The following is a 72,089-nucleotide window of genomic DNA, read 5'->3' on the forward strand; positions in this document are numbered from 1 at the left end:
TTACTGAACACTTTTATTCCATGTACAGAAAGGACTCCAATGCTGTAATAAAGAAGAGATTTACAATTCTATCATTGTAAAACAACCATCCAAACTCTGTCAATAGTCTTTTTTTCCCTACCTTTTCTGATAATTGGTGAACTCAATGAAGCTGGAACCAAAGCCTTTTGCATTGTGATCTAGAAACTCAAATTTTAATTGAGTGTAGCACCTTATGCAGAAACTCAAAGACAGTAAGAAATGCATGAAAGACCTTTTCTTCTTCATCTCTTTTTTATGGTTCACCTAAAAGCTTTAGCTAAGCATTATTAAATCACTTGAAAAGAGTCAAAGGATAAGTGTCTTGACTTACAATTATATTGAAAATAAATATCATAATACCGTGTCTGAATTCAGGTTTTTGAGTCTCCGACACTACGTTCCCTGTAGGATAAAAATTTCGCACACTTAGTTATCATGCGAAATGATCTTCTCATAAGGAAGCGAACGCCATCGCACAAAGCATAACCCAAATGACGAACCAGATGACGTCACCTACTCACGAGTAAAGTGTAAAGATTCGTGCGAGGATAGAGATCACGTGCGAGAAGAACCTTTATGAGCATATGATAACAACGCACGTCAGATCCGAAAATAGGGGATTTATTTGCTGTCCTCCACTATGTAAACTCCTATATATAGGACCAACCAACATTGTATTGAGGGAGGGATCTTTTTAGTAGCCGAGATAGAACTTTAGGAAAAAGAAAGTTATTTATTCCTCAAGTTAGGGTTTTATCTTATAACTTTGTATTGATTTCTAAACTTAATAAAATATTCTAAGTATTCTTCATCATGATTTAATAGTTAGATTTACATATTATTAAAGGGGTGTAGTTGTGGGATTTCCTGCAACTATATTTTGGCGCTAGAATACAAGGTGGAGAATGGATTACACCGACTTGTGAAAATTTTTAAATGGTTTCAAAGAATTTCTAAATAATCTTGTCTTTAAGAAAAACTTGTGATTGTTTTCGCTGAGTTTCAATCTTTTGGTTTACTTCACAAATACAAAGTTTTCATCTAGGAAGGAAAATTTTGTTTTCATAAGTTTGTGAAGAAAGTATTGTTTCAAGAAAAGAGATGGTGAGGCAAACATCAGCAGGAGAAAACGAAACACCAATCAGGAGGAGTAGAAGGATTGCAGGTACAAGAAGAGGTGAAATCGCTGAAACATCAAGAATGGGAGAGATGAACAACCATCTTCGACAAGTCAGATCTCAGATCTAGCAGGTACCAGACGAAAATGATCGCAGAAACTATGATAAAGTAAGTGTTAATACTACAGAAACATATATCGTAGAAGAAAATGAAGGACAAACACAAGAGGAAGGAAAAATTGGAGGAACTGAGGAGAACATGACCATTGGAGAACTCATCCAAAGATTGGAAGATGAAAGAAAGAGAGGGGATAAAATGCGTGTGAACTTGACACGCCAAAACAATGAGCTAAGGGAGGAAAACCACAAATTACAAGAGCAAAGGTCATAAACCAAATCAATAAAAACATGTGCGAGATCAAGATCAAGATCAAGAAAAAGCAGGAGTACCTCCAGGAGAAGCAGATTTGATCGCAGAGGAAATGAACAGGGATAATTTTTAGATAACAATCTTTAGGTAGGCGAAAACATGCAGGAGGAGCGCAATCATGATCGCATAGAATATCGATATGTACAGGTGGGAGAGAACGAATTTAGGTGAGGACATCGCAGAGACGGAAGACACAAGAGAAATGAAGAATACAACCACATCTAGGACGACTCATAACAAGAGAATGATGCAGAAAAATCGAGGATGATACTTCATGGAAGGGATATGATACGATGACAAAATGAAAGGGATAAATCCGCACAGGAGCACGCAAGGGCCGAAAGATAAAGACGAAGAAGAAGGAGAGAAGATGCAGAACGACAAGAACTAGAGGAGGCTATGGGTCAAAACATGCATGAGAACAGATTGAGACAAGCACGCCTAAAAAGACCAATCCGACAACAGGAGAATCCATTCCATATTGAAGAATTTTTAAGAGAAATAACAGAACTAAGAGAGTTAATAGAAAGAGGGAAAGATGGAAGAAGAAGACAGCTAGAAGAGGCGATAGAAGAAGCAGCAAAAATACCCTTCGCACGACATATACAATTAGTAACAATACCAACAAAATTGACACTACCCACATTTCCTAACATCGTCGATGGATCTACATGTGCAGTCCAACATATAAAGGCGTACAGTTTAGCTTTGCTACAATGGGAGGATAACGATGCGGTCTTATGCAAGTATTTTCCGGCGAGCCTCACAAGAGAAGCTCTGAAATGGTTTGATGGATTTCCTGTAGGCTCAATAAGATCATTCCATCACTTGCAGAGTCTATTCTTCAGACAATATATCAGCAACAATATGCTAAGACCAGGAATCGAGAAGGTATTCAGCTTGCGAAGAAGAACAAATGAAAGCTTGAGAGTTACGACCACTAGATGGAGGACCATGTGTAGCGAAATGACAGGACGATTGGACGAAAGAAATCTAATCTTAGCATTTATCAATGCAGTATTTCCAACTGATTTGTTGTGTACATAGATATTCAGGATGAAAGACAGAATAACAATGGCAGAGCTGCGCGAGTACCAAGAAGAGTACATCGCTCTTGAATAAAAACAAAGAGATATGGAGTCTTATCCAGATGCAGTTGTGAATGCAAAAGAAAGAAACGCGAGTCTATTACCAAGAACATTAAAGGATGTTGTGAGCACCTCGCAGGGTATCAGAGAGAAAGTAATTGCAGAAGATAACCAAAAGCAGGTAGCAATGAGTAGCAGAGATCAAGAAATGTATGAGTGAGAATACAGAGAGATGAAATACAACAATCATGGAGGAAATAAAAAAATCGCAAGATTCGACAATCAGGAAGAAGGATACGGAAAAAACAAGAGATATTAAAATCAAGGGCCAGGTGGGAGCAATAGAGTCTATGAATAAATCATAATGCCGCCCCATAACACAACAGTGGGTAATATTTGGGAAGCTAATATATTAATGAAAGAATACCTGTTCCACCAAACCTAGGACAAGAACCACAGTCAGGGAGAAGGAGTAAACAATTATGTGCTTATCATCACTTCCACGGCCACACAACAAATAACTGTAAGAATATACAACGAATAATATTAAGAATGATCGGTCAAGGAAATCTTAACCACTTCCTATCTACACACCACCAACAACAACAACAACAGGGGAACAGTCGTCAGGAATGGACAAAGGAAAAAAAACCTTTATGATCGAAGTTGGAGCGAATGCCAAGAACCTATATTGTAATTCAATAATACACTCATTCAAAAGTATAGAGGACTTTCACGAAAATGTATTGAGCCGCGTGTATGCAAAGGATGCTGAAGGAAAAGGAAATAATTAACCTAGCAAAGATACCAAAACTCAAGGAGTGGAAAAAACAGACGATCACATTCAGCGCAGAGGAAGTACCTAGAGGAGGCGAACTTCATGAGAGTCCATTAGTGGTTAAATTGAAGATCATGCCAAAAATAAGAATGGATAAGGGAGAAGATTAGGAGGATGACGCATGGGCAATAAAAATGATATTAATCGATTCTGGAAGCTCAGTGGGCAAACTATTTTATGATGCATACAAAACCATGGGTGGAAAAGATGAAGACTTCATTCCCTCAACTTACAAGATCTATGGCTTCAACGGATCAGCTAACAAATCTAAAAGGGAGGTTACTATGCGAATTCCTCTTAATAACATCACCACGGACATAACCTTTTGCATTGTGGATATAGAATATCCCTACAACGCAGTGATAGTCAGGCCATGGTTACACAACATTCTAGGTGTGGATTCATCAGGGGTGATACAACAGAGGCGAAGACATGCAATGATATTGATGTGGATAAAAGTGAAGGGCGTGCGAACAAATGAAGAAATTGGAAGAACGAAATAGAGGAGAGCAAGCGAGGAGAAAGACTAATGGTCGACTTTATAACCAAAGAAGAAGAAATAGATAACTATTGTAAAGGTGTGTCATCGTCGAAAGATAGAAATATCTTAATCAGGGAGAAGAGTGAAGAAGCAACTAATACATGTCAGATTCATATGGAGGCTATCACACTAGCAAGCGAACATGGGCATAACAAGCGAACAAAGAGAGGAGAATTTCATACAAGGGACTTGGTCTTGAGAGAATTACCACTCTACCAAAAGCAAGAAACACCATATGTGGTGGAGAGAAATGTTGGAGATGGCATGTATGAGTTGATGGAAACGAACGGGGGAAATGTGGAAAAAATGCATAATCAACTTCATAACAAAAAGTACCTGAAGAAGTAATACAATTAAAGAACGCGGCAACAAAAAATTCGAAGAAATTGATTTCTATGCGAAATCATTAAAGAAGAAAAGGATAAAGTAGCAAATAGATTATTATCAAGTATTATTATGTATACAAATAAAGAAAAGAAGAAATCATTAATGTATGAGCGAAAAGCCATGGAAATAAAAGATTCTACTTCTTCATATCGAATTCTTTATAAATACAAATAGAAGAACGAGGCAACGATAAGACCTCAGAATAAGACCTCACTAGGAGCCAACAAAATTTAAAACCTCTAACTAGGGAGGCTAGGCATCCTTTTCTGGCGTGCACCCTAGTTCGCATAACTGAAAGAGGCAACAATAAGTCTTTATGCATGTCATAATTGGAGAAAACCTAGACATCATGGCTCAGGTGAAAGCTACACAAACCCTGGATCCTGAATCATGGATATTCGGGGCGAAATAAAAGCCTATCCGATAGAGACCTTAGTCGAAAGACTAAGGTAATAAGTTCTCTATCGTGGAGTGTATAAAATCAATCAGGGGGCCGCGGTACACGGTTGAGTCAAGAGTGTCGGGGGTGTCTGGAGCGTACCTCACCGCTATTGTCAAGTCCTGAATATGATACACTCGGTACTCAAGAAACCCCACTTAGGGTGCGGTCTCGCAAGAGGCCGCGAAAGCAACTGGTTGTTGCATCACTGGATGATAAGAGCCCACCCTAACCCGGCAGGGTTACGCTTCGTTGAAGGGGAAATCAGGGGGAATATAAGGACGACACCCTCCGTTAGGGAGCTGAATTGTGTCAAAAGACGTCAATATCATGGGACTATGACTCAAAAGGGAGTATAGACCTGTCGTATTGGCGCATAAATATATCCGCAGAGGTAGTAATACGAAATATGATAAGGCGATATCAATGGGTCATTGCGTGAAAGCCTAAAGACCTCATGCGATTTCGTTGCACGACCAAATTAAATACCCTGGAGCAAAAATAAGACCTATTAACAGGCGAGGATGATTAAGACCTCTACCTAGAGAGGCTGAATAATACCTCATGAGAAACACAAAAGACCGCACTAACATTATTTTACAGGTTATATGCGAGCTATCGCACATAAAAGAAAACCCATTAAGGTATTGTATAGAATGGAAGCTTCCAAATGACGAGAAACATAACGCATGAATATAAAAGGCATGTACCATATGAAAAATTCGCACCAATATATATATGAGCGAAACATTTTCGCGTGTAGCATACGCTCGGATGATAAACCGTATTTAAATTTATTCTAACTGCTAGAAAGAAAAGATACTTTTCTTTTGGTCAATGGTTAAATATAGGATAAAGGCGTACATGTAAAGGAAGAGAGTTCGCATTCATTTAGAATCAAGAAATATCCAACATATACAAAGGAGAAATATATGGTACAAAGAACAGATGGAAAGAACCCATGCAAAATAAAAGAATAAAGACTATTTCTCGCCTGCATCATCTTCGCCAACTTCAGAATCACGCTCCTCTTCATCAGTACCTTCATATTCAGCATCGCTATCAGAAATTTCAGAAGTTCTTCATTAGCAGAAGGTTCCTCAAAATCATATTCTGGCATAGGGATACTGTGATCCGTACAGACGTCTTTCACGTATTCGAATGGCATCTTTAGTCAAGTTGGAAAGGTGGCTTTAAGATTCTTCTCCGGTAGATTTCGCTTTCAAGCTTGCCATATCCTCAAGATAATTTTTCTCCTTCTCAAGATTCTCTTTTTCAGTATCGTCAGGGAAGAATAGAAGGATTAAAATCGCATATGAAAGAATCTAAAAGGACAAATTTTTTTTTGAAAACATCATCAAGGGTCACAGGCAACCTTCTTTTTGAGAAATAATGGTCTGGCAGCCCATTCAAACTCAACATCATTCCCTATCATAAGGCGAGAGCGAATCTCATTCTCGCGAGCGAGAAGAGTGTTCTTTTCACTTATAGCTTGATCTCTCTCTATCTGGATTTTGAGTTGAGATTCATGAAATTCCTTCAAAGCTTTTGCACCCCTAGCAACCACTTGATCCTTCTCATTAATTAATGTGTTCTTTCTCGCTTCCAAAACCCTAATTTTCTCTTTATCTTCACAGGCGCGACGTTGAAAGGTGCGATTGGAAGATAACATTGAACGATGGTCACAAATAAGGGCCTCATATTTTGACCTCAATTCTTCAAAGCTAAGATCATCTAACCCACGAATGGGGAAATTATACAGAGAAGCATTAAGGTGCTCTAGCAGAACCTCATTGTCAACAAGAAGGTTGACTGACTCATCGGTCAAATTATAAATCTCCGCAAGTATAAATAGTTGAAAAATATGAAGGTATAGTGAAAACAAGGAGATGCGATAGAGAGAAAATAGACGCTCCTATTAACTGTAGGTTTCTTTAGCGAAGTTTGGTGGCTTTTCGCGTCTTACACGAGAGTTTTATTTTACCTTATGGCATTCAGCTTTCAACGTGCGAACCTTTCTATGTAAATCGGTGGAAATCGCATGAGAAACTCGCGCATTCTGTAAAAACATAGAATAAGAGAAAACAAAATGGTTAAAGTATGAATAATAAGTATAGAGTTGAGCGAAATTCAAGTTTATATAATGAAAACTCACCAAAGATCCAAGTGCAAATTGGAAATATGGAGTTATAGCCGAGGCAGACCCTAACAGAGAATCATGACTTAAGGATGGAGCATCACATATAGTAGAAACCGTCTTGCAAGTGTGGGTCAAATCATCATCACCAATAGCAGAAAAGGATTCTCTGAAGACGCTAGATAACCGAGCCATGTAGGAAGTAGTTGAGGCAGAGTTGTCAGGGGAAAGTAACTCATCTTCCAGAGAACCAGTATTTAGAGGAGTTAGAAAAGATGTTGAAGAAGAAATATTCCTCTTCTTCTTAGGGTTCGCTCCCTTGTTGCGATTTTTAGCAGAAGATTTGGAAGCAACTGTCTTGCCCTTAGCCTTCGGTTGTGAAGGAGCATTCTCACCCATCAAAGGGGAATCCCGTCATCAGAATCACTGACATCTTCAGCGTCAACCTTTGGGCACTGATAAAGATAAGAAATAGAGGCAACAATATTATTAAAATTTGAGAGAAGGTATTTCTTACTTAATCAGTGATCGCTTCCAATGTTCTCTACTTTTTGAGACTTTTAAGGTCCTTCTTCAACTTGGTGATCTAAAAATAGGAAAGTTAGCAAAATGAAGAAAGTGGTGAATAAGGAAAAATGAACAAGCGAAATTGAGAATAACATACCACAACATTTCTTTCATGCCATCTGAGTTCCCAAGGATTGTAAGAAGGAGAGCCCTCGGGGAGAGGATTGGTTGACCCATCAGCATCAAGCCCAGTAATATAGGGACCCTCTAGGATAACATGATAAACATCCAAACGATTGTCATTTGACTTACGTGCGGTATGGTTAGTTTGATCATGGAAATTAACATCTCGCATGATCCTTTCATTCTCAAGAGTATACTCCGCATAAATGATTTCTTTATCCTTATGTTCAGGATTTCTCACTTCCATTGGATAGCCAGATTCCAACCCAGCCGCACGGCGAGCATATTCAAGTACTATTCTGATAGCATCACCACTCAATTGAAAGATAGCACGCGAAAACCTCTTATCATAAAGATCCTATAAAACAAAGGAATTGCAGGATTATAGAGAGGAATGGGCAGACCCAAAAAAAGTTGTCCGACAGAGACGATAATCTTTTGATCACTCCATTGATCTAGCGAAAACCATCTGGGGTTAAGCGTAAAAGTAGGTCCTGATTTGGGAGGAACGGATAACATAAAACCTGTATCCTTGAATTCTTTTTGCAAAGTTTCAAATTCTTTGGCAATTTTCCATCCTGGCTTATTCACCGTCTTGGAGGAGCAGGAATATAAGCGAAGAAGAGAATAAAAAGAAGAAGATGATCGAGATAATCAAGATGATTAAAGATAAAGATGGTGATTGGGATGATTAGGATGAAGGTTGGGGTGAGAATATATGGAGAATGGGTAGCACGATTGATAGAAAAAACGAAGACAAAAGGGATCAGTGATCAAGTGATTATGGCAAAAGAACAGCAGTAGTAAAAATATAAGGAGATGAAGAAACATAAAAGGAAGAGTAAAAAAGGAAGATAAAGAAAGTGTAGGGGAGTTTATAAAGGATTTTGTTTCCTTTCTACGAGATATCTATCTACGGACGCATTAATGAAAAGTTGAATACGAAGAAACGGTTGTCATATCAATAACGACGTGTCGAAATTTGAGCGATGGAAACAACACGTGGGAGTAATAATACCGAGATCTCGGAAGAATATCAGTTCAAAGAATACGAAAAGGTAAGAGAGTGCGACAAGTAATATGACTAAGCGCGGAAAATGGCATACTTGAGTTTCTCTCATCGCTCTTTCTTTCACAAAGACCTCTAAGAGAAGAGGCAAAATGTAGGGGCAAAATATCGCACACTTATTTGTCATGTGAAATGATCTTCTCATAAGGAAGCGAACGCCATCGCACAAAGCACATCCCAAATGACGAACCAGATGACGTCACCTACTCACGAGTAAAGTGTGAATAGTCGTGCGAGGATAGAGAGCACGTGCGAGAAGAACCTTAATGAGCATGCTATAACAACGCACATCAGATCCGAAAATAGGGGCTTTATTAGCTTTCCTCCACTATGTAAACTCCTATATATAGGACCAATCAACATTGTATTGGGGGAGAGATATTTTTAGTAGCTCAGATAGAACTTTAGGAAAGAGAAAATTATTTGTTCCACAAATTAGGGTTTTATCTTATCACTCTGTATTGATTTCTAAACTTAATAACATCTTCTAAGTGTTCTTCATCATGATTTAATAGTTAGATTTACATATTATTAAAGGGGTGTAATTGTGGGATTTCCTGCAACTACATTCCCGCACAAAACCTCTTCCCAAGACCCATTTGTGTTTTGTCGTCCCTGGTTTCAAAATTTTAATACAATGAACCACTTAACGCTTGAAAGAAAAAACAAACAAAGATTAAAAAAGAAATTTGAATACTTGTGTTTCACTTAGAGAGATTCCAATAAATTTGAATTCTGGTGATTTTTTTAGAGCCAAACCAAAGCTGTATTATATGCATGGATTTTATCATTTTCCTAAAATTTACGCAGTGGTCGAATATCATCATCTCTATGCTCTCCCAACATGTATATCCTCCAGCGTTGTGTAGCATTTGAGTAGGGAACTGAAAAAAGCCAATGTACTTGCAAATTAAGGTAGAGAGTAAGAGACTCAAAGATATGGTATAAAAAGAAAAACTTTTTCTTAGCACGCCAAATATACAGGCATGTATCATTTTCATCACAAGTTAGGTCAGGCATCGAATCATGATTATCTGCAGATAGTTGAGAGTACCTGATGATCAGTGGTCCATCACAAGTTGGTGATGCGCAAGTGACTAATCATCTATAAATAGAAAAACTATAAAGAAGGACGTTTTCTCATAAACCAATAAAATCTACCGAACAATCGACAGGTGCACCAGGTGAATTGCGTGTGCATCTTCATAGACACTAGCTAGAAAGGGGCAGAAGTTGAATCTATATAAATAATAGCATACGTAACTTCATTTTTATAGCAGATTACCTGCTAATGAATACACCAATTCTCAAAGAAAGAAAGCCATGGCTGCTTTGTTTGGTATTAAAACTACATCATCATTCTTCCTAGTACTGTGTTTAACTGTGATCATGTTCTTTACTTTGTCATGCTTTTCTGCTGATCCCGACCCGCTTCAAGATATTTGTGTGGCTGACTTGAACTCCACAATTAAAATTAATGGGTACCCTTGCAAGCCGGATTCTGAAGTTACTTCAGATGATTTCTTCTATAGTGGCTTGGTGGATGAAGCAAGCACAGATAATCCCGAAGGATTTGGAGTGAAACGTGGTGATGTTACCACCTTCCCTGGGTTAAACACCCAGGGACTAACGGTAAACCGAGCCTTCCTTGCACCTGGTGGAATTATTCCACTTCACGTACACCCTCGAGCAAGTGAATCTAATTTTGTCATAAAAGGATTAGTCCTTTTTGGCTTCATAACTACTGACGATGTTCTGTACGCAAAGGTTATGAAACCAAGAGAGTTGTCTATTATTCCTAGAGGACTTGTGCACTTCGCAGTGAACGTTGGAAAGGAGAAGGCTGATCTGTTAGCTGTTTTCAATAGCCAACTGCCCGGATTTGCAAATATTCCCACTAACCTCTTCAATTCTACCCCAACAATTCCTGATTATATTTTGGCTAAGAATTTCCGAGTTGATGAGAAGATCATGGCTATCATAAAGTCTAAGTTTGGTCCCAATAGTTCTTTGCCTACTGGAACTTTGAAAGATATGTAGGTCTATTTCTAACTTGTGTGTTGATTGTTCTAGTAAGTTTATTCGAAGAGTCGATATAATAAAGCCATGTATGCTAGGACTAATTCTATGGCAATCCTTCCTGTCAGCAACTTCCTTATCCGGTTTGTAGTAAGGGACTCATGCATCGTCCCCTTGCTTTATTAATGAAAAACATTTCCTAATTTATTTTGGTTTCCATAAATTTACCCGGCAAACTCTAGGTACACTGTAGCATACTTAGTCAGCAAATCATCCTCTTACCAACAATTGACTTAAGATCAGAATTTCGTACTTGTTACTTATTCACTCCCAGCTTCCCTCAGTCCTGCGCTGGTGATGGTTGTGGAAATGTACTCGAACATTCTCTGAACCATAGCATATGGTCTATTAGCAATTAATTAAGTGTAAGATTTGAATGGATGGTAAAAATCCCAATGAAAGACCTGTGGATATGCATCAAGCAAACATATCAATGATGCATTCTTACTGTAGATACGGAAATTATTCTCCCCACCTGTAAGGCTACCAAAGAAGGAGAATAAATTTAAATACTCATTGAACATATTATATAACAATAACTCAAGGAGTGCATTTAATGCAGAGACAAGGAGGTCAAATCATATGTTGGAAAATTGACACTAAAACAGGGTGAAGAAAAGATTGTTGTATTAGGGTTCAAGACTCTGATGAAAGATTCTTTTCGATAATTATTCGACCATTTTCCAATTGAATTGGCGAGTATAAACAAGTCAATGAATATCGCCGTCAGGATACTTGAAGCCCCACAACGGTGTTGGATTCAAAGCTTGTACGACCTTGATCCAACTAAGAACACACGGGTTTTATTTCTGATGATGCTTGTAAGAAAGAAAAACAGAGAGAGTTGAGATGTTTTTTTTTGAATGAAAAACAAGTCTCCTATTTAAAGAGGAAATCACACCCTTTGGAGATGACTCTTCATCTCTACAGGCATCTTTTCATAATGAACAGGCGCGTCTCTTCCTTCAATGCGTCCATTGGTGAAACGAGGTTTTTGTTCAGTTTTTCTAACTGACAATAGAAACCCAAAAACATAATGATTAGCTTAACGGAACAGCCTAAATGCCTACAAATCAAAGGATTTGTTGAATATATCCAACATCATCTGTCACAAAGATTAACGGAATTATTAGCGAAGAATACCTTGACGAAATAAGGATGCGAAGAACTTTCATTAACGAGCATCTAGCACGAATACAGGAGAAGTGACGAATCAGTAACAACACAGAGAAGTAATTTGAACGTTTTACGAGGACTTATTATCATGCAAAGTAAGGAGACAACTGTCTCAAAGAATCGCCAGGTTATCGTCGAGCGAGATTACTTTTGAAATCATTTGTTAAGAAGCGAAGATCACGTGAGAAGTGTGAATAGTAGCAAAGTAAATTAACTATGAGTTGTATTCCACTAACTCAAATTGATATATAAATAGGAAGAGAGGTCTGTAAGAAGGGTTGAGTAATTTTGTACTCCCTCGGTTCCATTTTAGACGATGTTTTAGGATTATATTTTTGTTCCACAATACTTGGAAGTTTTCATATTTTTCCACAAAACTACCAATTACACCTTTACATTTTATCTTGGAACTACAAGTTATTTTTAAAATACAGTAATAGCAATTAATGTTTGAAGACTTTTATCAAGGGTATAGATGGAAAACCTTCATATCTCTCTCCATTTCTTAATCTGCGTGAATACTCCAAAAACATCATCTAAAGTGGAACGGATGGAGTATTTAAAGAGAGATATTTAGAGCATCTCCAATAGAGGGTGAGAGTTTTATTTTCTAACGGTACATAGGATTTTAGACCCACATTTAGATTTAATCCATCTCCAACAGTAGGTCGTGTATAATAGGAAGGGTGACAAAATAAATATGAAGGTCTTAGAGAAAGTCTTATTTAGACCTTGGGAATGACACCCATGTCAACATGGAGTAAGGTCCAATCTGAGATGATCTTAGCATTTTTATCCTTCGCTGATTACTTTCCTCTTAAGTTCTTCCTTCTTAAGAATGTGAGGAACTTTGTGTCCTTCAACAAAGTACCGACATTCCTCCTAACTTTGGCTTCACTCTTCGAAATGGGTTTTCAGGTACCTATTGTTTAACGCTTATACCCTGAGAATTTTCACCTGATTTTCTTGTATAGATTTAAATGATCTAGAATCAAAACTAAAATCCCCTGTTATAGGTGAGGTTTGTGTTGGGTTTCAGAGCCATCTACGTGCTAATCTTAGGGAAACATATTAGCTAACAAGAAACACTTGATCTCTCGGATTGCCCCATTAACCTCACTACGATCTAGGAAAGAGAACCACATAGATGCAAGCCATAAACAAAGCAACGAGAAGTAAAGTACTCACGGATTAACGTGGTTCAACAATATACACGATATGTTTAATATCGTCTACATCCACCACTGAGAATTACACAACTGATTGACTAAATCAATCCATTGACTCACCACAACGTGACCAAACACAAGAACTCTCACAAGCACCCTATAAGATCCAAAGTAACGTCTTCACCCATACGAGATAATGTTTACCACATTATCTACCACAACGACACGATCTTCTCTGCACACCTTGATATAGATTATCATGGACGCCTTCAGCTCAACACCAATAATCTAATCCAGCACCACCAAGATGATCTTCTCCTTAACAAGATGTCTTACCAACATCTCCACATGAATACTCCATAACGATGTATCTTCCAACATCGATAAGTATCCCATAAACACCATAATGATGTACTCCTTCCACCATTAGGTCTCTCACATAACCACCTCAATAGGTGGGATGAATCCCTCACATCTCTACGAGATTTACATTGAGGATTTCATGACTAAAACACTTAGCCTAGACCTCCTTATATAGGAGTCACAAACTTGGTTCCCAAGTATTAGCCTCATTGGTTTAGGAAACCAACTCATACTAGGAAATCATGGTCCATTAGGCAACCCATATTATATATGGAAGTTGACCCAATTTAGGAAACCCACCGTTTCCTTACAATTCTCCACCTCGGATCATGCATTAATACATGAGACGATCAATTGTTATCCCTCTATCTTCTAAACATCTATTGCACCATCACTGGTTGCCTACATATCCTCAATAGGAATCAAATCGAAATGTAGTTCATCCAAATTGTTCCATAGAACATCCACCATAATAGAGCAAACCAAACTTGAACGTCACCAACTCAGACTTAACAATCCAACCTACCGGTGATTGTACAAATATCCACCACGGTGAAAAATCTGACCATCTCAACAACTATCATCATATGATCATCCGTTATGCAACATCTTGAGAAACACCTTACTCTTTTATGTTCACAACTCCACATTGATTGGAACCATTCTAGGTGTATTGCATGCCAACTCAATCAGACCATACACGATCGTTGTCCATATGCTACCAATCGAACTTAGTTACAGTCATTATGTGCCTTTGAGCCTTCGCTACCTCTTAAAACTTGCTCCACCATGAGCGCAGCTCCATCTCAGCCTGCCTTTCTCCACCTAAGTTAATGTTCCACTATTCTGAGCCACTAACTCCAAGTTGCGCACCACATCCATTAGGGCTGACATCCATAACTACTCGATAAGCAAATGAAACTACCACAGTAGCCTTCATGCGTCTGCCTAAGCATTACCTTAGCAGAACCATAGTCTTCTTCTTTGTCTCTAAACTCCAGCCGAGTCAATTACTTATTTAAACAACTGATCACATACTTGCTCCTTTCCACGAGCATGTCCACCAAAGCGAGTTAACGAGATACTTTGTGTTAGTTTGTAACAAACCAACCTTTATGTTAGCTTGCAAAAAACTAACCATCTTGTATGTACCAAAGTATATTGAGCATGACCCTAACTGCGCACTAAATACAACCAATCCATGGATCATTTCCACTGCGTGCCAATCTCGAACTCATCTTTATGAATCTTGTTTTATAAGCCTATCTCCGATTGGATCATGATTCTACGACCATATTTCCCCAATTAAGTTTTACTCCTTTAAGAAAACTCATAATATCTCCAACCATTGCATACATACCAAACACGTGTCCAGCTTCACAGAGACTTCAACAACTGACACGCCATCATTTTCTACATCACTTCAACAACCTCAACGAGCTTTTACAATAATGTCCCTTTTACAGGCATAATTGTCAAGATAGTTTTTTATCAATTTCTTAAGCAAGCATGTAGTTTCAACTTCATGACAGTCAAACCACAACACAATCGGAATTGGATAGAACTATGACCATCCTCGAAGAATTTATTGTTACCTTCGTAACAATGCATAAAGTCACACATTCTGTCTTGTGCATATCCCTTTTCCAATCTTATTCCAAAAACGTACACCAACATTCGAAATCTGATAATCCGTCCTCACACAAAGACCCAATCACACCCAGCCATAATCTGAAACCTTCTGTAACTTCCTCAAGCTCCAAGCAATTCAAGACGCTGTTGTGTTTATCTTCCCATGCTTTGTAGAGAAAATAACTTGACGGAAACTATATTCGTTGCTGAACCAAATTTCTCAGTAGAAATTTCTACCTTCATCTCTACGGGCTCTGTCACTATTGAAATCAATTTCAATAACTATAACAGATGAGAAAACCCCCAAATATTATCATTGCTATAATGTTGCTCTCTCCAACATAAAGTCTCACACTGATCATCAGGAAATCAAATAGCCAATGCATAATAAAAGGTTGATGGAAAAACACGCCGAAATTGTAGCCCACTCAAATTCATGCACCGTTTTTTTCTCCAAGTAGTATGCGCTAGATCCCGTAGCCACACCAACATACACATTGTAGTATTGTATCTTTATTCTTTAAACTCTTGAAGTGTCTAAGCGATACCTTTTTAATTCTTCACAACGGTTCTTTACAATGTAACAACGTATCAGCAAAACGAATAGACCAATATGTTTCTCCCAACTGTCTTGCTCCTCAACTAGCTCCGATCGAATTCAAATGGTGTAAAACCAAACAACTCTTCGACAGAACGTCATCAACAAGAATGAAAAGATCGCAAACTATCTAGCTTCTCCATCGGAAACAGTACGAGAGAAACTCCAAAACATTGTTTTACCCGGCACAATATCAAACTTCAACAAGATAAACAAACCCTACAAACTGTGTCGACTAACTGCTTTTTATACAATAATAAGAATCCATAGCTCCACCACAACCAATATCACATCTCATCCAATGATCAACATCCTGCAACTTATTTATAGCCACATGCTAAGAATGAAAATCAAACTCTTCACTTCTGGAACATATCAAACCCTGGACAACGATCAATACTTCCAAAACGAAACCTATTACGAGATTTCCCATGTGTATCCTTATTGTAACAAACAACTAAGGTAGAACGAGTATGAATTCATCTTCACATTCTTAAACTTCGGGTTAAATACAAGCAACAACGTAATCCAATTGATGACGATTGATAACCAAATTATTGTTTCCTTGGTTCGGAACAATAATAAGACTTTGGCATGCTTATATTCCGTCTTTACTTCCAAAAACGTACAAATCAATATTTGTATCCCAACTACAATATTCTCGCCTTCTTGTGTCTTTCCAACCAAACACCGATTAATTGAAAACCAATCTACGCAGGTCTTTCAAACAGTTCCAAGAATAATACGAAGTATAGAGAATAAATAAACTTACTTGAAGCCATGCATAGGGTTTATGCTGCAATAAGTATCAATGTCAAATCTCCAATGTAGAGCACCATAAACATCAAGACAACAATTCTTGACCATATCGAATGTAGATCACCTGATATAATCTCATTCCTTTCGAACTACACTTCACTTTGCTTTGTTCCCAAAACTGATGAAATCAAATCTCATATTAACTTGAAAACATCAAACTCTGCATCTTCGGAAGCTGTAACATCAAATCCTCACATACTTGATGAAACCAAATCCTTCGTCTTCAAAATTTTCTTCCAACTAGAAAATCCAAAACTTTCTCTTCAAATCTTCTACCCAACCTATGGCTCTGATACCAATTTTTGAGGAAATTGGTATCTAACCTAATGCTCTGATACCAATTGTTGGGGTTCAGAGCCATCTACGTGCTAATCTTGTGGAAGCATATTAGATAACAAGAAATACTTGATCTCCCGTATTGCTCCATGAACCTCACTACGATCTAGGATAAGAAGAAGAGACAGATAACCACATAGATGCAAGCCATAAACAAAGCAACAAGAAGTAAAGTACTCACAGATATAACGTGATTCAAAAATATACACAATATGTGTAATATTGTCTACATCCACTAAACGGCTACGACCTATTTATTCATTATAGAATCACCACTGAGAATTACACAACTGATTGACTAAATCAATCCATCGACTCACCACAACGTGACCGAACACAAGAACTCTCACAAGCACCCTATAAGATCCAAAGTAGCGTCTTCACCCATACGAGATAATGTTTACCACATTATCTACCACAACGAGACGATCTTCTCTGCACACCCTGATATAGATTATCATGGACGCCTTCAGCTCAACACCAATAATCTAATCCAGCACCACCAAGATGTCTTACCAACATCTCCACATGAATACTCCATAACGACATATCTTCCTACATCGATAAGTATCCCATAAATACCATAATGATGTACTCCTTCCACCATTAGGTCTCTCACATAACCAACTCAATAGGTGGGATGAATCCCTCACATCTCTACGAGATTTACATTGAGGATTTCATGACTAAAACACTTAACCTAAACCTCCTTATATAGGAGTCACAAACTTGGTTCCCAAATATTAGCTTCCCTGGTTTAGGAAACTAACTCATACTAGGAAACCATGGTCCATTAGGCAACCCATATTATATATGGAAGTTGACCCAATTTAGGAAACTCACCGTTTCCTTACAGTTTGGTGTTTTAGAAGCTGAAGCTTTTGGTATTTCTCAGTCTAGAAAGCCGACGTTTATTTGGGCAGCTTCTCCAGAAGAGAATTTACCTGAGTGGCCTAAGCCAATGCATGTGTTCAATAGACCACTGTTGAAAATCGCACTGCCGGGAGGTGTGAAGTATGTATCTGCACGGAGTTAAGCGTTTTATAGATATGAGGTAAAGTACATGAACTATGGACTAGTCCCTCGGCAAAACAAGAGAGGCACTCCCGACCGAAAAATAAAATAAAATGGAATGCTACAAGCCAGCATCCATAAGACCCAAAGGAAAAACATTCACCAAACACAAACAAGCACCAAAAGAATCCCGGGAACTACATACATCAAGTAGGTTCAAAAAGAACTTCCTTCCAACTGATGGAAAGTTGCTCCAAAGAAATACCGTAAAAGACCCCCCTATTATGTAACCAATATGCGATAGTTAGCTTTACTGAATCAATTATAGCCTTTTCGTTTCTACTGACATTATCAGACGCTCTTTTGTTCCTTTCATCCCATAAACACCACAAAACTGTTGCAGGGAGAACTTTAAGTACCAACTGTCTCCTAGGCGAAGTATCTCTCGTAGGCCACTATCTAATAAGAGTTATGAGGTCAGGAGGCGTCACCCACACAAACAACCACTCCTTGAGGAAGAAGCACCAAATAGAACAAGAAAGTTCACAATGAATTAGAAGATGGTTCCCTGTTTCTCCATTCTTGATACAAAGATAGCAGTGATTTACCCACTCAAAAGGCCAGCCTTTCTTGCACACCACATCTTGAGTACAGATCTTTGAATAGCTTGCCACCCACATAAAAAAACTAACTTTAGTTGGCCAAAATCTCGATCGATCACACTTTTACGGGGTGCGTGGAAGAACTGTTGAGCCAATGATAGCAAGATTTAACCGAGAAAGTTCCATTCGAAATCTGCCGTTGCCATACTCTGTAATCAAGATCATTAATACCAATAGATTGAAAGTTATCAAGCAATTGAAGCAAGGTGGTCAGTTCGTTGATAACATTGTCATGCACTCTTCTCGAAATGTTCAGGTTCCAATTGATCATCCCATTTTCAATAGTTCTTACTTCTGCCACTGCCGTCCCTTTATTCTCGCACACAGAAAATACAGCTGGGAATTGTCCTCTAAGTAGAGTGTCGGCAATCCACCTATCTCCCCAAAAACTAATGTTATTTCCATCACCCACCTGCATTCTAATTTTTGAAGAGAAACGAGAGACAATATTACAAATCCCCTTCCAAACACTACAACATAGGCTGCTTTACAGATTTTAGAGTTCCACCCAAAAGGTTCTTCTCCGTACTTCTCCGCTATAATAATTCTCCATAAAGCCTCTTTTTCACTGCCAAAACGCCACAACCACTTTATAATAAGCGAAGAGTTCAGAATTTTGAGTTTCTTCACACCGAGACCTCCTCTAGACTTCTCACATGTGACCACGTAATACTTAACAAGATGGGATTTATGATTTCCATCCTTGTCATTTCACAAAAAATTCCTAAACAATTTTTCCAATTTTGTTATCACTGAAACTGGAGCGACGAAAAGTGACGTAAGATAAACAGGGAGTGCTTGTAAAACCGCATGCATAAGGATTAACTTCCCCCCTACGGATAGGAATATAACAGACCAAGATGCAAGGCTGGATTCCACACTCTCAATCACAATATCCCATTTCGTCTTAGAAAGATAGACAATGACGAAATACAACCCACAATAGTGTTAAACACAACCTACAACTTAAAGTGTAAATATTTGTTAACTTATATTACGTGGGTTATTAAAAACCTCCGTTATCGTTATCATCATCATCATCTTCCTTATCTTTTGATTAACACTTTCAGAAAAACAAACCTGATTGAACATCTGCACTCCTTGATCATCTTACCATATTAACACAAAATATCGAATTCCAAGTCAAAATCATTAAAATTCTTTTTAAAATTGAAATTAGGGTTTATTTAAATACAAAGTATGAAGTAAACAAGGATCAAGAGAAACCATGAAAATTAAACATAAAAATTCATGAAATAATCCTCCAACGAGTTATAATGAAAATAGTCATGTGGTTGTTCAAGGAATATGGACCCAATCCAAATCACGTTGTTTACCTGGACGGTGTTTTAGTTAGACATATTCAGTTCACAATCATATTCCTAAAATTCGCAGAAGAATGTAATCATATTTCTCACTGTTGATAGTGGTCTAATCTGAACTTATGATTCCCACTATTAATGTTGTTAGATCAAATCAGTTTTTAAAACAGGAAAGATGGTGATGATTGTGGTGGGTTGTCGTTACCTACGTAACTTAGGTCGATAAATATCTAACTTTTTATTTGTGGATTGTATTTAACTCTTTTCTGGGTTGCATTTAGTCACTGCCCAAAGATATGTGTGTCCTAGAGAAAATTTTTGATGGGACGCTTTTTGAAGGGGACATGGAGGACAAATGGTATGTTGAGATGTGTCTTTAATGTTAATTGATTCCCATGAATATTGTCTCCAAAAATATAAAAGAAATGTATTTTTGGAGAGGAAATTAGATATCTTAATTGGTGTTTGTATTTTTGGAAATATAATTCATGGGAATCGATTAACATCAAAGACACATCTCAACATACCATTTGTCCCCCATGCCCACTTCGAAAAACGCCCCCATCAAAAATTTATCCGTGTCTCCTAGGGGTAAACCCAAATAAGATACAGGAAAAGACTCCACTTTACACTCAAAAGAGCTGGCTAACTCGTTTACTTGTGGAACCTCCCCAACCCGAATTATAGAAGTCTTCTTAAAGTTCACCTTCAAACAGGTAATAATCTCAAACCAAAGCAAAATATTTCGAAGATGGGCAACTTGGTTAGAGTAAGGTTGTAAGAATACAATGGTATCATCCGCAAATTGTAAGTGACTCATCACTGTACCTTCTTGAACCGCTTCAAAACCTTGGAACCATCCCACATGACAAGCTTTTTTGAACATAAGATTTAGTGATTCAGCAACAAGAATGAATAAAAATGGTGATAACGGGTCTCCTTGTCTCAGGCCTTTAGAGCTTCTCCAATGGAATGTGTGTGAAGAAAAAAGTCTTCATCCACATAGGATACATAACAATTTTTACAAAAAATCATCTCCAATCCATTGATGTGAGGATGATGTGGCAAAAGAAAAGTTAGACATCCTCTAGGTCAACCTCTAGTTTTAGAGGTTCACTTAGAGGATGTCTTCCCATCCTAGTCACATTTTTGTTAATAAAAATCATTAAAAACAAGAAAGGAAATAATTTTAATCAATTATATACCTACAAATGAGTAAAAGGATGATACAACATTTTATGGGTTGAAGACAAAAAAAAATTTCTCCTAATATGTAGGATTTTATACCTAAAGGATGTCTTAAAAGTGATGTCACATATGAAAGACCCACAATTACCATTGGAGAAGCTCTTAGTACTCTCAAACCTCCCATTAAAAGAGTCATTTATTAGGACCGAGAAATAAACATGTTTGGTTGGAATTATATTTAATGTAATACTTGATTATTTGTTAATATCTCCAATATATATATGGTTGTCTCATTCCAATTAGGCTTACCAAGGTTGAATTTTAACTCGTTAATTAATAATTTCATTTTGTTAATGGATTTTGCTGATCCTAATTACGGAGTTTCAATTGTATATTGATCGATTTGGTTTTCCTTGTATGTCCCTAGAGGCACAATAGTACCATTAGTCTCTTTTACAGTTACCATTTCAACTCACCAGGTTTCATAACCTTTGCGTATAAAACATCATTCCTGGTTATGAACCCCAAAAAGAGTTGGCCTTTCATGAGAAAATTAGCTTCGCGTGCTCGAGGATGTACGTGAAATGGAATTATTCCACCAGGTGCGAGGTCGATCCGGTTCACCATAAGTCTTAAGGTGTTTAACCGTTGAGATTATTAGTCCCATATTGTTTGGGTTATCTAAGATCCTACAGTTTATAATCCTTACGGCCTTTCTAAAACAATGGTGTAGTTTTGACGCTAAAATTAACAGCGTTTTGTTAATCTTTTTTGAGATCTGGTGTATTAATTAGCAGGTTCTGCTAGATCGAAATGTTATATGAAATTTATGTTGCTTATATAGGTTTAACATCTGCCACTTTACTGCTACCGTCTATAATGAACACCTGTGGCGTGTTCATTCATTTTACCTGCTAATTATAACTTTAGTTGAGAAGTTGGTTGGTTGATTTTAGACGCGGATGAGAAAACGTACAGCCCTGCAGTTTTGCTATTTGTAGATGATTAGCCATCCCAACTGGGTTTTCTATATATTTTTAGCCCCATGCATCACTTTGCGGAACTCCCCAAAAAATAATAATGGCTCGATTATATTTTTTGTATGCATGGTCTTCGGGAAAGTTTCAAGTTTGCTGGAAACACAATTAATAAGCATAGGCAAATTGGAAATGCAGTGCCGCCTCCATTAGCGTTTGCTTTGGGTAGAAAACTCAAAGAAGCTATGGATGGAAAGGGCTTATCTAAAGGAACAAAATGCTGAAATTTCTCTGAACAAATAAAAGATAGCCCAGTCTAGCAACTATTTTTTCGACATAATTATATCCATAATCATGTCAAACAAATGGACTAATGAGTGGAAGGAGTTGTGCCAAATATTCTTTAGGGGTGTTAACGGGTCCGGGTCCTCCCGGGTATCACTAGACCTGGACCCTACTTATAAAGGTCGGATCCGGGTCCTAACGGTTCCGGGTCCGGTTCCTATACTTGTGGACCCAGAACCGGACCTGTTTAAATACCCGGGTACCCATTGGGTCTTAAGAAAACTATTAAAAAAACCTCAAAAACTTAATATTTGTCTCTTTTTGGCTTGGATTTAAATAATTTTTATAAAATTTATTATTATTTCTTATTAATGTACTAAATAAAGATTAAATGTAAGAGAAAAATTTAAAACGAGTAAAATATCAAAGCTAAAACTAGCAAAAACATGAATAAAAGTATGAATAAACGGGTACCCGATACCCGCGGGTACCCAACGGGTATTACCCGTTTGGACCCGTTTAGATTCGGGTCCAATCGGATAATTACGCGTCGGGTCCTAAGTTGCTAATGGGTCCAACTTTAGGACCCGAAACCGGACCCAAGTCTACCGGATCCGGTTCCGGGTAATGGGTACCCATTGACATCCCTAATATTCTTCATATGTTGTATACAGTTGAAATTGTATTAATATATATTGAAATCTAATACTCGGATTATTTATTAATTTTTTTAGAATAATATATTTCTCGGTTTAACGAAGTTAAATCTGAAATCTGTAAATTAATTAGAGTAAATTTTTCTTAATTTTTTTTTTTTGATCGATAAAAAATTTGATGCTAGCGAATTTCGAACTCAGGTCACTGGTATCATCAACCAGGTCCTAAATCCTTATATATTCGTGACTTCTCCAATTGCAGGTAAAAGGTTGATGTACGGTTATAAGTATGAACATGCATGTACCTACTAGAGTTTCCTTGATAAATTTATGGAAACTCAAATTAATTAGAAATATAATTCATAAATGGGTCGGGATCCCCTGTCCCTGGTTTCTCTATACCCTCGTGTCCCACCAATCATAATACAGACACTTGTCTTAAAAATACTCACCAAATATTACTCCGTTATCTTTCAAAAACGAAATGTTATCTGTAATAAAGTATTTTTGATCATAAATTCATAATTAATTTTTCCATCTTTTGACTGATTTTGAATAGCAATGGAGAAGAAGGGATGAAAAGGTATTTTCTAGACATACAGTCTAAAATATTACTGAGAATAGGATAGTGGTTCCTCCATGACAGTAGGAGTTTCGATGTGGCAAATAAATGCAGGGGGAGAGTAGTTTGAATTTTTTCTGTTCTCTGAATTCAATTCTCTAAATTGTTGTCGCTCTTTGCTTCCGACATTAGATCCTTACTAATTGAACAGAAATTGGAGTCTAACTCCTTCACTTTTTCACACTTACAAAAAATAATTATGGAATCGTAACTGCATATTAGTCTATATATGTACGATCGATAATCTTGTATCACCATTAATTACAGACTTACAATTCTTTTATGATCAGGGATCTAGTAGTTACTAATCGATATGTCATTTGGTAGTCTGATTGAAGGCTAAACTCTGTGGATTAGTAAAGTTTTTGTTTCCCCTACACCTTGAGATCTCTACCATTTTCTGATAATTAAAGGAAAAAAATCTCAAAATCTTTAATATTGTCACAATAATCAAATCCCAAACGTAAGGATGAAGACGCACAAATTAAATACTGGAATATACCTAACGTCAGTGGTAACGGTGTTGATGAGGTAATAATTCTGTTGACATGTGTTCGATTATAATTGGAGGGACATGGGGGATACGGGAAAGGGGGACAGGAGATCCGGAGCCTTCATAAATAAAGAGAAGGGACGATGCATGCATGAGTCCTTTATTACAAACCAAATAGGAACTTACATATTCCTGCTCATTGACAGGAAGGATACATACTAGGCTTTATTATTAGCAAGATTACTTTAAATGCACACACTATAATAGGGAAACCTATATGTTTTCCCGAGTTGCAGTAGCCAAAGAAACATTGAAATCAAACTTAGATTTTATGAAAGCGATGACCTTCTCATTAACGCGGAAGTTCCTAGCCAAAATATAATTAGGAATTGTTGGGGTAGAGTTGAAGAGGTTAGAAGGAATTCTTGAGAATCCGGGATTTTGACTATTTAAAACAGCTATCACAAGAACATTTCCCGGTCCAACGTTGGCTGCAAAGTGCACGAGTCCTCTAGGAATAATATTCAACTCTCCAGGTTTCATAACCTTTCCGTACAAAACATCAGTAGTAGTTATGAACCCGAAAAAGAGTTTCCCTTTTATGAGTAAATTAGCCTGACTTCCTCGAGGGTGTACGTGAAGTGGAATAATTCCACCAGGTGCGAGGTCGATTCGGCTTACCGTAAGTCCTTGGGTGTTTAACCCAGGGAAGGTGAATACATCACCACGTTGCACTCCAAACCGTTCGGGGTTTGCTGTGCTTGCTGCAGTCATCAAGCCACTAAAGAAGAAATCATCTGATGTAACTTGAGATTCCGGCTTGCAAGGGAACCCATTGACGCGAATTGTGGAGTTCAAGTCAGCAACACAAATGTCTTGAAGCGGATCGGGATCAGAAGAAAAGCATGGCAAAGTAAAAAACCGGATCACAGTTAAACAAAGAACTAGGAAGAATGAGGATGTAGTTTTAATACAGCACACAGCAGCCATGGCTTTACTTGAGATTTGTTGTATTGATTAGCGAGTCAGGTAGATCGAAATGTTTTGAGTTTACTATGAAGTTTATGATTCTTATATAGGTTTAACCTCTGCCCCTTTAACCCTTAGTTTCGTTGAAGTTGGTTGATTTTAGATGCTGATGAGAAAAACGTACAGCCTTATATTTTGCTATTTATATATGATTAGCCATTCTTAACGGGGTTTTCTATACTTAGAAAATTTATACCCAAAATTATATTTTTAAGACCATGCGTCACTGTGCAGAACTCAAAAAAGAGAATAGAGAGAGACGTGTGCAAAACCAGTTAACCAAACTTCTGATGGACCTCTCATCAGGTACTCACAACTACCGTTTGATTTTCATGATTCCACGCATCACCTAACTTGTGATGAAACTAAGCTCAATTGCTGCCCAGATTTGGAAAATGATAAAATCTATGCATGCGACGGCTGAAGGAGAAGGTGCAGATAGACCCACCTCTGTCTGGGAAAAAAAATATATAAAAATAAAGGGTGCCAAAGATAGCACCTTCAAAAGATACAAAAAGATATAAACTAGAGTGTGGCGAGCATACGACATCAACAAATATAACTTGCGGGTGGAATATGCATGGTTCCATCACTCCATGCATGACTGTATATATTGCACTCGTGCTAAATAATAACAAAGAGGAAATAGCACCAAATGATTACTTACAGAATATATAATTTGCCTAACAGAATTATAATCTGAGGCAGGTCATCGCTGATTTTATCCGTTGAAATGCGCTATAAAAAATCGAAAAAAGATATCCATCTAGAACAGAACAGATCAAGAACATGTAATCCCATCGCTTAACTATTGTAACTCTTGTACTTCGTGTTTTTCGTGTTCTTCCACAGCACTCTGGGAACGAATTTTGCTGTTTGGAAAAGATCAAGAACAGAACAGAACTCAAGAAACTTTGGTGCATAATAATGTTTTCTATGAATAAGACGTGCCGAGAGGAAACAAAGGGTTAAACCGTTCAAGTTTACTCACCATATTTATAAATTGAGGCATCATAGTCGTAGCTGGTAGTAATAAAGGGTCCCCTTGCAGTTCGCCCGAAATTGGTTCCTCCATGACACTATATCAACAAATGTAACACAGACTTTCAGGTTATGATAGCTTCAAAATTTAGAATCCTGCAACAGAAAATCCGGATTCCTGAACCGGTTGCTGTTTGGCATATTCTTGCAGCTAAAAATACAATTTCGAACCTCGTAATTGGTATACTACTAATATACTAGTTACTACATATTACTACTAGTATACTAGTTACTACGTAGTATACTAGTATTTTATATATTAATATGTAGTAACTAGTATACTAGTATTAATATGTAGTATATTAGTAGTAATATGTACTAACTAGTATACTAGTAGTAATTAGTACTATTAGCAATATGTTATATATTGATACTACATATTAATATGTAATATGTTATATATTGATACTACATATTAATATTGATATTATATATTAATATGTAGTATCAATATGTTATGTTCAATATTGTTATGTTATGTATTGATACTACATATTGATATATAGTATGTTATATATTGATATGTAGTATCTTATGTATTGATATTACATATCAAAAAAAAATTATGTATTGATACTACATGTTATTACTAGTACTAGTTACTGGTATACTGATACACTAGTATATAGTATATTACTAGTATATTACTCCCTCCGTTCCGTTTTAGATGATGTTTTAGGGTTATTTTTTTGTTCCACAATAATCGAAAGTTTCATATTTTTCCACAAAACTAGCAATAACATCCTAACTTTTTTTCTTGGAACTATAAGTTTTTTTTTTAATGCACTAATAGCAATTAATGTTTGAAGACTTTTCTTAAGGGTATAGATGAAAAATCTTCATATCTTTCTACATTTCTTAATCTGTGTGAAAACTCCAAAAACATCATTTAAAGTGGAACGGAGGGAGTACTGTACTACTAGTATACTACTATACTAGTTACTACTAGTAAAGTAGTTACTTAATTTACTAGTAACAAACTAGTAAGATATTTTTGTTACTACTAGTGTAGTACATATTAATATGTAGTATCAATATATAACATTATTTGTACTATATAACAGTGGCCTCAATATTAATATGTAGTATCAATAACAGTGGCCTCAGTATTCTTATCCTTTACAATCGGTAATAGTTTAACATTATTTGACTGCCGAATATAACAGTGGCCTCAAAATAAAATTTCTGAAAACTTGAAAATCGGATGTTTATCGATTAAAGTTATCTCCCGGTTATTTATATTCGGATGTTTTACTATATATTTTAGATTCCGATTATATCATTTTTTGCACTCAGTAAACTGTGTACATTCATTTGCATAAATTGGGTGTTTTGGGTAACCGATAGGATTCCGAATATAGTATATTCGACAGTTTGACTTGTTTAATAACCTCCGATTATTGTATAATAATTTGTTGCTTTCATATGCAGGCCGTTGAAGAGTTTGTTGATGATTTCTATTTGAGGCCCGACACTTCCCTATACTATGCAAACGATTTGGTATACTCATTACTACTTTTCTTTTTTTTCAAAATTTATATGTTAGATGGTTTTGCTTATTAGATTTGTTTTGTTTTATGCACGTTTAGACATTTGGAAGTAAGAAGGAGGCAAAGGAATGGCTTATGAACAAGGCAAAAGATAACATGTGCGTGGTAGTTCAAAATAATCATGTTAGTGATACTCGATTTGAAATGATTTGTGAGCGAGGTGGGACGGGAAAGAGTCACGAGGGACAGAATAGTAAGTACGTACGAAAGACGAATAGGAAATACCGAAGCAATACCAAGAAGATAGGATGCCCATTTAAAATTGTCTTCTATAAGCCCGATGGTATTAAAGGTAAAGAGTATAAAATGTATAAAGTTGATAACGGTTGTCACAACCATGATGATCCGTTGGATTTAATTGGACATGTAATGGTTGCCAAGTTAAAACCACATCAAATGCAGACGGTGAGGTCTATGCGGATCCAAAAAGCGAGTGCGATCTTAAGTAAAATAAGGCGGACGACCCCGACAACTTGTCTTCTTTGTCTACAATTAAGTCGGCCCTAGCTACGATCAAAAGGACTGAATGGGATGGTAGAACGGTCATGCAACAATCGGAGTGGTTAGCGGAGTTACACGGCTACACCTTGAGAAGGGAAGAAAAGGATGGTATAGTGGTTCGTATTTTCTTGGCACATCCCGAAATGATCCAATTGGCTCAATGCTTTCATCAAATTTTGTTGATAGATGCTGCTTATTGGACAAACAAGTATAACATGCCGTTGTTGAACATTGTTTGCCATACTTCGGACAAAAACACGTTTACGATTGCATGGGGTTTAATGGATCATGAGAACAATGTGAGTTTCATTTGGATGTTGGAGACGTTGAGGTCCATTTATAACGGTGATAATTTTCCAAGGGTTATTGTAACGGATAACGATCAAGCCTTAATGCATGCAATAGCGGTAGTGTTTCCGGAAGCCCAAAACTTGCAATGTACGTGGCACATTCAATGCAATCTCAAAACCAATTGCCATCATCATTTCCAAGATAAAAGACCAACGAAGGGTACCAAGAGGTCAAAGGAAGAGGATGAGCGCATTAGTAAATTAACCATGAAAGAACGTAAGGAAGAGGATAGGTTATTTGAAGAAAAGTGGAAGGAGGATGGAATTATTTGGAAAATGTTCATGAAAGCATGGGACAAAATCGTTTGTTCGATGACCGAGGAAATTTACGAATGTAACTTGAAGAAATTTGAGGATGAATACGGCACGGACTACCCAAAACCGGTTGAGTATTGTAAAAAACAATGGTTAACGATTAAGGAGAGGTTTGTGTTTGCATGGACATATGAATATCGTAACTTCAAGAACGAGGCGACAAGCATTGCGGAGGGGTCTCATGGTCGACTAAAGAAAATACTAATTGGTAGTAAAATTGGAGTTGTGTCGATCCAAGAAGCAATCCATGAATTCACCAATCGTGATCTCGTAAAGATTAGGAACTGTATGCAATTTAGTGTACACCAATTCCCGATGGAACATATTAAGGAAAAATTTCTTCTAAGGGGAGTTGTTCATAAAGTTTCAAGATGGGCAATAAATCGCATGATGAAACAATTGAAGTTATATAAAACTTATGATGACGAGAACACGGTTTGTGTTTGCAAGGATATGATAGGTATTGGACTCCCGTGTCGTCATAAGTTGGGTAGGTATGTTGAAGTGATTGCCATCAATGATATTCATCCATTTTGGAAGCAATTGAATTTCAATCCGAACACCCCGGTAGTTGATGGTTCGTCTTTCTTGGAGTCGGAATTGTGTGCACGAATAGCCGAGCGTTACGCTACATCAAACGGCACCAAAAAGCAAATATTGATGCATAATTTGGAGGAAGCCCTTCACCCTTGTTTAAGGGAGGTTGGTGAACCTATTAAGCAAAAGAACACCGGTAGGCCGAACACCGAAGTGTCGAGGACCATCCAAAGAAAAGATTTGAAGGAGTATTTGTCTAATAAAAGAATATTGTCTAGGCACGAGCGTTCGGAAGCCGAATTTGAAGATGAGCCGGAACCTAAGAAAAGAGGTCGTCCAAGAAATGATCAAAGTGGACCAACCACCCGACAAGTAAGGCCAAAGATCTCTACAGAGCCTTCTCAAGTAAGTCAACCCAATGTTGTCGAAAAAGTTGTTGAGCAAATGAACGCCTCGCAACAAACCCAACCAATGGAAATTCTTACTATAAAAGAGGACAAAGGTACTCTTCGTTGCCCTAGAGATCTTAATGAAAGACCAAATCGATCCACATATACAATATACAAAGAGTATTTGGAACAACTCCCTCCACTTATCATTCCATTTGTTTTGTCGACCGACGAGGTTGATGGGGATGGAAATTGTGGGTTTCACGTTGCTACGGAACAAATGGGTTACTTTAGAGAGGCGGATATCGAAGATGTCACCCAATGCCAATATTTAAGAAATAAGATGGCGGTACAACTAGTGAAGGACAAGGGTTTTTATATGGAGATGATGAGGCGAGGAGATATATACGACAAAGAACAAGAGTTCAAAGACTTAGTTGCGCGTGTGAAGTGCCGAAAGGGATTGAAGACAATCGGATCCAAGTATTGGATGACAATGCCTAAATTTGGATATCTCCTAGCGGACGTTTTGAATTGCGTGGTACATTTCTTTGTTCCTCCTATGTATGGACTTAGCATGACGTTGCACCCACAAGAACGGCTTGCGACGAGTCGGCTAAAGATAGAAGAATCGTAATGGCATTTGTGAATGAAATGCATTTTATCGGTTTAAGAGTAAAGAAAGATTGTCCGTTACCTCCGTTGAGTAAGTGGCACGATTACTTTTCGATGAACCATTGCAAGGATTGGGTGAAATAATATGAGTCCAACATGGTTGATTGGGATCGCGTTATGGACAACAACTTTCCCGCTGAGTTACTCGAATTGATCCCCTCGGATGATGACGATGTTTGATTGTTTTTTTTTCGAACATGTAATTTGTACAAGTTTTTTGGAAACTTTTTTGTGAAGATATATGATTTAATCGGTCGCAAAAAATACAATGTTGTCTCCCGAATGTAGGAATCGGGCTCTTTGATACACGTTTTGATTCCGAATATTATAATCGGTTGGTAATGATACACGTTTTGATTCTGAATATTATAATCAGTAAAACTCTTAAATATCTATCTACCGATTTGGTGGGTATTTCGAGGCACGGCTATAATCTTTTTTGAAACTATGTAATCGGAACAACAATATTGTAACACTTCAATCCGATTAATCATATTCGGGAATTCCATATTTTTTCAAACCGCCGATTAATATTAAAAATTTGAATTTACAGCACTCAAACATCACATGTTATTCTTTTTTCCCAGTCCGAGATGCAACAATCAACGCGGCTTCGAAATGTAGAAACGACTCTCCTCTCCACTTGGAATAAGCATCTTGTGCCGAAAACCTGTCGTCTCTGTGCCTAGCAAGAATACTGTTGTACTCGGTGCACAATTTTATTACATGGTGCACCCTTGAAGAAACATGTGATGGTTCATAATTTTGGCGTGACTTCTTGTACTTACCAACAAAAGAACCCAATGAAGCGTTAATCCAAAATATACGATCGTCCTGGTGTTCTTTGGGTAGATCTTTCACAATGTAATAATTTTTTATCCATTCGGTCTCTTCCTCAACTTGTTTTAATCTTTATCTATGATGGAATTGTTCTTGACCTCGCTTCTTAGCCTTGATTTCCTCTTCCTCCTCCTTCGTTGCCACTAACGATGGTTTAATTTTTTTGGGTTGTTTGTTCCTTTTTTGTATTTCTTCTTCCATTGCCATTGAAAAGGTTTTTCATTCTGATTTTTTACTCAATAATAACTGGGAGGGGCTACCCTCCTTATATAGATTACGGCTCTAATTTTTGAAAATATGTCCGTTGAGGTTTCTGAAAATATGGCCGTTGAGGTTTCGTATCAATGGTGCACTACAATCGGTTGCTAACGATACACGTATTCCCTCCGAATAGGACATTCGGTAGCGAACTTAAATTTTTATCTACCGATTAGGTTGGTATTTCTAAACACGACTATATTATTCGGAGGATAATTTTTTTTGTAAAGTCCCGAATGTATGATGGCCCAAAAATCAGAATTTGGGAAAAACTGATACTTTTCAAATTTTGAACTTGCAATAATCGGAAGTAAACTTAGTTACCCAAACTTCCGAATATGGGTTGTCTAACCTTCTATATTAGCCCTTGGAACCACCTAGAGCCATGGCATGGTTTGTTTTGAACTTGTAATATTCGGAAGATAATTTTTTTTTGTAAAGTCCCGGATGTACGATGGCCCAAAAATCAGAATTTGGGAAAAACTGATACTTTTCAAATTTTGAACTTGCAATAATCGGAAGTAAACTTAGTTACCCAAACTTCCGAATATGGGTTGTCTAACCTTCTATAATGGCCCTTGGAACCACCTAGAGCCATGGCATGGTTTGTTTTGAACTTGTAATATTCGGAGGATAATTTTTTTTTGTAAAGTCCCGAATGTACGATGGCCCAAAAATCAGAATTTGGGAAAAACTGATACTTTTCAAATTTTGAACTTGAAATAATCGGAAGTAAACTTTAGTTACCCAAACTTCCGAATATGGGTTGTCTAACCTTCTATATTGGCCCATGGAACCACCTAGAGCCATGGCATGGTTTGTTTTGAACTTGTAATATTCGGAGGATAATTTTTTTTTCTAAAGTTCTGAATGTACGATGGCCCAAAAATCAGAATTTGGGAAAAACTGATACTTTTCAAATTTTGAACTTGAAATAATCGGAAGTAAACTTAGTTACCCAAACTTCCGAATATGGGTTGTCTAACCTTCTATAATGGCCCTTGGAACCACCTAGAGCCATGGCATGGTTTGTTTTGAACTTGTAATATTCGGAGGATAATTTTTTTTTGTAAAGTCCCGAATGTACGATGGCCCAAAAATCAGAATTTGGGAAAAACTGATACTTTTCAAATTTTGAACTTGCAATAATCGGAAGTAAACTTAGTTACCAAAACTTCCGAATATGGGTTGTCTAACCTACATGGTTTGTTTTGAACTTGTAATATTCGGAGGATAATTTTTTTTTGTAAAGTCCCGAATGTACGATGGCCCAAAAATCAGAATTTGGGAAAAACTGATACTTTTCAAATTTTTAACTTGAAATAATCGGAAGTAACTTAGTTACCCAAACTTCCGAATGTTTAACACAAATCATTGTAATTAATATACTCTTCTTTACTTTACGACCGTGACTACCTCCCAGTCCTGCACGACCACGGGTTTGAGCACCTTCAGTTGGAGCACCTTCAGCGCTCGATGAAGCTCGAGTTATTTTACCCGTCTTTGATATTAGCACCTTGGGCGGATGCCTCTTCGTGACTTTCTCCCCAAACTGGGCAGCATAATCTTCGTTATCCATATTATCAACTAGGTCTCTAGCCTCTTTGATCTTCTCAGCTGGCATGGGATCTCCGCTCTTCAGGCATGCAGTTAACATTTTGGAAACACGCTTGAACCTATTCACCTGTTTTTTATACGTAATGACATAACATCAAACGGTAATTACCTAAGATTTATAGGAATAATATAAAATGAACAAAAATATAAGAACACGCACCAGTCTATCATAACCAGCTGGTTTGTCTTTGATGATACAATTATAACTTGAACCCGCCGCAGTAGTGTTGGATATGATTTCACGGATAACAAAATGATGTGATACGTTGTTATACCAACTCATATAGTCTGGAGAATTTTCATCACCTGGTGGTTTGTCTACCAGTGTCGATAATGAAGTCATTCCTCTTATCCTAGTTATCAAGAACAGTAGGTGGGCCTGTGTGAACAATCGTGAGATTATCACCACTAGAAGAGCACAACTCCAACTCCAATTTGTAGTAATCCCCCATTTTCTCCACAGGTTGATGTTGTATATACCCGTGTTGTTGCATCACCCTAGAGGGGTTATACATCACATATCCTGTTGGGTGCCACAATGGTCCAAAATAAAGGGACAAGTCCGACCGAACATTTATATGCCCACTGGCTCGATCTTCCTTGTATGGATCAAAGCATACGTCCGAGGCCTTCAATTGGTCCAAAATCTCCCTCATGCGAATCAACTGCTGCTCTTTTGTCCTAGAACGGTTGTCTTCAAATATATACTTTGTTCCTCTAGGAGTACCTTTGCACCACCCCGGGTTCTCTCCGGCCAACTTCCGGATAGGGAAGTGGTCATAGATCCATGCCTATATACATAAGAAACCAAATTTTAGTAAATAGATTGTGTATATTCGGTAGTAATTTCCAAACATTACTTCCGATTATATGTAATCAGAAATAAAACTGAGTACCTATCCACCGAATACCCAACATTCGGAAATAGATATGGATTATTTCCTAACGAATATGCGTCATTTGGAGTTCAGTAACCTATAGTTTTTCTGGCCTGTATATTCGGTAGTAATATCAAAAGAATATTTCCGATTATATATAATCGGAAAACAAAATAAGTACCTAGCCACCGAATAACCAACATTCGGAAAAATAGATGGATCATTTCCTACCGAATATGCGTCATTTGGAGTTATGAATATGCATCATATGTATTGTCTACCGAATAACTATAGAGTGAGTTATAGAGTTAAAGAAAAAACCTGCAATAGAGCCACGTTCCCGGCAACTTGGCAGGTTCCTAGCCTCGAAGCCTTTCTCAACTCTTCCATCAAGAATGCTAGGTATGCCGTGCCCCAAGAATAGTCACCGACTTCATGGAGAGGATCCAAAAGTTGTATAAGGTTGGCGTCGATCCGGTTGCCAGAAGTATTGGGGAATATGACACATCCCAATACACAAAGGAGATATGCGGTGGCAGCGTGGTTCACTTGCTCATCAGTTAACGTTTCATCCTTTTCCTTCTCCAAGGTGCCTCGGAACATATTCATCAAAGTTGTAATGTTGATCTGTCTTGTTCTGTAACTTGCATGCCTCCTAAAATCTGTTGTTGTTGTCTCTTCATCTCAACCTAAGCACTTTTTAGTTAGAGCATAAAGTTGTGCCCAACTTAACTGCTTTGTGTAGTTAAACTTCATAGTTGTGCCTTGGTCGGGAAGGTTAAGAATCTGCACAACATCATCCGGAGTAATCGTCATCTCCCTAAACGGCATATGGAAAGTATCGGTCTCAGGATACATTCTCTTCACGAACGCCGATATGGCCACACGATCATGTTCCAACAATGAATTCTCGGCGGCATTAGCTAACCCCGAGTTGGCAACAATTGACTTGAACCTTTCACATTCACCGGATAAAGGCCACGCAAGCATTTTTGTTGGTGCGGCGGTAGGTTTGAGTAGACGGACCGCATCTTGATGATCCTATTAAAGTACATAAAAAAATCCTTAATACAAATATTACGATATAACACATAGACAATACATTAATAAAAAATAGTAATTTTATTACCTCGGTTTTGTATATTTCTCTGGCCCATGAGTCTTTGTATCCAAATAGCAATTTTCCTCCATCCGCCGGTAGCCCAGGGATTGTGCCTGCTGGAATACCCTTCTTCTTCAAGTGCTGAGGGACAAGATGTGATGCTTTCTTAGCAATATCCTTCTTTACACCATCTTTTCCTTTTTTGGCTTTTTGGGTACCACTTGGTTGTCCTTCTTCTTCTACTCTTGGCACTGGATCAACTGGTTCAATTTCATGGTGGGGTGTAACTTGTGGAGCAGTTGGTTCTGCACTTTGTTGAGCGTCTTGTTCAACACTTGGTTGCAACCCTTGTTCACTGCCTTGTTGTTCTACACTTTGTTCAGCACTTGGTTGCACTCCTTGTTGACTGCTTTGTTCTTGTAAGATTTGTTGAGCACTTGAATTATCTTTGACACTCCTTTCCCTCCTAGCACTAGCTGTCACTTTCTTCCTCCTTTCTCGACTTTGTCTAAACAACAAAGAAATGAACAATATTTACAAACTATACAATCGGAAGACAAAGTATGGAAATATAACCCGAATGTACACATATTTATAAAAGACACGTATTGTTCCCGAATACGAAACAATCGAAAGCTAACTAAACATATTTACAACCGAATATGCATCAATTGGAGTTCAGAAGCTCTAAATTTTTCATCCTACACAATCGGAAGAAAAAGTACAAAACTATAACCCGAATAAACAAATTCGGAAGTAAGAAGACACATATTTTTCCCGAATGAAAAACAATCGGAATATAACTAAACATGTTTACAACCGAATATTCATCAACTGGAGTTCAGAAACTCTAAAATTTTATCCTACACAATCGGAGGTATAAAACATTATATTGTCTTCCGAATAAATACTGGCTCCAAAATGGGATTTTTCCTATATCAGAAATTTTGAGATTTTTTCAATATATATATATATATATATTCGGTAGTGAGTGTAATTCCGAATACTGTGTGTCTACTTAAATATATTCGGGAGCCAAAAAATTCATTAAACTACCGATTATTACCAGTTTGTATCCAGGAAGATATGGCCAACAATATTCGGCCGATAACCATCAAATATTTCTCCCGAATATTGTCGATATTCTTGAGAAATGAAGAACACGACTACATTCGGAAGTAAATAAGCATGAATATCGCCCGAATCTGGATAAATAACCGAAAACCCTACAAATTTTTTTTCTCGATTCGTCGAATTAAAGCGAAATAAACCCCAAAAATAATAGATTCTTACCTAATTGGATCCATTTGAAATTGACGAAGTGTTTGACTATCGGAATCGCAACCACCGACTACATCGACGGGTACTTCTTCTTCACGTTCTTCTTCATTTGCAGCAACAATTTCTTTATTTCTTGCTAAAATCTCAATCTTTGGATCGATACCCCGAGCAACGTTTTAGTTCTAGGTCTGTGGGTTTCATTTCCCTTATCCATTGTTTTATAAACGAATCGACGATGTTTTGATTTTACGATTCGCGGCGATGTTTCGGTTGAACACAAGAACGAGGGAAAGTTTTTTTTCTTCCACAATCGGAAGATAATATGAAACTGGAAGAAGAAGAGTTGAAATGAGTAGAATTTTTTTTTTATTTGGTTTTTATACAGTTTTACCAGAAGGACATTTATTTAACTTCAATATCATACAGGGTACCTCTTAACTAGAATCTTTGGCTGGGTATAAATTGATGGCCCCTAAATCCTTTCGGGTGGCCCCTAAAAACGCGAGGATGTATAAGTGCAAAGTTTATAGGATTGAATATCTCCATTCCTCCTTCCCTCGTTGCTCTTCCTCCTGTTGTAAAACCCTGGTTTCTGCCAGAGTGAAGATTTACGTTTAATTACCCCCTCAACCCAAAAATTTCTCGAAACTATTCTGATTTTCTTCTGTCAGCTCAACCTCTCCTGTTGCAATGTCTCACTAGAGGTATAATTACTTCGGATTGTGTTTTTTTATCTTCTGAATAAGGGGTTTTGGAAAGGTTTGAAGAAATGTCATCTACTAGGGTTTCTCTTACAACCACTTCCCGATTTCCTTTTCGAATTAAGGTAAACCATAATTCTTATCCTTTTATCTTTGGAATTGCGTAACTAATTTTAGTTATTTGTGATGTCTGGATGAAAATCAAAGTTGAAATTGGAACATTGTATCATTCTTATTTTTTGGTTATCGTATTTCTGTATCAGTCATCATTAATGGGTGCAAGCAATTAGATGTTATGAAAACTTTTCTTTTTTCTTTTCTTATTCTTAATCTTCTAGCATTCTTGGCCAAAATGCTCACCCCTAGATGCCGATTGAAGCAACAGAAACACTTTTCTTACATTACTTTAAGTTGGCTAAGCTATCTGGACATTTCAATTATGCAGTCGCGGGAGTATGGTTTTTAAATGCATTTCAAGGGAGTTCCCAAAATCACCCGTTATTAGTTGAGAGTTTGAAAAAATCCTTTATAATCTTTGCAACTGACTTAGAAGTCAGATATTTTATAGTGAGTGCCTCAAAATCCAAAGAATGTGTTATCAACAGAACTTTAAGCAACTGGAACATAGAGTTCGCCATTTTGAATCTGTATGGCGGGTCCTGTACCTACATCGTAGAGTATTCACACTTCTTTGGATTAACATATAGTATGTACTTGTAGAAAAAAGATCTATGTAATGTGCATATGTGTACATTTGGTTTAGTTTTACTGTTTGTTTTTCTTAGATGTTTATATGAAGAGAAAGGAATATAGCTTGGACGGCATTCTAACAAGGATGATGATGCCAACTGAATTTACTCGAAATTCCTCTCCGAAATCCCTCAAACTCTCTCAAATAAACCCTTGAAATTCTAAACACTCTCAAAAAGCCTAGACTCTATCCCAAAATTCTCATATTCTCTCAGAATCCCTGAAGTTTCATATACGAATCTCCCATGACTAGTCCCCTATTAGTGTTTTATCAACTTCTTGGGATATCTTATTAGTGTTTGTTTTATCAACTTATTAGTGTTTTGTCAACTTCTTGGGATATCTTCTATCATTTGCCTTCCCATTCTCTCTTCTCGTAGTCACTATGCTGGGTGTAGAGTTGAACTTGGTGATACACTTGGATTGTTAAACATATATTATGGAATATAAAATATAACATTCCATTGAGTTATTCCTGTGCATCAGCATTAGATTAAAATTCTTGCTGATTGTATCATCAGGGTATGTGAAACATATGTTGCTGGATCCCAGGATAGTGGGTGCCCTTCTGTAGAATTATTGTTATTACTATTATGGCTATCTAATCAATCTTTTGTCTCGTGCTTGTAATGTAGGAACGCTATCAGTCACATCTTGGTCGCCAATGCCTCAATTTTAGTGATAGATCACGTGGTTTGTGTATATTTCAAACTACACAATCGATTGTCTCATGCTCGATGAACATGTCAGCAGCTGAGTCTGATGATCCCAGGAAAATGAATTTGGACCGTGCAATGGATAGTGCAAGAACTGTGTGGGAGAGTTTTCCTGAACCAGTCAAGACTTTCCCCTGGGCCAAAGTAGCAGTGAACTTCCTTCAACTCCTTGCTGATCTTGTTTTTGTAGTTGTCAAATACTTGTCTGTACCAGTGCTAGCAATTACCTCATTAAGTGAGATGTCATATTCTGCACACGAAAGAAAAATGGCCCTTATACCCGTTCCCATGCTCGCTGGAATTTTAGTGGCTGGAGTTTTCAACGGCACATTCTTAGAGTTGTCTCCCACTGTAAAGGTACTAATACTCACCTTTTTTCTGAACTTGTACATGAAATCTGATGGACTTTTTTTTTTTAGTTGATAGCATGTGGAATATGTTCTGCTAATGGCAATTAGGTGCTTCTATCATTTAGTAATTTTAGCCAAGGAGGTATTCACGACAAGCCACTCATTTAAAGAATCAATAACTATCTTAGCTCATGCTATTGGGTTGATTTGTCTGTATTTGCTCATCAGTATGCCAGTAGTAGAACTTCTGTATATCTTAACATGCATCCTCAATTTCCATTTTTTTTTGGTGCTTTTTGTGTCATGTTTTATCTCATGTTACTTATACATCAGTGTTTGGTGGGGGTTATCAGGAAGCACGATTTCCATATCATCTTGTTGCAATTGCTCTTTTCTTTCTGTTGCTCAAACTGCCAGGCCCATACTATCCATTTTGGGGACGAATTTTGATACCCCACTTTGCAAATGGTGGACTTCTATGGACCCTATGGCTTTCCTTTCAATGGAATAGAAAGGTACAGACAGTATAGAAGGGTAAAACAGGCATAAAAAACAACCTCTCTACAGAAGTCTGTAAACAGAGATAGCAGAAGCAGATCTCACTTTGTTGGAAGGACAGTAAGATACTTTGGGATAGGTAATTGTTACTGGTAAGAGCCAGAATCTAAATAGTAACATATGGTATGTTAAATTCTTGTTGAATAATCAGAAGTTAGAACTATATTCCGACTTGGATCTGTGTGTTTTTTACTTTTTCGGCGGAAATGTATTTTGCTAACATACCATCTATTAATCATCATGACTGGCTCAAAATCCTGTTTAGATTCTATAACCAAGTTGTTAGAAGTTTTATTCTGTTGTCACCAATCTCATGAACTGTAATACGCATGTTCTGATTCTAGATACACTTGGATGTGTTTGACAAGTTTCTGGGGTCTTTATTTTGATTTATTCAGAGTAGTGCTTACTTAGGTGTTGATTAATCATAACCTTTACCTGCATGTTGAGTAGTTCGAAGTTGTCTTTTTTTGACGGTAGATAGCATAATACATTGACCGCTACGATTTTTGCGAAACGTTTTTTAAGCATGACCTTACATCTTTGTGTATGAACACCTAATCAATTCTTTGGATTTCAGATGTAAAAGAAATTGTTTTATCTACTAACGTGTTCAGTTTGAACAGCTTTTCGTTTCTTTGCCTTTTGTGGTTTACCCCCTCACGGTATTACTCTGAGATAGTATCCATAACAAGATTAGTTTAGGTTTCTTGGCCTTACCTTGTGCAGAAACTTACCTGATATTATAATCTTAGCATTTGCACTGCATTGGTGATGCATCTGGATGTTTTTAGTATTCCGTTTTTTTTCTTTGAAAGAATATAGTTTGGTGAATGGTCCTTCTCGACTGAGAATTGACAAAGGTGCGCCATCATAACATACTGGAGAACAGGCAGGGTGTGTTGGAACCTGGGTGATTACGGATTTCACACTCAACAGCCAAGTAGTGCTGGGTTCCGTACTTAACGGCTGGTAAGATTTGTTGGGGATGCCTAATCTGGTTTCAGTTCTGGAGCATTTTGCTCTGGAAGAAGAGTGCTTCTTTTGTATTGGATCTGTTTAGTAGCGTTTTTATAGTAGGTCACCAGCATCATATGATTCACATCACACCCTGTAACACGCCAAGGATCAAATCAAATGTCTGATTTATATTTCGGTTCTGACTTCTGAATAGGTGCTGAGTTCTTTTTGTGGTTTCGGACTCGAAACCAAACCATTTTCTCTTATTTCCGATTTTATGAATAAGGCTAAATGAAATCACACCCAACCACATAGAGAAATGGATAACAACATCAGTTTGTTGATTGTGAAATTTAAAAAGTAAGATCACATCGATAGGAAGTGGTGAGTTAGACTGAAACAGATGAACTGTACCATACAAATTTTGTTATCAATTTGTTGACACATGCCACATGAGCATCTCGCCAGTCCCATCTGTCTCTTAATTTTGTCTTTTGATGTTGCATAATTGACGTTCGATGCTACCTTTGGTTACCCCGTGGTCTCTACAGGCCTTTTTTTTCTTCAATTTGATTGACGTCTGAAACTTGCTTAAGTGGTTAGTTCTAATGTGGTGGTATTCCATCAGTTAGCAGGGTTTATCAAACAAAGATGCTTCGATTAAGTTGTGTATTGGTTTACGTGATTCTAACTAATCAGTTATGGCCGTTTACTGTTTGTTTGTATTCTGCTGCTTTTTGCATCATGAAACGTGTTAGTAGTTTAGTTAATGTATGTACAGGAAATCCATATAAAATCTGACAATTACTCATGATGGAGAACGGTCGTGAGAGACTGGAACTGGATTAGATTAATGAGAAATGTAAGATTTTTTGAAATCTAAACAGATAGTCAGGAACTACTATACTATTGGATTAGAAGAAGCTGACTTAAAAATAATAAACAGATTCATGGCGATAGCTGTAGTGGTAGTAGTAGCCCACTAGCCCTAGCTAGACTTTGAATAATTAATGTAGTGTACACAGGAAGGAATGGATTACCTAACATGGCCCGACCGGAGCAAGAGAAAGAGGTGCATCATATGGAATATAAACAGAAATCTAAATCGACACACGAATTTTGAGATGAGCATCTCTCGTAGAGCTACGTAGATATCTCTGTCATGAGATGACTAACAAACTCGAAAAATACGACGTCAAAGTCCGGGGCATAAACATCAATCAGTGTTTATCTTATTTGCATACATATATGGCTCCTTGTCCTTGAAATTTTATTGAACGCAACTGAAGCATAAAATTGTAGTCACGTCGAGTACGGGATGCGAAACATGTCTTCATTTGTTCAAAATTTTATCTTGCATATATAAGATGGTCAAACTGTCATGGTCCTATACTGGTAGAATTGAACGGTCATCCGTCAAAAGTGATACAGACAGACAAGGGAGATAGGGTGGCCCTTAAATTAGGAAAGGCAAGCAAGTATCGGACAGTAATTGCCCCACAGCGAGGAGACAAGAGAGTGTGCTGACCCATGTGGGAATTTGTAGGATACTTCACATCTCAAACATCCCTTTGATATATCAGATGGTTGCATCTCATTCAAAATTTCCCCTTCAGGTCCCCTTTAGACCATACACAGTCTTCCGAGGGAGGTTTTCTGACCATCTTGCTGTTCATATAGAGCATTCATGTACCTTTTGGTTCTTTTAAGGAAATATCACTTACAAGGTTTTCATCAAGAGATTATTATCTATAGATAATATAATGTCACTGTTAAGGCAAGGCCAAGGATGTCTTGTTGAATAACCACCGGCTCATGTAATTTTGTAACTCAGGTTAAGCATCAAAAATCAAAACAACTAGAGCTTTCTAGTATTTTCTCAGGTATGCATAATAAAATCACAAGATCTTTTGTATCTAAATCAAGTTGGTCAATAATTCAAATCTACGTGGCAAACAATAAAACGTGATACAGTGTTACAATCCAAACTGATAAGATTTAGTGTTAGAAAAAACGGTTTTGTTTTACCAAATTTGGATGGACTATGTTTTGATCTCTAGACCTATTGCCCACTACTTGTTTTTTCATTTGAATAGATAAAACAGTATTCCCATATAGACTAAAATCTAAAGAGTTTTAGACATAAATATCATAGAATTGGCTAAAAGGGTATGGTCCTTGGGTCATTAGACTTTTGTGTGAGGGGGGAAGGCCTAGACTAGGGCAAGGTTGCCTTTCCCGTACGCGCGGTGCTTCGCACAGAAGCACTCCGTCCGGTCGGTCAGTCTTTTTGCTAAAACTTTTGGTACGTGTTTTACACACATGTAGAAGAATCTTTGTCTGCACATGTTTGTCCTGGCTTTCTTGTCTGTACGTATTTGTTTTGGCAACACTGTTGGATTGCCTTTAGGACAGCGTATCGTATACGTGCCTCTATATTTTCTGTGCATCTCCAGCAACATCAGTTTGAGCTAAGTATCTTCTTCTCAGTTACATTATTAGTTCATTCTCCAACAATCTAAAGGCAATATCGCCTTTACTATATTTTTTTTTTGTAACAACATGGGAAAGAGCACTGTAGACAAACCCCCAAAGTTTAGTGGCAAAGACTGTAGGGCACCTAAAAAGACCAAAAATGTTCCTAAACAGAAAAATAAGGCAAACGTAGTACATGATTCTGGATATTTTACTGGCATGGTGTCCGAAGTCAACCTTGTCTCTAATGTGACCAATGTGAGAGACTGGTGGCTTGATTCTGGAGCCACCAGGCATGTCTGTAAGTTCAGAAATGCTTTGTACTCCTATAACAAAGTAGGAGACGATGAGAAATTGTTTATGGGAAACTCTTGTACCTCTAAAGTGGTAGGAAAAGGCAAGGTTGAATTGAAGCTCACTTCAGGAAAAACTCTCGCATTGAATGACGCGTATCACGTCCCGGACATATGCAAGAATCTTATCTCAGAAACCATCTTACTTGGGAAAGGTTTTAAATTCGTAGCTGAGTCTAACAAAGTTGTAATCTCTAAGGGTGGTGACTTCGTAGAAAAGGATATGTCACTGAAAACATGATTAAGCTTAGTGTACTTTCTTTGAACTTGAATGACAATGCATCTTCTTCTGCTTATGTTTGTGACTCCTCACATGTTTGGCATGATAGACTAGGACATGTTAATTTCAAATCCATTGAAAGACTTGCTAAATTAGGATGCATTCCTAAAATAAACATTGACAGAGGTCATAAATGTGAAATTTGTGTTGAATCTAAATATGCAAGAAAACCCTTCAACAAAAGGGTTGAACGTAGTACAACTCCCCTAGAATTAATCCACTCGGATTTGGGAGATTTGAAATCAACACCAACTAGAGGAGGTAAAAAATGGTACATCACTTTTATAGATGATCACTCAAGATACTGTCAGGTTTATCTTCTTAGAAGTAAAGATGAAGCCTTAGACGCTTTTAAATTATATAAACTTGAAGTAGAAAACCAAAGAGGTGTTACTATTAAAACTCTTAGGTCAGACCGAGGCGGTGAGTATGTGATACCTATAGGAGAATTCGGCAAACTTAATGGCATCATTCATGAAACTAATGCACCTTCTTCACCTGAGTCGAATGGAGTAGCTGAAAGGAAAAATCGAACACTCGTAGATATGGTGAACGCTATGTTAGCTAGTTCAGGGCTACCTTCGAACCTGTGGGGGGAAGCAATTCTCTCTGCATGATATATCTTGAACCGAGTTCCATTTAAGAAATCCGACAAAACTCCATATGAGTTATGGAAAGGAAGACAACCGTCCTATGCATACTTTAAAGTGTGGGGGTGTTTGGCCAAGGTGGCCACTCCTCGTTCCAAGAAAACCAAAATACGACCTAAAACTGTAGATTGTGTTTTCCTAGGATATCCTGAGCACACTAGTGCTTATAGGTTCATGGTAATTGGTGAGAACACCATAATGGAATCCAGAGATGCAGTGTTTTTCGAACACATTTTCCCTTTAGGGTCTGGACCTCATAAAAGGGTCCGCAATGATCTCTCAGATGTTCCTTCGACTAGTCAACCCCTGTCTCTAGATGCTGAAACCAAACCTAGAAGAAGTAAGAGGGTCAGAACCGATAAAAGTTTTGGTCCAGATTTTGTGACTCTTACGGTAGAGTCTGAACCCCAAACTTATAAGGAAGCTATGACCTCTCCGGAAGCTCCCTTCTGGGAAGAAGCTTCAAATAATGAGTGGGATTCCATTCAACAAAATGAAACTTGGGACCTTGTAGACTTACCTCCTGGTAGTAAAACCATAGGTTGCAAGTGGGTCTTCAAAAGGAAACTTAGAACAGATGGAACTATAGAAAAACACAAAGCTAGGTTGGTAGCTAAGGGGTATAGACAATAGGAAGGATTAGATTTCTTTGATACCTATTCACCGGTCACAAGAATCACTTCTATCCGGATGCTGATTGCTATTGTTTCTATTTATGATTTGCATATACATCAGATAGATGTTAAAACTTCTTTTTTATATGGTGAATTGAATGAAGAAATTTATATGGACCAACCTGAAGGTTTTGTTGTGAAAGGTTATGAAGATAAAGTATGCAAACTGAAAAAATCTTTCTATGGTTTAAAACAAGCACCTAAACAGTGGCATGAAAAATTTAATCATGTAATGATATCTAATGGCTTCAAGGTTAATGAATCTGATAAATATGTTTACATTAAATCTGTGGATGATTCTCATGTTATTGTGTGCCTATATGTTGATGATATGCTCATATTAGGTAGTAACCTTGATAGTATTAATGCCACTAAAAGCATGCTTAACGAAAACTTTGACATGAAAGACTTAGGCCCTGCTGATGTAATCTTAGGGATGAAAATCAGAAAGATGTCTGATGGATCTAGTCTTAGTCAATCTCATTATATCGAAACTGTTCTTAAGAGATTTAATCATGAAAATGCTAAACCTGCAACTACTCCTTATGATCCCAATTTTAAATTGAAAAAGAACAAGGGTGAGGGTATTTATCAACTTGATTATTCTCGTGTTATTGGCAGTCTTATGTATTTAATGAAATGTACAAGACCTGATATTGCCTATACTGTGAGTAGATTAAGCAGGTACACTTGCAACTTTGGGCAGGATCACTGGAATGTTCTCTACAGAGTTCTAAGGTACCTGAGAGGAACTTCAAACTATTGCTTAAGTTTTGGGAAGTATCCTGCTGTGCTAGAAGGGTACTGTGATGCTAACTGGATATCAGACTCAGATGAGTGCAAATCCACTAGTGGGTACATTTTCACACTTGGTGGTGCGTCTGTGTCATGGAAGTCTTCTAAACAGACATGTATTGCTCGATCCACCATGGAGTCTGAGTTTATAGCCTTGGAGAAAGCTGGGGAGGAAGCTGAATGGATACGAGGTTTCCTGGGAGGAATTCCACTCTGGCCCAAGCCTGTGTCTTCGATCGCAATCCACTGTGACAGTCAAGCTGCTATTGTATGCGCGAAGAATAGCATATACAACGGAAAATCTATACATCTTCAAAGAAGACACAAGACAGTGAAACAACTACTCTCTACTGGTATCATCTCTATAGACTTTGTGAGGTCTAAAGAGAATATTGCAGATCCTTTGACGAAAGGGTTATCTAGAGAGGTAGTTAGATCCACATCGAAGGGGATGGGACTCAAGCTCATAGAATAAATCGCCATGAAGGACACTCAACCTTGTGAATGGAGCTCCAAGAATAAGGTTCAATGAGATAACTAATTTTTGGTGATGTCAAGAGAGCACTATCTTTGTCCCTCCCTATGGTGTAACCGTATGATAGTGCTGCCTGCATGTTTTAGGATGATCTGTCAAGATCTTAATGAGTTCCATGACTTTGCTTAAAGCGGAGTGTGGCAGGACAGTCTTAATGAACTCACCTATGTGGATGTTGGAAGTGGGGCCGCTTCCTATGAGAATTTGAGCTTTTTCTCTAGAGACATTCATTAAGTCCGGGATTTAGCCCACGACCAAAACGGGCACAACGGCAAGAGCTTGGCAGCTTTCTTTTTCTTTGAGACATCAAAGTGTGGTTGTTATTTCTGAATTGCACTCACTGTTGGCGGTTCAAGACATTGTGTTCACCGTAACAACAAGCAGTTCCGGTAACCTCTCACTAAGTTAAGGTTCAATCTCTGGGACACCTTAGCCTAATATTGATGTATTATGTTTTCTCGTATTTCGTCGATATGTTTTATCATTCATGTGGGGGATTGTTAGAAAAAACGGCTTTGTTATACCAAATTTGCATGGACTATGTTTTGATCTCTAGACCTATTGCCCACTACTTGTTTTTTCATTTGAATAGATAAAACAATAGTCCCACATAGACTAAAATCTAAAGAGTTTTAGACATAAATACCATAGAATTAGCTAACAGGGCATGGCCCTTGGGTCATTAGACTTTTGTGTGAGGGGGGAAGTCCTAGACTAGGGCAAGGTTGCCTTTCGGTGTTTCGCATAGAAGCACGCCGCCGCCGTCCGTCCGGTCGGTCGGTCGGGCGGGCTCGGGTTCGGGTGTGGGTTTGGGTTCATTAGATCCTATCTTTTTGCTAAAACTTTTGGTACGTGTTTTACACACATGTAGAAGAATCTTCTTCTTTGTCTGTACATGTTTGTCTTGGCTTTCTTGTCTGTACGTGTTTGTCTTGCCTTCCTTGTCTGCACATGTTTGTCCTGGCTTTCTTGTCTGTACGTATTTGTTTTGGCAACACTGTTTTTAACCAACACACTGCTCTAAGCCTGACAAAAGCAACACTGTTTTTAACCAAACATTACCAGTATTTCTGTCTTACACATGGTTTTGTTGCATGCATTTTTCCTCTCGTTTGTAACGTCTTAAACACTATATAAGAGAGGAGTCTTGAGCTCTTTTGATAGACAACAGAGAAACATCTCTTCTTCTGCTCTCCCTCTGCTTTCAGAAAATAAGTTTTTATTTCTAGTTTCTCTGTTTTTAGCTTTTGCTAACACTGCCAAGTTCTAAGTGTACTCTCTTTATATGCTACATTGAGGGGTACTATCAGTAGTTGTATCCTGGAGGTGACTCGCTAACTGCTATAGCATCTCAGCGGAGTAGCAGGCGATATTGCCTTTAGGACAGCGTATCGTATACGTGCCTCTACATTTTCTGTGCATCTCCAGTAACATCGGTTTGAGCTAAGTATCTTCTTCTCAGTTACATTATTAGTTCATTCTCCCACATTTAGACATCTCAGAAACCAGCCTAAGATGTTCCCAGACTAGTAGTACAAACGGGACATTGAACAAATATGATCGCAGTAATCACAAACAATGATCTAGCAAAATCCTATAGGGCTGACTGCTGAGAAATCATCAGCAAGCTAAAATACTTGAATTATTTTGGAAGGAAACTAGAGACAATATACAACGGTCGTAGATAGGAGGAAGAGAAGAAAAAGAAGGAAAAGCCCGGTTTCAAGGACAAGCTCGGTTATCGATAAAAAGTGGTGGGGGATTCAGTTTGTTTGTTTAGACGGCAACCTGATCTGATCATATATCTGCATACCCGACTGACAACTGCCGCAACACAGATTTGTAGAGAGAGACTAGACTCTACATGAGAGAGAGGGAGAAGGGAATAGAGATGCAAAGGTAGAGTCATTTTCGATCTTATTTAGTGATCAACGACAACAGTTGTTCTCACAAGTCACGACTACTGATTGATTCTTCTTATGATCATCTCTGTTGAAACAGAAACAACTATAACAATAATGCAGGAAGGAATTCTTGCGGATGGCACGCGTTACTGCTGCATATTACATTGTCAGTAGTGTACTGAGAGGAGACTCGGGACGTTTCCTATGTCTGTCTAAACTAGTGGTGGTACCTACCATCTATAAATAAAAACCCTGAAATCTCAACACAGTTTAACCCAAACAATGAAACAACATCAATCCAAATTCCAAAAAGCGTAAATTTATATAATTAAATAAAAGCACGAGAATGGGAATATCGGATCTAAAGTGGACGGCGTATGTAGATATGGTCCTTTCATCAAGCAAACCAAGCCATTTAGGCAAAAGATTTGATCCAGATCAGAATATTTTCTTCGATTTTGTAGTTTTATTTGGAGACTGTCCAAATCTCGAGGAACTTTATGATTTCATTCTTCTCGAGGAGCTTCAAAAGCAAAAACATCAACAGCTAGCGGTCGGACCAACGTTTGACGAGTAGGAGTCATTGTTAAATTTGTTTGACTGACCCAATCAATGAAGTATCATCTACTAGATAGACTGCTGAGCCAAATCACGTAAACAACAAAAACCCTAGCTATCATCTGACCATCAATAAATGAGTTTTGTCTCAGCTCTGTTGGTTTATTTTTAGCAAGTATCAACCATCCTATTTCTCGGGATTTATGCTAATTAACGAAAACCCTAATCATCATCATTATGGGAAATTCGGTTTGTACAAGTGATCAATGAAAAAGAAAAGATATCATGGTATCTACCTACCTGGTTTTACCGAAACTAGAACTGGTATCCAGTACTTCCATGATTAAGTAATTAGGAAAATAGTGGCATGTAGTCAATTTTATTTGAGACATATTTGTTGACGGGATACCTGAATCTATACCGAGACTCAAAGGCAGTGACGGAGATATGATCAACACTAAAGAGGGGTCAAAAAAATCGACGGTATACGTAAATTAATGGAAGCAAATTTCTTGACATAAATTACTAACATAATTATTTACATAGTTTCTTCGTTAATTGGGATGAGTGTATGGATGTTAATCATCAAGATGAAATAAGAAATAAATTTGAAAACAAGGAAAGTATTATCAACCATTCATCCACTTACATCTATTAAGTAGGAAATTGATGTTAATAGTGGAGAAGTTAAGCATAAAATTAAGTAGGAAATTGATGTTAAGGAATCCGTTTCGAATTAGTTATTGAGTTTTATGTGAAAATATGAATAACTAATTTGTCCCCATTTTTCTTTAGCTTCTTTTTGCCACCGTTTCTTAACTCATCCATAGGCAATCTTATACGAATGTTATATTACAAGATTGCACCAATTTTTCTTTAGAATCCAAACGACAATAAACAATACGATATGTTTTTCTTATGAAATCGAAAATCCTACAAAAAAGAAAAGAAAAAACACAATCCGAGACATATAACACCACCTTCTATAACTTTGAAAATCAACCGTTTAAAACTAACGGTCGAAATTAAAATCGGTAGAGGTAAAAGGTTTGGTGTATCGAATTGTGCTCATTTTTCGTAGGAATCTAAAGTTTACGTATCATCAAAATATTAGCTTCAAATCATTCAATTTCTAAGGTAAAATCAGCGCAAATCTGAAAAGAGAGTGTCCAAGTAAGATTGTCCATGGAAGATGATCATAAATTTTGCGTTTCCTCCCTTCCCAACATTGCTAATTAGCTTTTCCTCCCCAAAAATATTGAAATTAGTGAATCCTCCCCTCATTAGTTTTTCCATCCACTACTTGGTTAGCTGAATCAACGAAAATATACGCGTGGCAAAATCACACACGTGTCAGATAAAGTACCAAAATACCCTCATCTATTTCCATAAATTATACCAAAGACATAATCCCATTCACAACGAGATTGATTTTCATCGATTGATTTGTGAGCAACAGATACAGGAAACACCCAAAAACTATTACTATGAATTCTTGGGTTTGATTGATGAGAAGATGTTGATTAAAAGGAAGGAAGATTCGACTTCTTCATAATTGTCTCTTCTATTATCCATTTGAACGGTGTCAATAGAAAATCAAATCATTTGATCCCTAATTAGGTTGAATGAGAGAAAATTGTTCTTCCCCTTTTCTCTTAATTCACCCCCATTTTTCTCTACTGCTGTATGAATCCAAGCTATTGTTGGTTATGACTTGGAGAATGGAGAGATTCAGACCAATTAATTTGAGAGAATCATTAAAGAAGACTAAGATTTAGAGATACAGAATCAATGAAGAAGATGGGTTTTGAATCTGGTGATGTAGTCAAGAATCAGTGAAGAAGAATCGACGCTGCCATGAAAGGAATGGATGGGTTTGTCCTGAATTTGATGTTGCCACAGTGCGTCTGAGAAGAAGTTTCTGAAATTGAGCGATTTTTTTTTACAATTGAATCGATACATGTATCTGCTTCTACATCTGTAGTATGGGTTTTCACCGATGGAGGTGGTAGTGCTTGATTTGAAGATGATGCTGGTAGGTTTTCTGTGTTTGAAGATGGTGCTGATAGGTTTTTGGGTCTTTTAATTTTCAAATTAGGGTTCTTCGATTTTAAGGAACAACATGATTTTGGTTTTTCTTAATGAAGTTTTTTTTTTCTGTTTTGTTTTGCAGATTTGGGCTTTTCAATTTTATACCTTCCTTCAAATCTCTAAAGCCGATATTAATTGTTTCCACATTCTTTATACGCCGTTTAAAGAAGAAGAGAAAGCTAAACGAGGTGAAGGGAAAGGTAATTGCGTACTGGTGCCAAAGGAGGAGGAGAACATGTGGTGTGGTATTTTTAGAGGGTATTTTGGGAAGATCACGAAACATGGTGTACAATCTATGCCACGCGTGCATAATCTACGCCACGCGTGCACAAGTACTGACCCAGTTAACCGAGCAATGGATGGAAAAACTAACAAGGGGAGGATTCACTAATTTCAATCTTTTTGCGGAGGAAACGCTAATTAGCGATGTTGGGAGGAGAGGAAACGCAAAATAATCCTAAAATTTATTATTCAAGATGACCTGTGACAAGTCTAAAGTAGTAAAAGTAGTAACTAAAATCTTGTAACCTAGTCTAAAGTAGTAAAAATGGTAAAGCCAATCCAGTTGCATCTTTTATAGGTAATCATTCTACATTTTCTGATCCTGTTGTTAACCCAGAGATGGTTCTAGCAGAACGCTTTAGTTATGAACAACATTAATGACCATTCGTAAAATTTAACGAGAGCGTAGATAACTCATAAAAATCTCCAAGAAATAACACCTGGGAAAATATATTTTTGAGGTTTATCCTTTACCTTGTGTTTTTTTTTTGTAGGTTTCCTTCTAGGTTTCTCTGGAAGGAAATATAAATACACAATTTCATTCTACCCATATTCAAATACTTTTTCTTATTTTTAATTTACATCAGGATGCATCCAGTTTCATCCTTGCTATTTTTTAAATTTAAGTCAGGATGAATTCAGTTTCATCATTGCTATTTTTTCTGGTGTCCATTTCACCCATACTAATTTTTACTCGTCCATTTGAACCATGTTTTAAAAATATTTAGACGAATGACCCATTTTCCGATATAAATACACAAAATTGGTTAAAAAGACCAAAATCAACAATTCCTGGGGTGAAATGGACAGTTAGATTTTGATACTGTTTAAATGGACAAAAATGTAAAAATAGGCAGGATGTAACCAGTTTCATCGTGCCCATTTTTAAATATTTTTTCTTATTTTTGATTTACACAGGATGTATCCAGTTTCATCCTTGCTATTTTTTAAATTTAAGCTAAGATGAATCCAGTTTCATCCTTGCTATTTTTTTTTGTCCATTTCACCCAAAATATTTTTTACTCGTCCATTTGAACCGTGGTTTAAAAATATTTGGACAAATGACCCATTTTCCGATATAAATATTAATTTGTTTTCACTTTTATCAATAATTTTTTTTTTGTTGAAAATCTTTCTAACTATTGTATTGCACAATAAGTCTCAAATAACTCATAGCCTAGCAAATTTGTGCTCCAAAAAAAAAAGAAACCCTAGCAAATGCATACCAATATAAGTTCATTATTTTCCCATGTCGCAACCTCCGCTCGTGTGTGTGCTATAATTAGTTTGATCTTAACCAGGATAAGGACGTGAGGACCATCGAGTAAGAGAGTAATCATGTCGATTATTTGATTGATTACCAAGGGTCCGAAAAAACAAATGGCTTAATTTAAGCCATAAGTTTCGCGAGGGGCACAAACATACACGCACAAGATCGAAGCACAAAAGAAGAACCCGGTATACATTGTAACATTGATGCGGAATAAGGGTAGGGCATCATCATCATCAACTTTACACCTGTGGCTACTTGAAATGAGCTCTGATTGAGAATTCATAATCATTGCCTTTGAACACAAAGAATCTTTAGCAAATCAATAACCCTAAATCCTCATCCATCATTCTCATTATTATATTGATTTGGAAAGGGAAAGATTGGATACAAAGGAAAACATTTCTTGACACTTTGAGACCCAAACTTTTGATGTTATGTTTCAACGAATTTTAAGAAATATTTAGACTCTAAGAATATGCATAAACATAATCGTGTTCTTGCAATATTTGAGCGTGAGGCATCTTAGACAGTACAATCCCTGAAATCTCAAACGGAACCTTGAAGCACAGTTCTGTGATTACTAGGTTTATCCTTCGAGTCCATTTAAATATTGCACAGTTAATTCTTCTCAAGAAAAGAAAAAACATTTGCAGTTAACAATATATCGTTCGGGCCACCACTTAGTCAACAAAAAAATATTTTAGTTTAATTGGTAAGCAATCTTTGTTATCCAAAGATTTAGTGTATTCTGTTTTCTAGTAAGTTTTTGTTGTAAGCAAATTAGATGATTTCTCTGCTTGGATCCTTATTTTCAATATCTTTCTAAATGGCAACTAGCATAATATAGAAATTGTGGGAAAACATGATTTTCACTTTCACCAAGAGATTTGTATTAATTGTTTAACCTGAATATATTTAAAATTAAAGAAGAAATTAGAAGAAAAAGAAATTCTATAAGCACCATGTTAGCAAATTTCCGTGCATGATGGGATGCGAACCGTATGATATTATGACAATTCGATAGTTTTGTACTCCCTAGTTAATCAAATCAAAGCGTATCCATACGCAAAAGGCGAGCTGAAGCACAGTGTTCCCATAATATAAGCAACGCTAGTACAAAGTAACAGCTTATCAAATTGATTTGATTGTGTTTTGAGGGTAAAATTTAGAAGGGTCTAATTGTAAATATAATTATATGTATTTTCTACTTCTCTCTGCTCGGGCCTAAAATCCACTTCTATAAGTTCACAGCCAAACGGCCCAAACTCATCCGAAACCATTTTGTGAAAGGACAAGTGGTTTGTTTAGTTTTTCACTACCATCATCACCACTATATATCTCCCATCTCCAATCCTCTTCAGATCTGCTATACTTGTTACACCTTCACTACCCAAACAAAATTTAATAACTTAACAGCATCAGATAGATCACACAAAACAAAAACATTGCTTTCAGTCTCTTTTTTGACTAACCCACTCATCTTAATTCCCTGTCCACTATATCTTCAGATCTTCTTTTCTTTTCTTTTGTATTACTTCTTATTAATCTACATCTACAAAAAAAAAATGATACAAGAATTGTTGGGCAGTACAGGACTGCTAAGTGATGGTGGTGGAGGAGAAAGGAAATATCCATATTTTCATTGTGGAATTGAAGCTGGTTTACCTAATACAACATCTTCTTACTCCACACCAACTAGTAGTATTCCCAGTACTCCTACTACAACTGCTGCTACAACAATGACGACGACAACGGTTACAGCAACTGGTGCTACTGATACTACTACAACTACTCCTACAAATAATACCAATCCTAATACTCCATCATCAGATCAACCAAGTTTGAGATGCCCAAGATGTGATTCACCAAACACAAAGTTTTGTTACTACAACAACTATAATCTTACTCAACCTCGCCATTTCTGTAAGACTTGCCGACGTTACTGGACTAAAGGCGGTGCTCTCCGTAATGTTCCAATTGGCGGTGGATGCCGAAAAAACAAGAGCTCTACTGCTTCTACTACCACAGCTAGTAGCGTTATTCCTTCCATTACAGCAGGTAAAACATCTACAGCATCTGGTTATGTTGTTGGTGGAAATATAATAAAAAATTCTTCAGACAATAACAGAAATGGTTTTGAGTTTGATCATCATAGCCAAACAAACCCAATTTTATGGTCTTCATCAGCATCACCACAAAATTCATCTCAGCAGTTGTTAGCTTTACTTAGATCAGCTTCATCTTACTCTCAGAATACAAACCCTAACCCTAACAATAATTGTCATGCTAGTGCTGTAAAAGATGAAGCAGGATTCATGATGGGATCATTTATGGGTTGTACTTCTGAATCTGCATTAAACACTACTACCAGTGCATTAAACACAAAAACCCTAAATATAGATCCATTACTAGGTCATCAAGTGAATCCTATTGGTCTATGCGGTAACAGTTCTTTCTGGAGGAACAATCAACAGCAGAACAATTATTTGTTGCAGCAGGATAATAATAATAACAGCAATGAAGTGCGTAATGATAACACAAGTGGGATTCAAGAGCTTTATCAGAGACTCAGGTCATCAACAAATTACTACAACAGTAGTAATACGACGGATCATACATCAGGTTTATTCATGAACATCAATATTGGATCATCAGCACCATCTCCTTCTATATTGGAATCAGCTCCTGTTGCTTCTGTCGGTGGAGTTGGAGATATGGGTTACTCATGGATGAATCCTCAATTTTCTTGGTCTGATCTTCCTACAGCTACCAATGGTGCCTTTCCTTAGGACTCTCTCTCTCGTTTTAATTTAGTGTTGTGCTGATTTAATTTTGGGGTTTTGGTATATGAGTATGTTTGTATCTTTGTTGGTTTTTCTTTCTTTTTATTTTAGTGTGGTTTGTGTGTTCTAAGTTCAAACATAGTTTGTTTAGGTTGTGAGAATGTACCAAGCAAGAAATTAACCTGAGAAAAGAAACAAAGCAATTTCTAAGCATATTTTGTTTCAGATGAACTTGTGTCACATGTAATCATATCATACTTTGGTTTCAGTAATGAGTCAATTGTCTAAACTTGGTTATAGAGCCACTCATTAATAATTCTCTCTAAATAATCTGAATATGATCATTAGACCGTGGTTAATTAACAAATCATCTCTAGTGTTGTTTTGATCAATAACCTTATATATTTATTCAAGCGTTTGTTGCTTTCTTCTGTATAGATCTGCATAGAGAATAGAGAAGATGAGGAAGCTGGTGGTACTGGTGACTGTAGGAGTGAGTACATTGATGATGGATATGAGATTCCTTTTACTGAGTAATGTTATGACAAAGTGATGAATAAAAGGGTTAACGAAAGCAGCCTTTTTCAGTAATATAGAGAAAGAGAGTTTTTACTATTAAAAAACCAACAATATATTTTGATAGCTGTGAGAGAGCCTGACTAGCAAGCTAGGGTTTTCAACTCTCAATCCTTCTGCAACCCTACTAATTAACCCTTCTTCAATCCCTTGAAAGTAGAAATAAATTAACTTAATGCAACGCTTTATTCCTTTTCACTAATCTAATATACTTGTCCTAGTATTCTACACAAACTTTATGTGATAATCTAGTCATAATCTTTGGGGTTTCATTTCAAGAAATTTGCACAGTTAAATTCTTGTATATGCTCGGGTTCCTATGAGATCCTAGTGAGATGTCCTTTGTTTCTTTCCTGGGTTTTTCTCTAGATAAATCCAAGCTCTCTAGATTTTTTTGTGTGAACCCATCGAGATAGAGAACCGGGAGAAATCTAGTGAATAGAACGTGGCAGAAAATGTTAGGAGAATAAGAAGTTCTTTTCTTGAGAAAAATTGGCCCACACCCACTGTACCTATACAAGTTAAGTTCGAAAATTTGAAAATTTTGCTGTTTTGACACTCCTATGTTTTCTTTTTGATGGAAGGTAGTATTTTGCAGTTTTTGGGAATGGATTCTGGACATAAATATGCAGTACTTTGTTGGCTTCAGTGGATAATTCTTGCAACATAAGAGTTGCCCTTACGCTTTCATCTACAAATGAAATATTTTTCTTCCTTTAGAACATTGACAGTGGCGGAGTCGTTTATAACTTTTAAGTTATCATATCTTGCTTGATTCTTGATTACACCGATAGATTTCGTCAATCATACCAAGAATACAGTCCGTGTTTCTACGAGAGTGTGTTTATAAGTTAGCCACCTTTACTTGTCATCTTTGACAAATATTCCTTTACACCAATCCCATTGTGATTGAAATTTTGGCTTATATACATGCCAAATAAGTATGGCAATTGTCATCCCAACTTGCTACTTTAACGAGAGATGACCAAAGAACCACTGTAAAAACTCCATATATTAATATATTTGGGACCTAAGAAAATTATTAATATATAGAGGTTATTAATATATGGAGGTTATTTTATATATGATTTTACAAGTTGGGACCAATTTTTTTTATTAATATATATTTTTTTTGATACTAAAGCTGGGATTTTATTGATTAGATGTTGTGAAGAAAAAAGCCTTCCTCGATACATTTTGAGATATAAAATCGAGTGCTTCAACTCTAGCTTTTCTAGCTAGGGCATGAGCAACACAATTACCTAACCTATTAACTAGCTTGCAGAACCAGAAATTATTACTGGAAAATTTGTTCTTGACTGCAGAAATTAAATGTTGATTAAACCAATGCACTTGTGATTTTCCACTATTGATAGAGTTTACCACATTTGCACAGTCCATCTCAAAAATTACTTTCTTGAAGCCTCACTCCACCACCCAATCTACTTCCATAACTAGAGCCTTGCATTCAAAATGTTCAGCTCCCACATATGGATCCACTTCTTCCTCCAATTGATAGCCTTTAACTCCTACTGCCTTACCTGCATGATTGCGCACAATTAGTCCAACACTGCCTTTCCTAGTTTCAGTCATGTAAGAGGCATCAACATTTAGTTTAACATATCCTTCCTCTGGAGGAATCCATTATTTGAAGAGTATGTTACATTTCATGTTACCATTAGCAGAAATAATAGTAGAATTACATTGTTGTATTAAATGTTGTATTCTAGCAAGAGTAATATTCTTGTTAGGCATGGTATCCTGAAAAATCAGATTGCATCTGTCCTTCCAGATATATCAGACAATGCACATTAATTTAGTCACACAAATTTCATTTCTGTAGCCATTCTGTACTTCTTCACCTGTAATAAACCAAGAAATTATCCAATCCTGGAAGGAATTTAAATGCTGGATAATAGTAGTAATGTCAACATTAACACCATACCAGATGGTTTTTGCATATTCACATTCAACAAGTAAATGACTAAGGGTTTCAGGATGATGATTACACAGTTTACAACGAGGTTCAATTTCAGTGCAGTAACTAGCAAGTTTGTCTCTAACTGGAACAATGTTTTTTAGGCATTTCCAGATAAATAGTTGAACTCTATGAGGCACTTTATGGTGCCACAGATGTTTCCAAATATCCTTAGGAATGTTATCACCAGCAATGGAACTATTCACCGAATTGGCACAAAGGGTATTGTAAGCACTTTTTACAGTGAAATTACCCTTTATGCCAGGCTTCCAAATCAGATAGTCTTCTCCTGAAGAAGGAATAAGCATATTTAGGATAGCAATAGAGGTATCATGATTAAAAATAGAATAAATAATCCGTTCATTCCAAATTCTAGTACCAGGTAGGAAAAGATCACACGCTAAATTGTAAGAAGCTAGATAGACCCACAATTGGGACAGGTGGACTAGTGAAACCAATAATCCAATTATCAAGCCAAATATTAATTTTTATGCCACATTGAACTATCCACATAGAGTATTGTTGCACAACCTCAATACCAACATAAATACTTCTCCAAAGCCAAGAAGAATCATCCTTTAACTTATCTAGATGGAGTAAACTACCATTTTTACCATGTTTAGCTCTAACAATTTGCATACAAAGAGAAGTTTCATCATTACAAGCTTTTCAATCCATCTTAGTTAACATAGCAGTGTTAAATTGTTCAAGGTTTCTAAAACCTAGACCTTCTAAAGATTTAGGTATGCTAAGTTTGTTCCATCTTATCAAACAGAGGCCTCTATTACTGTTATGACCCCACCAGAAGTGAGTTTGAATAGCTTCCATCTGATCAATCATTGTCTTAGGAATTTTAAAACAGCCCATCTGATATGTAGGCAAAGCATTTTGGACATGTTTAACCATGGTAGTTCTGGCTGAATGGTTCATAATTTTTCCTTTCCAAGTTTTAAGTCTAGAACCAAAAGATTGAATTAGAGGCCTAAAAGCATTGGTCTTGTTTCTCCATATCAACAAAGTAACATCCAAATAAGTATCATTGTCCTTCATTTATGTCATTTTAAGCTCTCTAGCAAGAATGTCTCTAGAACTAGGACTGAGATTATGACTAAAGTAAATACTTGATTTTTCTAAGTTCAGCACTTGACCAGAAACACTTCCAAAGTAATCAAGAGTATTCATAATACCAGCAATATTGTGCATGTCAGCTTTAACAAAAATGAGAATATCATCAGCAAACATTAGATGGGTAATACCCGGAGCATTCCTAGTTGCTTTACTCCTGAAATTTGATGATTAGTTTCAAAATTTAATAACATTCTAGATAAAAATTCCATACAGATAATGAAAAGATAAGGTGATAAGGGGTCACCTTGTCTGATGCCTCTAGATGGTTTAAAACCATGGGTATAAGAACCATTTAATAGAACAGAGATATGATTTGTTGATATGCACTGATTTATGGAGCCACATAATTTCTCATCAAAACAAAACTTTCAAGAATTCCTAGTAAAAAAGGCCATTCTATTCTATCAAATGCTTTAGAAAGATCAAGTTTTAGAACCATAGTACCACTTTGACCTTCTTTGTGCTTCATAGTGTGAATCATCTCATGAGCAATAATTATGTTGTCATGTATATCTCTACCTGGAACAAAAGCAGCTTGATAGGGGGAGATCAAAAGTTTTAAGTGAGGTTTAATTCTATCAGCCATTATCTTATAAATAACCTTATAAATAGTGTTACATAAGCCTATAGGTCTGAAATCTACATGTTTAGTAGCATTACCAGTTTTAGGGATCAAATTAAAAAAAGTTTATTGAAAATAGTTGGCATAAAACCAGTTTCAAAGAAACCCTGAATAGCATTAGTAACATCATGACCAACAATATCCCAATTGTGCTTATAAAAACCAGATTGGAACCCATCAAGGCCAGGAGATCCCCAATCATTCATGTTCTTAATGGTTTGAAAGATTTCATCACTAGATGGTATTATATTGAGCTGAGAATTATCATGAGGAGTAATAACAGTAGGGATGATGTCAAAAGTAATATTAGTAAAACTAGGATTAGAAGTTTTACTAACCTGCTCAAAGTGGTTAACAAGCATATTAGCAATGTCCATATCATCATTATACCAAACACCATTATTATCACATAAGCATTCAATTTTTTTCCTGAATATTCTTCTATTAGCTAAAGTGTGAAAATATAGTGTTTTGATCAATTTCAGTGATGAAATTGTCCCCAGATTTTTGTTTATAAAAACCAACTTTAATGCTAAACCACTCATCTAGCTTTCTAGTGAGAGTAACAATGTTATCATGTTGATATATTGGGTTTAGATCATTCTGGGCTACCTCAAGTTGAGTTTGTAAGTTATTGATATTCCTATCAGTGTCTCCAAATTCAATTCTATTCCACTGTGAGAGTCTTTTCCTTGTACTATTTTGTTTATTAATCAGTTGATGCCCTGCAGAACCAGAAACATCAGTAGACCAAGCTATAGATAATTGAGTTTTAAAAGAAAAATGCTTCATCCATATAACAAAGAATTTGAAAGGCCTTTAAGTGTTACTTCTAAGAACATGAGGAATTAAAAGAATAGGACAGTGGTCTGAGCCAGTCTGAACTAAGTGCATTAGTTTAGCTTGGGGAAAATAATTACACCAGTAGATATTTCCTATGGCCATATCAATCTTATATTTTCTACTGTCGTTCCAAAACTGTTACTGGTCCAAATGTAATGCTTACCACTATATCCAATGTCCATAAGACCAGAAATATTCATTTTTTATTGCACATATCTATCTTCAACAGAGAAATTCATAGCTTCAGATAAATCATGCATGTGGAAATATACATAAAAGTAAGATGGACATCTGGTTTACTAGGATCTATTTTAGTGATAACATGCATCATATTATTAGAGATATCTTGGATTTCATAATGAACTCCATCTTTCCACATTAGAATAAGGCCACCAGCTAGACCTACCCTATCAATATGAACATAGTTGTAGTAGCCCAAAGAAGTTGCTAGGGAGATCATCTTATCTCTATCAACTTTAGTTTCATAGAGAAACAAAAAATCAGGAGACTGTTTCCTAACAAGAACAAATATTTGGTCTCTAGTGAACTTTTTTGCTAAACCTTAGACATTCCAAGCTAAAACCTTCATATTTATAAAACAATTGTGAAAGAAAGAACAAAAAAATTTAGAAGAAAATTCAAAGGTTAAAGTTTTAGTTACCAAATTAGCAGTAGCCTCAGTCATTTCATGGGAGTACTCTCTAGCAGGTTGGTCTCCTTCTTCAGCCAAATCATGCTCCATCCCATCAAAGTGTTCCAATCTATCAGTTGATCCAGTACCTTGACCAGGAATGTTTGTGTGAATATCATGTGCCTGCAATGCAATACTATGACTAAATCTAGTATTAGTATTTGTTTCTTGATCTCCACTTCTTGCTCTCTTTGCTTTCCTTTCTTCATCTTGTTTTTCAGCCCTTGCTTCTTCCTCTAGTTGTTTCTGACTTGCTTCACAAACCCTTTGCAGCAACAGATCCAGGTCTTCAGTTATTTCAACTCCATAAGCAGTTGCAAGATTATGGCAATAAGTAACATATTCCTCATTTGTATATCTTCGGATTTTTAGATCCAAAGCAGTATTCTCACATTCCTCATCATCATGATCAATAGTAAAACATTCTTTGCATAAAAAATGCGGTTGTCTTTCCCAGTGATACCGAACCCAAGTGACTCCACCAGACGTTGTATTCCACCATCCTCCTCTGTGCATAGGCTTTTTCAGATCTATGTTGACTCTAGCAGTAATCATCGAGCCATAGCCAGGACGACAGTTTTAAGGATCAGTTCTTATTTTAGGACCCAAATCAACAAGTGCTTCATCAATAACTTGAACTGAATGATGCTCAAGGAGAAGATTTTTGAACTGGACATTCCATTCTTGATGGGTCAAATCCTGGTCTTGTACAACAATTCGAGGATCGTATTTTTTAAGGTTGAGGTGGTATTTCTTAACATTCCATGGTCCCTTCTTTATAATAGCTTCCACTACCTCATTTGAATTAAACTTGAAAAGGAAAATATTCTTATCCAGTGCTAGCATATTTAAAATCCTATATTGCTTCCAAAGTTGAGTTACCTCTTTTCGTATAACATCTATTTCAAAAGTTTCTTTTGAGTAAAGCTTTCCAATAAGGGAGTTGCTCAAATCTTCAGTTGCTGTTGAAATTGCCCCTTCAGATCCAATAGACTTTCTCACTTGTCGTGCATTGAGATCACGAAGTTTAGCTGCTTGCATTTTGGAGGTGATTAAGGATATCCGTGAATTTGAAGATGATGCTATACTGCTGAAGAAAGATGGTTGAAATTCTACTTTGGTGAAGATGACAGGTAAAAGCATTGGTTTCTTCGGATTATATTGGTGAAAGAAAAATATTTTATAACTATAATTAGTTATACTTGAGAAAAATTAGGCAGGGATATATTCTTTTGAGATGGAAAGATAAAGAGATAATTAAATGGGATAAAGGTCAACTGATACGTAATCAATTCTAAAATGCATGTCCACCCTTTATGCTGAGTTATAGGGGGAAACTTTGAATTTTGAAAATTCAAATTCTCTGACTCGAACCAATGAATCGGCCCGTTGAACTCACAGAAACTTGATGCACTAACACCTTTGTGATCATACACATGATCTAAACAACAATACTGGATCATACTGATAGAAACCACCTTTTGATTGATGGGTTACAAAACTGCTCTCGGAAATGAACTCAAAACTGTTTTTGGCTGCAACAATATAGTTGTCAGAAGAAGATACAACCATGTCAAAGTCCTGCCTGCCATGGTATATGAGAGAGGCCCTGCATAAAAAGATTTAAAACGCCATAAGCAAACAGAAGAAAATGTATTGAAGGTTACAACTAGGAAAATAGTTAAACAGAATTGAAAAGAAAAGAAAACTAAAGAAGAAACAATTGACTAAACAGAAAAATTATCAAAACGATTGAAAGAATCATGATAGAAAAGATTAATTATCTAAGAAAATTAGATTATCATCTCAGGAGATGGTGGAAGATTAGATCATCAGAATACATTGATAACGACAAATCTCAATGGGTGTCGAATATGCTCAACTAGAAAACCAAGGTTATTAATATATGGAGTATCAATATATGGAGTTTTTACTATACTATATAATACTTCTTCCCTTCTTATAGTGTTAGGGTTCAAATCCTCTGTGCCCAAAATCCATTGTACCCTCTGTTAAGAACTGTGCAAACAATCTTTCCGGACCGAAGATGTTATAACGGATAAAAATTTGGTTATCTTAAATAGTTATATACTTATATTTGATGTTTTTGGAAACAGAATTTATTGGAATCAATTATTGAAAAAATACATGTCAACATCTGATTTTTCAGCCATGCTCCCATCAAAAAACACCCCATCAAAAATTCATCTGTGTATAACACCGGTCTACACTTTTCCAGTGTCTTGCAGCATTGGTATTTTTAAGTCCGCCCCACAAAAATAGTTGGTATAGTATGGCCACTAGACACTAATAAAGAACAATTTATTGAGCGTCGTTCCATTTTGAGGGGGACTCTTTGACTAGGTCATTTTAAAGTAATTTGCAACACCCTTTATCTATGTATTTGAAAGCTAATGGTTTAGTTAATTTAGTTTCATATTAGATTAGTGGATTATTACGAGTGTTTTTATTTTTTGAAAGTTGAATTACTGAGAGAGCAGGAGGAGGAGAAGAAGAGTTTTTGGAAAAACTTTTTCAAAAACTAGGTTTGAGATTCTTGCGTTCAAAATGAATGATTTGAAACCGATTTTGAGGAATGAGTGAATTATAAAAACAAAAAAAGTTAAAGGGTAGATGGGCAAAGTAGTTATAGGTTCGGCTAGGAAAATAGAAGTATTGGTAGCCGAACATCCTCTTTGGAGTTAAGACTTGGTTCGTCTAGAAAGACAAAAGTATAGGCATAATAACATCTCTTTATTGGTGTGTGGATTAGGTTCAACTTAGAAAACTTAAAAACAGCTAGCCAAATTTCTATTTTGTGTTTTACAGAGTTATGTTCGGAAATATCCAGGCCATCATGTTCCTATCCGAACCTTCAAAAAAAAGTACATTTATAGAAAATTCGGTTAGGAATTTTTGTTCGTATTAGCCGAACATACATTTACAAAATGTTCGGCTAGGAATTATTTTTTTCTGAATAGTCGAACTGTTCTTCATTTCCATCAGGTTCGACTAGTTAGACTTGTTCACAAAATTACTAGCCGAACTTCTTTCTCCAACTTCAATTTTTATGATTACTACTCAATTTATCAATCGCAATTCTTTTTTCTGTAAATAAATTTTTATTAGATTAGATTTTATAAGATTTTAGGTTTAAATGGTTATTAGGTCATTTATAAATAAAATTTGAATAGAGGATAAATTAGTCATTTCCACATTTTAGGACACCCTTATAAATGTGGGGAAGATGGTCTAAGCACTTCCTGGTGTCCATAAAAATGAGTGGTGCCAAAAAAAATAATTTCTAATAAATGAACGAAACGTTGTCCATTGGGCCCGGCACAATCTCTTATAAGTCTGATGAGTCATGTGTAACCCCAGCCCAATAATTAATCTTAGTGGGCCGTGAGGCTTAGCTGAGTTTGGATTTCCATTTCAAGTTAGATGCTTATAAAATTATGTATTGCTGATACATACTTAATGAATTTTCTTATTTAAATATTTACCCTTTTTTTATTTTTATTTCCTCTTCTTCTGTCGTCTCTCATAGCAAGGAAATATTATATAACAAAAAGTATTTCCCACAAATCTAAGTCTTAGTTTTTTGGATTTGATTGATAGATTGTGATTAAATCGAAAAACCGGGATTTTATGATAGCTACATAATGAAGTTCGGCTGACAGTTGAAACAAAGTATAAGCCGAACTTTTCATTGTCCTTTATTTAGAAGGTGATGATGAACTGTTCGGCGGATAATTAATCACAAAACTATTAGCCAAATTTCACTTTATGAAAAAACAATGCTAAGTTAGGTTGTCCTAGTTTTTGCTCGAATCTGCCGAACATAATTTCGGTAATAACAAAATTAAGTTCGGATGATAACTTGCTAGCCAAACCTGGGTATGTATTCACAAAAACGTAGATTGGCATAACACTGGATAAGGATCATAATTCGAGGCATACATTTTAATAATCATGTCTTATGATGCTTATAAGGAGTGTCTTAGAGAGATTTAAGTTACAAAATATCCTTAGATCTGCGAATTATAATAATACTATTCCTTATCATTTTTTTTTTAAATTTTTATCCGAAAGCAGGGTTTCACAAGTTAAAGATCCGGTGGTGCTTCGATTAACAATATTTTTGCAGGGGTTGGAAGAGTGACCATGAAGAAGGATGGTGTTTTTTGGCGGCTTAATATTAACATATATTTCAAAATGGGAACAATATAGATAAGGTGTGGCCTGTCATAGAAGCAATACAACTTTCCATCCAGTTAGGGATAAGATAATAGAAGCCGAATACAATTTTCCCTACACAGTTCCATCATGTAAAGAAGAATCTTAAGTTGCATAAAATCTAGAAATCTTGATCTAAGACATCTTTGATACGAAGAATTGTTTTGAAATTATTACCTTCGATCATCATTTTAGTGTGGTAAATTTGTAGCCAATGTCCTAGTCACGAAAGCTACTAGTAGACAGTTAGAAGCAGTGTTGATTAGTAATCCACCTCAAGATATTATTAATGATTTTATAGCTAATATTTGTAGTACCTTTTACCATCAAATCAAAATATCATAATATCTACTTAGTTGTTTGTTGTTTTTAAAGCACTTTGCCCAAAAAAAAAAAAAGAAAGAAAGAAAGAAAGAGAAAGAGCAGAAAAACTGTCGGCAACATGCAACCATTTCACGGGAATAAGGCTTCATAATTTTGTTGTGACAATAACCAAGGGAACGTAACTATCCTAATTTTTGGATTCTACCCAAACAAGGAAATCAAAACCCATGAAAAGTGAGGAGTTTAGGATTCCCCTCTTTAAATAATATGATTACTTTCCTATTATCCAAACATGCATTGATAGGTAGTCTCAGTTACATGGTTAAGATTTAAAAAATATCATCACGAGTGGCGGATGCAAAACCGACCTTCTCATGATGGAAGCACCACCCCCCTCCCCCCAAAAAAAAAAAAGCCTAATAAAACATTTCTTTTTGGACAAATGGTTTGCGTTACAAAAGTTCATGTAACGCAGATTCACTAAGCGTAGAAATTAGCTTATTACATGAATCTTGATAGTGTCCCTTATCGAGTTATTTTTTACATCCCTAAAATAACATTTATAAATTGTGTTATATCATAAATATGAAGAAAGAGATAAAAATAGATAGGAAGAAGGAGATCGAGAGGGGAGGTTAAAGAAGATGGATATCGAAAGGTGTTAGAGCGTAGCTCAGTTGAACCTACCAAACGTTGGTATGTCAAATTTGATTGTCATATTTTAGTGAATCAAAACTCATTTAAAGAGTCGCTTGATTATTTACTAGAGTCAACTTCGTATAGGTTAGCTATAAAGTTACTAGGATATGAGACTTAAAAGTATTACATGAAGACTTGAAGAATGTGAAGAAGTAGAGAGCTACAACGACGACATCATCCTTCCTCTTGAGGTTAGTAATATTTGACTTGAACTATTCCATTCCTAATATATCTTTCAAGTCGTGCATATTGAAAACATAACTGCGAAGTTTTGAATGATTATACTCTAGTTAGACATAATATTAAGGAATTATAATCTATCTTTTGAACTTCGTATATAAGACATCGACATAATCGTATGAATGTTATTGTGATTATGTGTATGGGTATTGTAATACCTGATATTTTTAGTTACGGTTTCGGTTCGGGTTTTACCCAAATTAGCTAACCATGTGGTTTAGGTTGCTTCCTTTGCCTTAGCCTAGCTAGGTTATTTGAACTAGAAATGCTACAAGTTAGGGTGGAAATAGAATAGCTAATAAATAATAAAATATTTTTATTAATATAAAATGAAAATAAATAAAAAGAAATAAGAAAAATAACAAGTATAATGTATTATTATTAATAGGAGTAGTATTAATATGGGAGTTAGTGTATGGTTTATAAAGGAAAGAGGGAGAAAAGAAATAGGAGTTACAAACATAAATTAGAGAGAAAGCTAGAAGAGGAAGATGGAGTTAGAGATTTTTGGAGAAGAATGATTAAGAAAAATCAGTAGTGGCTTAATGAAATTGAGGTAGAATGTGAAACCCTTTCTCTTTTGGTGTTTATCTTTGGTGTTTATTTCGTATGCCTTTGTATTGTTAGGTTTCTGAAATTTGATTGAATAAATATATATCTCTTATTGATGATCAGGCTTCTCTTGTTGATTTATAACATGATTATGTATCTCTTGTTAAAATTCGAGAATTTTCCTATGCAAATTTACCGTTGAATGTTCCTTGTAATTTGGATTGTGATTTCTGAAATTCTGGACAGTTTCGTTTTACTGTGGTTTTGATGTTCTTATGAAGTCTTAATGATGTTAAAATAATTTTAGATCTTAACAAAAGTTGTAGATAAATGTCTTATCTTTCAACGTGCTTTGAATTTGCTTAATTTAAGACTAATATGAATTTATGGTGAATAGTTTGGTAAAATGATGTTATCTTCCTAGATTTCGTGATGCGTTTGTAAAATCAATATAATTTGATTGAGCCTTTAGTTTGATGTGAATTTTGGATATGTTATACATGATGGTGTCAGGAATTTTCATTAAAGATTTGAAAATGATCGGACAAATTTATTATTATGAAACCTATAAAATATAATTCTACAGTTAGTGTGTTTGCTTAAATGGTAGAAAGAATTACATCGTTAGTTGGGTTCTGAACTTATGACTTGTTGATGAAGTGGTTTGGAATATAAAAATGTATGTTGTATGATATGCTTGTTTGTATGGCGGTTCCCGTACCGAGGATATACGGATAGGTGGGGCACGACCCAAGGATACTCGTGCAAGTGAGGTTGGCGGTCCCGTGCCGAGGATACACGGATAAGAAGAGAAGGAACCGAGGATATTCGTGCATTTAAGAGAATTTGATAGATTGTGAGTTTAGTTGATGAATATACATATATTTAAATCCTTGAAGTTGCGACGATACTCTTGTTGTACATATTCTCTTTGATTGGTTGGCATGTTTTCTTGTATTTTTGAGAAAGGGAATGCATTCTATTGAGCTGTCATCTCACCCCAATTGACATTCCTTGCAGATTCGTGGAAGTTGGAAGTGAAAGCTAGAAATGGGTAGCTTAGTGATTAATTGCATTATTTTCTTGTATTTTTTGAAATTTAAATTGAATTAAAAGAGTGTTTAGTTGAAAATGTTTTGAAGAATGTTTAATATATTCATATGCTGCAATTCATGTATAAAAGTTTCAATTATGTTTGGTACAAAAGTAAGTTAAAAATAATAAATATATGCATAAGTCTCTTTCCGACCCGTAACGCTTCAAGTTCGGATATCCATATGGGTTTGACCCTGGTCCGGAACTCGAGGTGTTACAGGTATGAGTGAAGATTTCATCCTAGGAAGCAATATTTTACATTCGTTTAAAGGAAGTACAATTCATAAACTTGTTTTATGAATCGAAAGGGAAATCGCTAGGCTTATTGGTATTGTTATTCATTGCAAATCTTAGGATTACCAATATGTGTGTTTAGTATAACCGCTCATAACTTATTTATGTATCTTGGTAAACTAATCACAAGGCCTGACTTTTGTATTGGTATGACTTTTATTAGTGAAGTCGATCTTAAGTAATCGCCTGAGATGGTATGATCGACATTTTTAATTAGTGTGACCATTACTAGTCATTGGGTGACCGATCCTGGAACTTGGTTGGGACTAATCACAAGATGTGTAATCGATCTTTGTAGTAGGTTAACAAGTTTTAGTAATTGGTGTGACCGATCCTATAACTTGTGCAACCGATCACAAGTAAGTACCATAAATAAGTGGTAACCGATCCTGGTACTTAGTTAACAATGTTTTGGAAACTAATGTGACCGATCCTAGTAGCCACTTGGAGGTAGAACCGAAACTTATTTTGGTAGAACCGTGAAACCCATTAATGGTGATTGAATGTTGTTGATCAATCATATAGTTCTTGGAAATCAGATGAACCAATTCTAAACTCGTTTGGAAGTGTGGCAAATCGGTTCCAAGATTGTAAATATGAAAAAGGATTTACAAAGTAAAGATGTCGACATACTTTTAATACGTGCAATAATTCTTACCTTTTATTATTCAAAGATATTCCTTAATAACTAAAGAAGAATCCCGGATCGAAATAAATTGAGAATCTTTTAATTAAGGTTTTTAGTTTTATATGCATTTAATTTCCAACAATTAAAATGCATATCTTTAGAAAATAAAAATTGGTAATGTGCATTTACTAGTTGAAGATTTTCTACTGAGATTTCAGTCATTATTTGGACAGAGAATTTCCAGGAATTATGAAAACTGAATTTCGAAATATATTGCATATCTTGATTATATTTCCGGTTTTGTAAATTCCTTGGTGTCCAAACTTCCTTGGTCTATAAATATTGAAGTTTGCATTTCGAGCAAATGAATCCTCAAAGCCAGCAAAACTACCTAGTTGTGTTGTTACAGATGGAGCCGTCTATTCAGAGAGGAAAGTACCCTAATTAGGCGAAATCTCTTACGACCGCTCGTTTTAAAGACTTCTTTGGTATTGGGAAGCTCTACGAGTATCGTTGGTGGGAAACTAGATAATTGCAGTTTATTATTAGTTTCGATTGATTTGATTGACTAACGGTCGTGGAACTTTGATTGCACCTAGTTCTTTTATGCTTGGGAATCTTCTCTTCTGATATAAGATTCAGTCAAACTAGATCGAAGTTTCGACGGGAATCTTTATACTGTTGGTAGATCTAAAGACGCCTTGTGATAATCCATTTTTGACAGACTCCGTTCTGTGTGTGATTGATCAAAAGAGATTCAAGTTGATTGTGTGCAGGTGTTCACTGAAGATCTAAGAATATTTGAAGACAAAGAAGATTTCTTATAAGAGTTCATAATCTTTGGTGTGCACAAAACTTGATCGGATGGGGATACAACTATAATCGGTTTATCTTTGTGATAATCTTGACTGATTAGTTGAGTAGGTCGGCATCAATATATTTTCTTTGTGACTAAGAAGTATTGATTGCATAATCTAGACAATTACTTTGGTAGTTGTTGAATAGATAGATCTAAAAACCTGACAAAGGAGCTTATTGGGATAAACGGAAGAGCCTTTTGTTAAACTCATATCACTTGTTTGAAAAGAGTTGTTACCGAACAAATTTGATGTTCCTTTACTGTTTGGAATACGAACCAAAAGAATTGTTCCAAGTGCGTGACTTATTACAAGTTGGAGGCGCATGGATATAGACGTAACTACTATAGGTTTAGTTGCTTGGTCTCAACTATACGAAGTTAGATTTTGTATAGCGGCTTAATCCTGAGAGTACTCAATTCTGGGCAAGGTCCCGGAGTTTTTCTGCATTTGCGGTTTCCTCGTTAACAAAATCTTGTTGAGTCTTTTACTTTTCTATTTCCGCAATTATAATTATTTTTATTATAATTTGAAGTAAAATACATAAACGTTAATTCCCAATTACTTGATAGCAATCTTTTTGTGTTTGGTTAAGTCCGAACCTATTATCAAGTAATCATACTTCGTTGTTGTATTGTCTTGATATTGAATCCTTAGTCAATCACATAAGTTACCTTGTTGTTGTATTCTCTCGATCTCGTATCCATAGACGATCACACGAAGTGTGAACCGATTAGTTGTATTGTCTCGACTCAGTCCATAGACAATCACTTTCGAAGAAAGGACTTATAGGTGGAAAAGTTTTAGATTGAGGTATATTTGGGTACCCTCGTCTTTTCAACTAGTATCAGAGTAGGCAAACACGAAAAGATCTAACAATATGTGTTTGGTACGATCCAACCTATAAGAATTGAATTTATGTCTGATTCAGTTAACGTTATGCAAGAGTATTGTAGCGCCCCCAAAGCTAGCAGCTGACTAATCCTAGATATTAACTATAAAATGAGGCACTAAGGATCTAAATCATCTATTTAAAACATTAACTTAGAAGTTCTAAACAAAGATTTACCCGAATCTAAACCCTCTCTGAATTAAATACAAGAACTCCTCTCTGATGTTACATATTCAGTAGTGAGTTAGTTTACAAATAGAATATAAACACAAAACAAACATAGCGTAAGCTAACCAACTAACGGAAACCAACTCTTCGACTCTTCCATCGCCACGTGCACATCTTGATCCGTCTCTGAAACTGAAAGTGGGAATTGAGTGAGCACATCATCCCGAAGGGTGCCCAGTACAGATAACAACTAACTTTCAAGTAACCACTAGAATGATTTGTAAACAATGCAGTTTTTGTTGAAAACGGATAAAACACGAAAAAACATATAAAGCATATTAAGATGATAACTTGTACGAAAAATATAAAGTTCTACCAACCAATCCGGCGCACATTCACAATAACAATAGTAGTTGAATGACGTATTCCTTTGGAGTAGTAAGGCGTGACTCATGAGGATTCATTAATGATCATTAAAGAACCCTGAGGTTTGCGGCCCCGTAGTCAGATAAGATTGGTACCTTACCAGTACCTCAATGTACACGAACTCTACATAACAAGTATCGAAAGAGAACTAATGATGACAACATTAAATCCGACAGAAGAACTTAATCATGGAGACCCCTATACATCTCGCAAATCAAGTTCAACAATCAAATATAAGATTCTCAACACATTCACTCCAAATACCAAAACATAATGTAATAGATTTTGAAAATAATTTAAAAGAACAGTAAACATTCATGCATACAGAATAGTTCTCTCTATGAAAAGTATTCCATAGGCTGCTTTTATGCCTCCTATGGTAATGTTGGATACCTCAGTAACCACTTAAGGAAACCATTCGGGCCTATTTAATATTGGACACCTCGGTAACCACTTAAGGGAACCCTCCGATCCTATGCAAGTGCTTAAAGACTAGATATAAAGTGTTGTGAAGAAACTTATTCTATACACCAATCAAAAGGAAACCCTCTTCCTTTCATGCTAACATTAAGTAAATAATGTAACTACTTTCCAGTCAATGGAAAGAATCACTTTTTGAAAATAAGTAAATACTCCC

At 36.4% G+C, this 72,089-nt stretch overlaps 4 protein-coding genes across 4 annotated transcripts; 3 read left to right on the forward strand and 1 right to left on the reverse strand.

The window, feature by feature from the left end:
- The first annotated feature begins 10,037 nt into the window (after nt 1–10,037).
- LOC113286205 (germin-like protein subfamily T member 2) lies at nt 10,038–10,984 on the forward strand. Its single transcript, XM_026534888.1, has one exon. It carries the CDS (start codon nt 10,082–10,084, stop codon nt 10,796–10,798), a length of 717 nt encoding a protein of 238 aa, XP_026390673.1. The 5' UTR covers nt 10,038–10,081; the 3' UTR covers nt 10,799–10,984.
- Nucleotides 10,985–24,422: 13,438 nt separating this feature from the next.
- On the reverse strand, nt 24,423–25,139 carry LOC113291512 (germin-like protein subfamily T member 2). The gene has a single exon (XM_026541038.1). It carries the CDS (start codon nt 25,137–25,139, stop codon nt 24,423–24,425), a length of 717 nt encoding a protein of 238 aa, XP_026396823.1.
- Nucleotides 25,140–37,068: 11,929 nt separating this feature from the next.
- On the forward strand, nt 37,069–39,951 carry LOC113289368. The gene is made up of 3 exons (XM_026538606.1): nt 37,069–37,338; nt 38,599–39,036; nt 39,383–39,951. The coding sequence occupies exons 1-3, from the start codon at nt 37,282–37,284 to the stop codon at nt 39,557–39,559; spliced, it is 672 nt and encodes a 223-aa protein (XP_026394391.1). The 5' UTR covers nt 37,069–37,281; the 3' UTR covers nt 39,560–39,951.
- A 13,762-nt stretch (nt 39,952–53,713) lies between these two features.
- Nucleotides 53,714–55,505, forward strand: LOC113289369 (dof zinc finger protein DOF1.4-like). Its single transcript, XM_026538607.1, has one exon. It carries the CDS (start codon nt 53,983–53,985, stop codon nt 55,204–55,206), a length of 1,224 nt encoding a protein of 407 aa, XP_026394392.1. The 5' UTR covers nt 53,714–53,982; the 3' UTR covers nt 55,207–55,505.
- The last annotated feature ends 16,584 nt before the right edge of the window (nt 55,506–72,089 follow it).

Source organism: Papaver somniferum, chromosome 6 (genome assembly GCF_003573695.1).
Source record: "Papaver somniferum cultivar HN1 chromosome 6, ASM357369v1, whole genome shotgun sequence".
Lineage (NCBI taxonomy): Eukaryota > Viridiplantae > Streptophyta > Magnoliopsida > Ranunculales > Papaveraceae > Papaver > Papaver somniferum.

Coding starts and splice junctions, on each gene's coding strand:
- LOC113286205 (XM_026534888.1), top strand. CDS start 10,082: ATGGCTGCTTTGTTTGGTATTAAAACTACATCATCATTCTTCCTAGTA.
- LOC113289369 (XM_026538607.1), top strand. CDS start 53,983: ATGATACAAGAATTGTTGGGCAGTACAGGACTGCTAAGTGATGGTGGT.
- LOC113291512 (XM_026541038.1), bottom strand. CDS start 25,139: ATGGCTGCTGTGTGCTGTATTAAAACTACATCCTCATTCTTCCTAGTT.
- LOC113289368 (XM_026538606.1), top strand. CDS start 37,282: ATGTCATCTACTAGGGTTTCTCTTACAACCACTTCCCGATTTCCTTTT. Junction 37,339..38,598: donor GATTTCCTTTTCGAATTAAG/GTAAACCATAAT, acceptor CTTGTAATGTAG/GAACGCTATCAGTCACATCT. Junction 39,037..39,382: donor AGTTGTCTCCCACTGTAAAG/GTACTAATACTC, acceptor GGGGGTTATCAG/GAAGCACGATTTCCATATCA.